The sequence below is a fragment of the Pinus tabuliformis genome, chromosome 4_1 (assembly GCF_031772625.1).
Source record: "Pinus tabuliformis cultivar Carrire ecotype Pingquan chromosome 4_1, CPIR1, whole genome shotgun sequence".
Taxonomy (NCBI): domain Eukaryota; kingdom Viridiplantae; phylum Streptophyta; class Pinopsida; order Pinales; family Pinaceae; genus Pinus; species Pinus tabuliformis.
The window spans coordinates 217,519,969-217,592,057 of record NC_142303.1 but is presented as its reverse complement, the minus strand read 5'-3'; the positions used below and the strand labels follow the sequence as shown (position 1 = coordinate 217,592,057).

The 72,089-nt window shown below is 39.8% G+C and overlaps 3 protein-coding genes across 4 annotated transcripts; 2 read left to right on the top strand and 1 right to left on the bottom strand.

Annotated features, from left to right (window-relative positions):
• The first annotated feature begins 12,394 nt into the window (after positions 1-12,394).
• LOC149175011 (cytochrome b-c1 complex subunit 7-1, mitochondrial-like) lies at positions 12,395-67,427 on the top strand. Its single transcript, XM_089419489.1, has 4 exons — positions 12,395-12,598; positions 12,679-12,836; positions 50,493-50,540; positions 66,976-67,427. Exons 1-4 carry the CDS (start codon positions 12,490-12,492, stop codon positions 67,042-67,044), a joined length of 384 nt encoding a protein of 127 aa, XP_089275615.1. The 5' UTR covers positions 12,395-12,489; the 3' UTR covers positions 67,045-67,427.
• On the top strand, positions 50,549-59,630 carry LOC149175013 (uncharacterized). 2 transcript variants are annotated; one of them, XR_016257956.1, is made up of 2 exons: positions 50,549-58,451; positions 58,562-58,690. XR_016257956.1 is itself a non-coding variant. In XM_089419488.1 (2 exons), exons 1-2 carry the CDS (start codon positions 58,391-58,393, stop codon positions 59,155-59,157), a joined length of 657 nt encoding a protein of 218 aa, XP_089275614.1. In that variant the 5' UTR covers positions 50,549-58,390; the 3' UTR covers positions 59,158-59,630. The 2 variants fall into 2 exon arrangements, 1 of the variants encoding a protein (XP_089275614.1); XM_089419488.1 differs by having other exon boundaries at positions 58,562-59,630.
• On the bottom strand, positions 59,844-66,745 carry LOC149175012 (uncharacterized). Its single transcript, XM_089419487.1, has one exon. It carries the CDS (start codon positions 65,503-65,505, stop codon positions 63,787-63,789), a length of 1,719 nt encoding a protein of 572 aa, XP_089275613.1. The 5' UTR covers positions 65,506-66,745; the 3' UTR covers positions 59,844-63,786.
• Positions 67,428-72,089: the final 4,662 nt, after the last annotated feature.

Sequence of the window (72,089 nt, the reverse complement as noted above, 5' to 3'; positions counted from 1 at the left end):
CCCTCAAAATATTTAGGCACCCCACTAGTACATAACTCTCTTAAATGGGGTTTATGGGAAGATTTATTGTCCAAAGTCAATAACAAACTAGCAGGTTGGGCCTTCTGCTCCTTAAATGTAGCTGGAAGACTGATCCCATTAAAAGTGGTGCTCCAATACCTTGTCGTCTACTTGTGTTCAACACTAATGGTTCCATACTTGATCCTTCATGAACCCCACAAAATACAACGCTCATTCCTTTAAGGAGCACCAACATGGATTGAAAATGGTCGTTGGTGGCATGGGAAAAACTTCGTAGAACAACACTCAAAGGAGGGCTAGGCTTGCGCGATGGCATTATCATGACAACTGTCTTGAGTGCAAAAAAGTGGTGGATATGGATATAGGGAGGCTCTAACCTCTAAAAATGCATATGACACCGTAAATATGCCCTCTATATGCCATCGCAACTCCTTGTCCATATGCATACCACAACTCCTAGCTCCTCTATATGTTCTCGAGCTAAAAAGAAATATACTTAAATTAGCAACACTACTTTTGAGAAATCAAAGAGGGGCATACTGCTATGTTTTGGGAAGACTCTTGGCAACAACTCCCCAAACTTTGTGACCATTAGCAGCTGGACAGTATAAGAGGGAATATCATTACTCAAGGTCTAACAAAGCTAGCAGATTATTGGATCAACATCGACACAAACTGACAATGGCGATAATGGCTACCACCAAAAACTTGGCAACCCAAGCTAGTGAAAGAACCATGGCAACAATTATGGGGAAACCTTATACAAAGGCTTATCCCTTGCTCATCCAAGCTAGGCAAGATTTGATGGGGCTACATCGCAAAAGGAACCTTCTCCATACATGAAGCACATAATTTGGAAGTAGGGCATCAAGAATTACCAATCGATGAGGTTTGGGAAAAAAATTGGAAGCAACATACCTAAACAAAGATACCTTTCTTTCCATGGCTCCTAATTCATAACAAAACTCTAATGTGGGACAATATTAAAAATTGTAACTATTAAGGACCATCCAAATGCCCTCTCTGCCTTTTGCACTTGGAAAGTTTGGAACATCTCTTCAATAGTTATGCCTTTGCTTCCTGCCTTTGGATTGCCTCTCCCACACAGATAGGGATCCCCTCAGCATCCCTGACACTGTCTCTAATTAGTGAAAATGCATGTTTTCCAACCCTATCCCATATCACATTTGGACGCTTTTCCCTGGTTTCCTTCCCTCGGTGATATGGAATGAACACAACCACCGAATATTCAAGGGCTCCTATATTCCCTTGAACTATCTTTGGAACTTTACTCTTCTTAACATCAAGGAAACCATTCTCGCCCTCTCTTGGTCCCCCCCTAATTGGCAGGCTAATGGTCAAGAAGCTGGGCTTCTTCATCGTTTGAATCTTGTCCCTTGCCCCCTCCCATCCACATGTTATTCCCTCTGCATGGTCCCCTCCCTCCCCACTCTTTCCTCAAACTAAATTTTGATGGTGCATAGAAAGGGAATCTGGGCCCAACCAGATTTGGTGGTATATTCAAAGATAATATGTTATGAAACCAGCTCACAAAAAGATAGAAAAGATAGATCAACGCCTTAGAATTCAGCCTCTTCGAGGGGGCAACCTCCTTTACATTACATAAATGAACAATTCTTGGATGATTTGAATGACAAAACCTTATTTCTATATATAGGAGTCTAAGGAGTCACAATATAATCAAGTCGACCTAACAATAATAATATAAAGGCACAAAAATAACAATAGAGGGATTTTATGGGGCACAATAATAACAATATGGGGACAATAGTGGCACAACAATATTAATAAGGGATACAACTACAATAGTAATGGGGGCATCATTAGTATTATAGGGACCTAACATGCCCATCTCCTTCAAAAATGTGTTGTCCTCAACGCTTGAGTAGTTCTGGATGCTTCTGTATAAAATTCTCATCCTCCCATGTGGAATCTTCAACGGGTAAATTCTTCCACTTGATGAGATACTCTGAAATGGATCGATTTCATAGCTGTCAAGTTCTTGTTTCTATGACTGCTTCCATTTCCAATATAATTTTTCCTTCCTCGTCAAGTTCTGGCAATAATGTTTGAACTGGGAGCTTGTCGCCCATAACCTTCTTTAAACATAAAACATGTAAAACTGGGTGCACTCGAGAAGCTGCAGGAAGCTCCAATTTGTATGCCATAGCACCAATCTTCTGCAACACCTTGTACGGACCATAATACTTTGGTGATAATTTATTATCCTTCTTAGCTTGCTTGAGGGACATTTGTTTATATGGTTGTAGCCATAGGAATACCCAGTCACCTACATCAAAACTTCTTTCGCTGCGATGTTGATTTGCATGTTGTTTCATTCTATTTTGTGCCAACGCAAGGTTATCCTTTAAGAGTTGGAGAACTTGTTGTTGATGCTCGATGTGATGTTCCACTACTTGAACCTTAGAATTTTCTCTTAAATATGATGTGATGGAAGGTGGTTGATATCCATAAAGTGCCATAAATGGGGTCATTTTTTTTGCAGTATGGAAGGAAGTGTTATACCACCATTCAGCCAAAGGAAACCATTTGACCCATTGTGTATGTTTATCAGATACAAAGCAACGAAGATATCCTTCCAAACATTTGTTTACTATCTCAGTTTGCCCATTAGATTGAGGATGATAAGATGAGCTATGAGCTAACTGAGTACCAAGACAAGAAAATAATTCTGTCCAAAAATTTACAGTAAAAATGGGATCTTTGTCACTTACAATAACCTTTGGGTTTCCATGTAGTTATTGAATTGTTTCCGTAAATGCAATATAAACTGTATTGGCTTTAAATGGATGTGATAATGCACAAAAGTGTGCATACTTGGTAAGTCTGTCAACTACCACCATGATGACACTCTTTCCCTCAGACTTGGGTAAACCTGTGATAAAATCCATTGAAACCTCCTCCCAATGTTGGCTTGGAATGGATAAAGGTTGTAATAGACCTGGTGTCTTAATTGTTTCAGCTTTATTTTGTTGGCAAACCAAACATTTTGCCACAAACTTTTGAATATCTGATTTAAGGCCATCCCAAAAAAATTCCTTCTTGACCCTGTGGTAAGTTTTTAAAAATCCTGAGTGCCCTCCTAAGGGAGAAGCGTGCAATTCCAGAAGAATCTTTTGTTTGAGTTGGGAATTCTTACAAAGATATAAGCGATCTTTGTACCATAACGAATCATTTTTCCAGCTAAATGTATCAGATGTACTGGAATCTTGTTGTAACTTTTGAATAAGTGCCCACACTTCTTCGTCATTCTTCCATTCCCCCTTGCTTCGTTTATCCAATCTGGTTGGATAATAGAAATGGCGCACAACAATGCCTCCACATCCTCATCCTTTCTTGAGAGTGCATCTGCTACAACATTTTGCTTCCCTCTCTTGTAGATGATTTCAAAGTCATAACCCAACATCTTTGTGACCCAATTTGTTGTTCTTTAGAGGATAATCTTTGTTTTAAAAAGTATTTAAGGCTATCATGATCCGTTTTTACCTTGAAGTGTCTTCCCATTAGGTAGGGTTGCCATTTCTTAAGTGCATGTAGTATTTCCAACATTTCCTTCTCATAAATAGCTTTGTGTAAATACTTTCCCTTGATTGGACGACTTTCGAAAGCAATGGGTCTTTCATCTTGCATTAAAACAGCACCAATTCCATTTCCTAAAGCATCACATTCCACAATAAAGGTTTTTGTGAAGTCTGGTGTAGCTAAGACCGGCGCTTAGCACATAGCCTCTTTAAGATGTTCAAAGGTTTTTGTTGCTTCTGGAGTCCATGAAAATGCTCTTTCTTCAATAATATTGTTAGAGGTGCTGCTATTTTCCCATAATTCTTAACGAACTTGCGATAATACCTTGTCAACTCGAGAAATCCTCGAAAATGCTTTATGGATGTGGGGATTTTACATTCCTTAATGGCTTTAATTTTGCTAGGGTCTACCTTAACTCCTTCATGAGATACAATATGACCCCGATATTCCACCTCTTGTACTCCAAAGAAACATTTGGATCTTTTTGCATATAATTGTTTCTCCTCCAATAGTTGTAGCACCCTATTAGCATGTTCATCATGATCCTTCCAAGACTTGTTGTAGATTAGTATATCATAAAAAAATACTAACACAAATTTTCTAAGGAAGGGTTTGAAATGGAATTCATCAAACTTTGAAATGTAGAAGGTGCATTGGTAAGGCCAAAAGGCACGACCAAAAATTCATAGTGAGCCTCATGGGTTCTAAATGTTGTTTTCAGAATGTCTTCAGTCTTCATTCTGATTTGATGATATGCTGAACAAAGATCCAACTTGGTGAAGTAAATTGATCCATGCAATTCATCCAATAATTCGTCAATGACAGGAATGAGAAACTTATCTTTAATAATGAGCTTGTTGAGCTCCCTATAATCCGGATACATGCGCCATGATCCATCCTTTTTGTGCACCAATACTACTGGAGCGGAGAAAGAACTTTGGCTAGGTTGAATTATACCAGCCTCTATCATTTCTGCAACCATACGTTCAATTTCACTCTTTTGGGAATATGGATATCTGTACAGCCTGATGTTTGGAGGAACACTTCCTGGAATCAAATGAATAGCATGATCGTGATCACGAATAGGAGGGAGACCTTTGGGAGTCTCAAATACCTTGGAATGATCATCCAAGACTTTTTGAGATCTAAAGAAATAGATGATTTCGATGTGGAAACATCTAGCGAACATAATTGTGCAATTACACCTCGTTGTTCCTTTTTTAGAAGCTTTGTCATACCGTTAAAGCTAATTATATTTTTCGGTTTTCCTGCAGTGCCCCTTAATTCAATTTCCTTTCTTTCCGCATAAAATTTCATGAAAAGTTCTTGAAAGTTAAAAGCTATTGTACCCAAGGATTGTAGCCATTGAACTCCTAGTACAACATCAACACCTCCCATTGGAATGGAAAGCATTGGGCTATTCAATACATATTCTCCCATGGACAACTTGATATTATGGCACTTTCCAGAGCAATTTATCGTTCCTCCACTTGCAACCATCACTTGACACTCTGGTGCTGGATATAGGAAGCAATTCAATTCTTTTGCTATCTTACAATGAATAAAATTGTGGGTACTTCCTGAATCAATCAACACTATTACCTTTTTCTTCTTGATATGTCCTTCTATCTTGATGGTTTGAGGAGTGGTAATTCCAGCCAATGCATTACAATATATGGCCGGATTCATTTCTTCTTTATCTAGGCTTTGTTCCTAGAGTATATCCTCTTCTTTTGTCCTTTCTTGTTCCTTTTCTTCTTCCTCTTCACAATCTATGTAGAATAATTTCTTCTCAGCATACTTATGACCTTTAGTGTATTTGTTATTACAACTGTAACAAAGCCCTTTTGCTCTTTTTTCTTCCAATTGTTGTGGTGTCAACCTTATAGGTTGTGGAAGGCTAGGGGCAACAACACTTCCATCTTTATAGTTGTGAGTGGTAGGCTTCTTGGTTGCCATAATTTTGCTTTCCATTTTTCTTGCTAACCTGAATGCCTTCTCCAATGAATCAGGTTCCCAAAGGCGAACATCATGTTGAATATTCTCCTTTAAAGTCCCTATGAACACATCAATCCTATGCTCCTTTGCAAAAAAAATTACCCTTATGTTCAATTTTTGGAACTCCTCAATGTGCTCCATCATTGAACCCTCTTGTTTGAGACTTATCAATTAGCTAAAAAAGGTGTTGCTTTTTGTATCCTCATAATGTGCTGTCATTTCTTCGGTAAAAATTTCCCAAGTGATAATTTGTTTATGAGAGCAAAGCCATTGGTACCATACAAACTGATTTGGTTCCAAATATAAAGTTGCAATACGTACCTTTTGTGTGTTTTGCACATTATTGAGATTGAAAAATTGCTCCATCTGTAGTATCCATGTTGCGGGATCCTTGCCATCAAACTTCCTCATATCGATTTTTGGAATATGGTGGGTCTTTGATCCAACATTAGAGTCTATGAAATCATGATTAACATTTCTTTTGTTCTCGTCATGAGTTTCCTTTACTACCCTTTTACCATTATTGACCATTTCTTGTAGCAACTTATTCAAATTTATCTTCAATTCTTCCATCTTATCATCCATGCCATCCATCTTAGCGTCCATGCCATTCATATTAGCTTCCATGCCATTGAGCTTAGTTTCCACACCATTCATCTTAGCTTCCACGCCATTCATCTTAGCTTCCACACCCTTTATCTTAGATTCCACGCCATTTATCTTAGCTTCTGTTAGCTTTTGTGAGAGTGACATTTGTTGCACTTGGTCTTGTAATTTTGATATATCATGTAGCATTTCTTCCTCTTCTTCATGAGTCATGCTAGAGCTTTCAGGTTGTTTACTAGGTGTTTCCATTTTCTTTCTTCAGGGCATCAATTACCAATAATAATTCTTCACTATTCCCTTTGAATTCCTTCAAACTAATTTTTCAAACCAAGCTTATGCAAATATTAAAAAAAAATACACACCTTTTTTCACTTTGTAGGCACTCGATATTGAATATGATGTATCTTTGTAATTTCGGATCTTTCAGTTCTGAAATTGCGACTTGCAGTAGCCCTCTATGTCCTCTTTCCAATGCCACCAGTCTGATCGAATTTAGATTCTCCAAGAAAGAGTTATGCACAATCTCCCAAGATGACTTGATTATATACCTTTTCAGAAGAGCGAACTTGTATGAGGTGCCACGTGTCACTGTTTTGACCTTCGGGTCTAAAAAATATACACAGGAAACTACAGTCCGTCCTCTTTCTGTAACTTCTTATGAAATTGCAATCTGATGCTCAAAACAAAAGTTATGACGATTTTCCCAAGGTCACCTGTTTGGAATGTAATTCAGGAGTCTGCAAAAAGACCAACTTCCTCAGATCATATCTCCGCAAATATAGCGCGAAAAGCTTTGAAATTCGGACCCGAGGTTCAACACAATTTTTTCTCAAATGGGTTTTTTTGTTCACTTCTGAAACATTGCAGAAAAAGAGTTATAGTGAAAATTCCACGATGACTTATTTGGAGCAGCGAAACCCTAAAATCCAAAGCTTTATTACCAAATGTTATCAAACCAGCTCACAAAAAGATAGAAAATATAGATCAACGCCTTGTAATTCAGCCTCTTCAAGGGGGCAACCTCCTTTACATTACATAAATGAACAATTCCTGGATGATTCAAATGACAAAACCTCCTTTCTATATATAAGAGTCTAAGGAGTCACAATATAACCAAGCCGACCTAACAATAATAATATAAAGGCACAAAAATAACAATAGAGGTATTCTATGGGGCACAGTGATAAAAATATGGGGACAATAGGGGCACAACAATATTAATAATGGATACAACTACAATAGTAATGGGGGCATCATTAGTATTATAGGGACCTAACATCATAAATGTCTCCCACTTTACACATACTCAAGTAGTTTGGGCATTAACATCAATAATGCAGCGAAACTCACTGCCCTCGTCAGGGGGCTGGAAATCACACAAGTATAGGGCTTTTCCAAGATTTTTGTGGAAGGAGACTCTTCGCTCATCGTCAACATATTTGTATATATGTTTTCATAGCCCATAATAGTGTTGTATGTCAATTTTTTGAATTATACTGTGTGCATATTTAGAGTTTCCCAATAGTGTAATTCCAAATTTTGACATACATTATCATCAACATGCTCCACAAGATACAAAATGGTACCATAATGCATAAAGTATCTAAAAGTTAGCATTTACAGGCACTCATATATAAGGCTTTTTCTATTATTACTAACATCTCAATCATTGTCCCCTCCCACATTTGATAAACAGGAAATGAAATCATTGATATGTTAGCTAATCATGGAAGTTTAAACACCTCACCAATATTGTCCTCCACCTGGAACCTCCTGTAGAACTCCCCCCTTAAGGACACGTGCTTACATCTTGTTAAGAAAGATACACCTACCTACAATGGGGCATTTATGGAGCAAAAGTGGGGGGGGGGGAAGGGGTAGGATGCCACTGCCCCACCTGGCCAAGAGGCTGAGGGACGTGGAAACATGCCCTCATAAAGAATATTTATGATGCTTGGGATCCCAAGGCACTGCTAGATGTGGACTACAACCATTCTATTCAACTCCATGCATACTTCACACTCTTGTTTTGAATGCCAATCGCTCCTTTAGACAACTTGCAGGGTTTCCACTCGTGCGAAGCATCAACTAGATCTATTATGGTTTATTGTATCCCTCTTCATGGCTCAATTCGTACATTGCACCATCATTGTTGGATGCCAGAGTTTCTTATCTAGAATGTAGGCCTTGGATCTCATTGACTTAGATTGGGGTCTCTTATCGGCCCACCTCCTCAAGCCCTGACCTGACATTGTTTCTATCCTTGGTCAGCATTCACGGCTCTAAAAAGAGCAACCCTCCCAAATTGACTGGAACTATGGTGGCGAACGCAATTTCCAATCAACAACCTGGAAGTTGGATTCTACCCAATTGTTTCTTTCTCCTTGCAGGTTCAACACGCGTGATACAACTTTCAGATTTGGTTGCTTCTGCATGCAAGAAAATTGCTCATTATGGTCTTGGACGACTTCTATAAACATGCACTCGATTGTCTTTGGCTTGAGTAACAACCCTTATCTAGTCTTTACTCTTATTTAATGACTCTCTTTTGGTGCTTTCTTGCATAAAATTTTGTTCTAGATAGCTTATCACGGTATTAAGCTTGCTTCATGCCATGAGAGGCCTCTCTTTGGTCTGCTTCGTTAGGTTGTTCCCCTCCCTCCAGTGTTATTATGGCTGGCCTTGTGTTAGCCTCCTCATACCCTCTTGAGTTGGCTCATCTTGTAGTGCCCCTCTCTAGTTGACTAACCTTGATATGAAATTAACATTGATTTAGCCTTAAGCCTCACACATTATTCTTTGAGGGCCTCAAGTTGAGGATTCAGACACTTGAATGTACTGTTAGTGGACGTGATGGATGTGTTTATATCCTAGTTAATGCCATGATGATGATAGCTTTGATGGATATGTATGTATTCTACTAATGTTATGGTGATGATAGCTTTGATGGATATGCATGTTTCCTACTGGCGTTATGATGATGATAATTTTGATGGATATATATGTTTCCTGCTGATGTTATGATGATGATAGCTTTGATGGATATGTATGTTTTCTACTAATGTTATGATGACGATAACTGCGATGGATGCGCTCCTTACGTTGGCTACTTACATTAGTTTCGATGAACAGTGAGGTGAGTGACTATGTCATGTTGATGATGTTATTATGTCAATTACTAACACTATGAAACATTGTTACTAATGATTATCGAGTATGACAGGAAACCATTAGATGCACTTACATGTGATGAGTCGACGACATCTAGTTTGATGGATATGAATATTTTGTCCTTCAAATTTTAAAGCTCAGTTTGGATCTTGCTATAAATTCTAATGACATTATAGTGGTTGCAGGCACATGTTAGTTGCTTGGAAAAATGACTCACACATGGGTGATGGGGTTGTACAAATGGATGGAACTGCGTGGGAGGGGTGGAACAATGTCCCTGATTTCATTCGCTAACACTTTCGTCGTGACTTGGGCTGGAAAGGTTGAAACACCTTTGCCTTGAAGATCATGGTGTCGAGGGGGCAGGTCCAAAATTTGGGTCGCTCACGAGGATTTTACTGGGGGGTGCGCATCAAGGCGGATTCCTTGATCCCCAACACCATTATTCTCACTATAGCGGGCAACATAAGAGATGATAACAGTTTCTGTCATTGCACTTAGACTTGCCCCTCGTAGCCACTGGATGCTTGAAGGGCAGGTGGCGTGGCACCCTTGGAACTTCAAGGGAAGTTCTTGAAGGGCATGATCAACTTACACCCTTGGCATCACAAATAAATTGTTAGGCGTGGCACACTTGGAACTTCAAGGGAAGTTCTTGAAGGGCACGACCAACTTGGCACCCTTGGCATCATTAAAAAGAAACTAATAAATATAATAATGATATGAAAATCCTACAAATTCACATCAAGTGGTAAGTGACTTTAGAATCGAGGCAATTAAATCAAGAATAAAGCTTGGGGTAAGGGGAGAATAGGAAGAAATAAAATATTTTACCTTAAGAACCCTACCCTTCTCATGTTGGAAAATATTAGGTAGATAATGTACATACCCAACTTAATTAGGTAAAAGGGGGAAAGAGTGACATAGAGTTAAGTATAAAGATTAACCCTAAAATAGTTAGCTTCATTAAGAGAAGAGGGTGGTGAACTAAAATAATATTAATAAATTAAAATTAGAGAAACTAAGAGAACATCCATGTAGCAAGAGCCAACACAAGAATATCCATCTATGAGGCAAAGTGAGTTAAATTAGGAAGTACGTAGGGGACCGAATCTAAGACTTGTTAATTGACTTCAGTAATGAACACAAATTAAAGAGTAGAAAAGGAGGGTTAAGAGACAACTAGGAGAATAAATAGGAAGTCTTGTTGGGGTGACGAAAAATATTATTTTTTAAATTAAAATTTAAGTAAATAATTTTGGAGAGCCTTGGTGAGAGGGTGACACATGGGTGAGTGAACAATCAAACTTTTAGATTAATAAAAATAATTAATTATGTATGAAATGCCAAGTGTCACCTATGAAGCATCCTATAAAAGAAGGGGCAAGCCATGGGAGAAGGGACTTTTTTTAACCCTATTGTTGGATGGATGAGACTATGTCATGGTAGTGGCTACGAGTTATAGTTGAGTTTGGTGAGGTAGAGGACTTTAGAGAGGGGACTCTTGAGCCAATGAGTGCTCACCTCTATCCGCTAGTACACTTCCTCCATTGTGCAACCCCATTGCAGCTCGGGGGTCCGCGGGGAAGGAGAGTACCCAAGGAGTAGGCTGGGAGGTCAACCGTGGGTCACTACATTCGGTCCAAGCACATCAACATTCACACTTGGAGGCAAATGACAACAAGGCATTGCAAGTAATGGCAAGTCAAGATTGAACCTTGTCTCGTAGTGAACGATACCTATGTTATTCATGATGTTCTTTTATATGATTTCGTTATGCTTATATTTAATAGCATGTAAAATTGATGATATGTGCAATGTATTGAAGTTCATGAATGTTTGATGTAAATGTCCTAATATCTCTAAGTTTCCAATGTTTATCTGTTTATGATTATATTCCAGATTTATCTATATTGTAAAAAATAAATAATATATAGATAGTCCCTACACATCCTCCTAGTTCGTTGTCAACTGTCCGTCTCCCTCTCAGATCTTGGCCACTTGGCCCTGCCTCTCCTACATGTGGCTTATCTCTTCGTGCCTGTCGCTTGTGCCTTCCCTCTCTTAACTACTTGCTCTCCTTTCTTTCTTAGGCCCTCCACCATGCCTCGCTAGCGTGCCTGCGTTCATAAAGGAACAATTTACTATCATGAATAACCCACTTGGGGGAACACGCATACTCACCACTGTTTGGTTCCCTGAGCTTAACCCGGGCCCCATCTCGTTAGAGCTCACATGCATCGAGAGAGAAGGAGCCTCTCAACACTATATTTAAGACATGGATGTTCTCGCTGAGATGGCAGAATGGGTGTTAGACATTGGGCATACACATGGAATTCTCAACCAATACATGCACATTGTTGATCTATATTGACATATGAAATTCCTCCTTGACATAATCCCGATAGACATGTTTGAGCATCGTGCACACCTCCTTCACTCTATGGAGCATTTGCATCACCGCATGAAGTACTTGGATTAGAAACTGAAACATATAGAGCAACACCTTGGCATTCCACCCTTTCTTGGAGACACCCCAACAACTACAAATTCTAATCTCTTTGCTTAGTCTTCTAATATGCTCAAACTTCCATTGATTTTTGACATTACTATCAATTCTCAAGGCCAATCTACCCCACTTTTTAGTTTATATATAATCAATTTTGGTATTTTGAATATTCTGCTATACTATCCTATACCTCTATGATTCAGTCTTAGTGATGAAAAAATGAGCTAAATCATCTAACATTTTCATGTACACTTCCCTTTAAAGAGTAATACGAAATTTACCCCTACATATACATATATAACTTCAATATTTTAAATATTGCACACCAAAATATATGATAGGATGGAAAACAATACGATTTATACATATAAAAACCAAACATTATTGACCACAAGATCAATTGCTTTTGCAGAATTATGGGGGTGATTTTTGACTTTTTGTAATATCAATAAATTATAAGATATGAAGATATGATATAAAAAATGACACCGTGCGTTCAAATGTAATATTAACCCACATATAATACAATATACAGAAACAGGAAGCCGAGGATAGACGTGGTTTAGTGCTTTGGAACCCTCGAAACCCTAGCCAGGACGAAGAAGAGCGAAGAAAGGAGCATGGCATCACAGATGATTAAGGGAGCTCTCTACAATGTAGGGAAGAAGGCCTTAGATTGGGTGGCCATTACACAGTGCACTGTCGTGGGAAACCGCCTTAGAAAATATGGTATTTTACATTCATTACCTCCTCTTGTCTCTCGCTTATTTCGTCCACTAATTTGGCTATTTTCGATTGATTTCTTGAAGGTCTTCGGTACGAGGATCTCTACGATCAAGCTGATAGCTTGGACGTTGAAGAGGCACTTAATCGTTTGCCCCCGGAGGTCGTGGATGCTCGCAATCAGCGCATCAAGCGTGCAATGGATCTGTCCATGAAGCACGATTACCTCCCCAAGGAGTTGCAGGTTCCATTATTCTCTCCTCCTTTATTAATGCCCATTTTGTTTAATTGAGGAAAAAGGGGGGCAAATATACAAAATACGAATAATCCATCAATTCCGTGGCCGTATTTCAACAAACCAGGAAGAGGTAGATTCTCCTTTTTGGGATAAAATGCTGCTTGTACATGATTTTGCATTAAAAAATACAGGCCACGTGAACCAAGATCAAAATCGAGCTGGTTTTAAACCAAAATCACGAAGCACCAAGACTTGGCTACTCGGGTACATAACCATAAAGATCAATAAACAGTGTCTGGGCCATCGGGCCTACATTTCAATTAAAACATAAAACCAGGCACATTAGTCCACCAGGAGTCGGCATAAATGTAGCCCGAGGCAGTGGCATTCACAAACTTTAAGGACTTGTCAATCCTGCCATAGGCCTCTAATTAAATCACTCCACCATTAAATCACTCCACCATTAATTCTGCCTATCCTAATTGATCACGAAAATGATGCCGACATCCCTTGAGAGTTTTCTGTTATCGGCAAATTTTATACGAATAGTAATCTATCGCTGAAAGCAATCTCCCTGCTGTTCAACAATTGGTCCAAGCCCATAAATCGGTAAGCTATTGCAGGTTTTGATCCTACTGAATAAATAACCAATTCATAATTGACTAGCAATGAGCCAGCTAACATGGGACAGAACAAGCTGAAGGTGTATGATAACATGTTTCCCCCATCACTACTGCTATCGACAGCGGTATGATGACCAAAATTTAGGGCACATCTATGACAACATTCATCCTCTAATATGCCATGAACTTCCATTGCATTCTCCAGAAAAGTAGTATAGTATAGAGTTATCACCCAGCCATAGATAGATAGACAGATAGAGATACGCACAGACAGATAGATAGATAAACAGACAGATGTATAAACAGATAGAGACAGACAGACACATAGATGGATAAATGGGCTGATATATAGACAGATAGAGAGAAATAGTTGAGTTTCAAGGGAGAGATTTGTGAAAGTTTATGGATTCGAGTCTGGTAGAGTCCCTTTAGATTAAGAATACGTGTTGTACTCTGGCGGCATTTACCTGGGCTCCATTCACAAAATGTGTGATGAAGTGACCGGAGGATTTTCCAGAGGACATTTTCTATGGAAAAGAAAAGATAACAGAGAGAAATATAGATAGACAGATAGATAGATAGATTGCTTGATCAATAGACATGTTCCACCAAGTTTCTGGGATGGGGGGATGTGAGAACAGGGAGATGCACAGGGGGGCATGTGGGAGCACCCCCAATCTTAGGGAAATTCAGGGGGTCTGGGGGACGTCGGTGTGTGTGCGTGTATAAACATGATTCAAATTCAATAATGAAATACATTGATTCATGCGTCATAAATGATTCAATGAAATATAAATAATAAAACATTGTATATATTGATTTAAATTCATTATTCTGAAATCTGATTAGTACTAAGCAAAATAGTAAATTGAAATTACTCAAACTCAAAAATAGTAAAAAGTGATAAATCAATGACTTGGTCTAAAGTCATCAGTATCTAGAGTCGAGACTCAAGTTAAAATAAAAAATGAACAATTGACGATGAATTTATGTCACCAGAAGTGGACCATTGACCCGAAAAGTGGGAATTGAAAAAAAACTGGACCAAAAAACCAATCGACCAAAAAATGCGTAAATATACAAATTTTGAAGGAAAAAAACTGTAAATATTCACGTGCATCCAGATGAACCCAAACCTTAATACGCAAATATGCAAAGTTTCTCATATATATAGTAAGGGTGCATATAACCAAAATAGCATCAAGTGCAATCCATATTTGAACCAAAAATACATCAACATAGAGGCTCTAGAAGTCTTTTGTAGTCCAAAATAATTCACGCTACAACAAATTCCTACATATCATCAAAATTATTGCGTATATTGGAATCCTCATCATCAATATCGCTCTCTAAGCATTAAAATAAGATAGTAAAAGCTTAACATGTCAAGTTGAGATTTCGTTTGAGTGCTAGGTACAATTTTACTAGGGTCATTGAAGAATAGTTCAATAATCAATGCCACCAACATCAATGTACATAGAGGTCTTGGTGCTCTTGATTAAATGCTAGTTCCATACCCTTATACATGATAGGATCCAATGGAAATGTTGTAATCTTCCCAAATCCAAATGTTGAAAACTGTTAAGTCCTTTAGATTTTGAATGGGATCGAAAATTATATTTTTTTTCCATATGAAATCCAATGAGGTTAGAACCACTCTCAAACATCTCGAGTCAATTAATGGTAATGTTAAAAATTTAAGTAAAAGGATGAATTTAACATTACTATTAATTACATAGCATTATTAGGGTCTTAGGGGTTGAACATTATGCTTCCCCACTCATCAATTATTGTTGTCAAACAAAATTCAGGGGGGACGCCTCGTCCTGTTTGAGGGGAGACGCCCACAAGCACCCCTTATGGGGAAACACTTCCCCACATTGGGGAAATGTTTCCCCCCGCATCTCCTTGAGTTTCCCCAACATGGGGACAAGGGGAAACTTTTCCCTAGGTGTCCCCTCGTCTTGGGAGCATAGGAAACGTGGGGAACACACCCCCACCTTGGGGATGCATTCCCATGGAACATTAATCAATAGTTCTTTCCTTTCAAACTCATCACTTGAACCAATTTGAATGCAGAATTTTGAACTTGATCAGCATGTGCAACATGAAATAGAAGATAACAAGGTGCTCAACATCCTAACAACAACATTCTAGAATGCCCCTTCTCATATGCACCCATAACAACAGCCAGCAACTCTGAAAAATCAAACATAGAACAGCCCAATTACTAGGGAGCAGTGAAGAAAAGGGACAAACCTTCAGTCTAACAATGCAGTCAGTGATTGTGTACAAATGAGCATATGTTCATGTTAATATGCCTAAAAAACAGAAATCTACGACTCAAAAACTAGCGGTGCACATTATTGCTACAATTCATTTAGGAGTAAAACATGCTAGCTGCAAATGCTAGGAGAACATCAACATGTAATTCATATCGAGCTGAAACAAGTTATTCAAATATTTCTGCTGGGACATACATATGCATGCATTTTCCACCACATGCGACACTTCTAGTTGCTTGCTTCTAGTTTCTTCTACTAGCAACAATTCCAGGCAGAAGTTAAACTAACAGCTCATGCATCAATAGATTGCCTATTTCTTCAAATTCAACATGGTGAAATCTGAAATATGTGAGTGGAACAAACCCATAATATAGAACAATATCATTCATGTTGATTTTTCTAGTAGAAATAGACTAGAACAATTTTCTTCAATGATATCTACATCCAATGATTTATTAGCATCAATTACGTATGATATTCAATATCATCAAGCGGTTATACATAATAAAGTTTCAACCATTAATTACAGTAGAGTATTAGAAATAACAATGAGACAATGAGACAAGAGACAGAAAATTTGGCTTGCAGCCAGGGCAAAACCCAAAAATATTTTTTTTTATGAGAGAGAGAGTTCATCGTCAATTTATGCAGAAATAAGACATCAAGATAACATCTAACCAATAACAAGAGCTTCCCACAAATGCCAAGCCTCTCGTCATTCTTCCTTCTGAAATTTGGCCTCCTCTAACTCCTTTCTTTGCTGGAACATAGATAAACAATAGATCATTCGATGATCCAAAGTGAGGAGGAGAGGTCTCATATTAATAATCTCCAAAGGGGGTCGAATAGATGCCTCAAAGGGGCCTAGCTGACTTGGGGCCGACTTGACACATGGAATAATTAATCCAAATTTAATTTTTTCTTTTTCCTTGATGAAAAATAGTGACCATGGCTACTAAATTTCCAACATTTCTTCTTAGCTAGGGAGGGACTTTTCATTCTCTCTCAAGATCAATCTCCCCGACTAATCCATAGGTCTCTCAGCAACTACCCAAGGGAGAGATCAAATGTACAAGTCTCTCTCTCTCTTTCAAGATCAATCTCTTTGACCAATCCATAGGTCTCTCAGCAATGATCCAAGGGAGAGATCAAATATACAAGTCTCATTCTAAGGAAAGATACATAACATCAAGCACTTCCCATCAATCAATATAGTTCCTGAGGCCAAACACTCCAACCATAAGCAATGGTTTCTCAGTCAAGCACAATGACCCAAGAGAGTACACAAGGTCCATCTCCCCAACCATAAACAAGGTCTGTCAATCCACGACCAAGGGAGGATCAGGAACCCCTATCTTGATATCAATCTCCCCGACTATATAGTCCCTCGATCCACGACCCAAGGGAGAGAACTCATCCTTCTCGACCAAACATAACATCAAGCACTTCCCATCAATCAATATAGTTCCTGAGGCCAAACTCTCCAACCATAAGCAATGGTTTCTCAGTCAAGCACAATGACCCAAGAGAGTACACAGGGTCCATCTCCCCAACCATAAACAAGGTCTCTCAGTCCACGACCAAGGGAGGATCAGGAACCCCTATCTTGATATCAATCTCCCCGACTATATAGTCCCTCGATCCATGACGCAAGGGAGAGAACTCATCCTTCCCGACCAAACTCATTGTCCTCTCAGTGAACGACCCAAGGAAGTGAACTCAAGATCAATCTCCCAGACCAATCCATAGGTTTCTTAGCAACTGCTTAAGGGAGAGATGACAAAATCAGTGTCCCCGACCAAACTCATTGGTCTCTCAGTCAACTGACCTAAGGGATCTCTTCATGCCTCAGAATTAAGCTCCTTGACCAGACTCACTGGCCTCTTGGTCAATTGACCTAAGGGATTGACAATTTTATCGACCATAATCTATGGTATCTTAGCTACAGCCCAAGGAATATGCTCATGATGCTATCAATCAATGCTCTCCCTCTCCAAGAGAGGGTTCTCAGCCATTCCAGGCTTCTTACAGAAGCAAACATCAACAACTTGCTCAATCGCAGATACGTATACCATGGTCGATTTTGGCACTAGATCAAACAAACCAACAAACAACTTCCAGAGCCAAAATGCTTCACAAACCAACTACATTCCCAACTTTAGACATGCTAAATCCAACAGAAACTTCTATGTCATTCAGGCTAACACAACCCAATTCAAAGAGCTTATCGGTAGGATCAACCAAGTCAGTGACAGAGTTGTGCAACTTATTCAAATTTTCATCATGGAGATGCCCGTGGACTTGCAATCCATTATTCCAAATCGCAACAAGGATTTCACCAGGGTCATGCTACACTTTCAATCTTGCGATTCATAAATCATCTCCCTCTTACACAGGACAAAGAGGTCCTCAACCCCCATTAGAAACAACACATAGTAGAAAAGGTCATGGCTCATCTTCAACATATTCAGATCAACATCGCATCTTCAAAACTTCTAGCCATCTTCATCTTGGAAGTCACAATTGACTTCTTTTCGTCATAAGATCAAAACATGTTTCAATTAGGCTGATCTTGTCTGCTCCCTCTGAGTCTAGAGCTTCATCCAATATGAGTCTTCTTGTCACAAGCTTTTTTCTTCCAATCTTTTAATTTAATGTAACAACCTTGGCAGGATTCATCATGTACCTACAATCCTCACTAGGAGGCCAAGGAAGAACAAATATAACCAAGCAAGATATACAAGGACAAGAAGAATAACAACAATAGCAATAATCAAGAAAGAGAGATGTAAAGTACTTATCTCTTGGAACGTGTTAGCTTCCTCTTAATCTTAGCCTTCTTTTATCCAACCTGCAAATCAACCTCATCATCAAGATGTCATTTCTTCTAGGAGCTAGGGTTTCTTCTTTTAAGTGGAAGCAATTAATCCATAAGTCCTAGACTTTCATCTCCAACCCTAGATAGGGTTATCAACTGTTTAGTGTTAAATTTCGACGAAACTCTGCAACTACTTAGATGAATAATTGAAAATTGAAACTAGTTTACTTTCATCAAGATACAAAGTTTCTTAACAATTCATATGCAACGCAATAAAAAACATAGAGATAAAGACACATGCACAAATTGACACACTCTTCATAGGAAACCCAATAGGGAAAACCTGCTTGCTTGATGTGGTGTTTTATTGATTGATCTTGGAGCAATTGAATCTATTACTAAGCAATCTGTCTCTCTGAGAACATACTTGTTCTTCTATTGATCTAGCTTGGACTTGCCATGCCAATCCTTGATCCCAACTTCTAAATCCTAGCGCACTTGTGATCTCCTATTGTTTAGGACACAAGCTCTTTATGCTCTCCACAAACAAGGCTATCTCACAACCTATAAGCTCTGTCTTGTCACACAAACCTTTGTGAACAAAACTTGTTTAATCCTTGTGCATTCGTCCTTCTTTTATAGATTTGATCCATGCTAAATTAGTCTAGTTCAAATATAGAACTCGATTTGTTGATTGACAAGTTAATTGAGAGTGAACTCTTTCTTTCTCCAATCAACACTAGAGTTCTTAACTTGTCCTTCCTTCAATCAAGACTGAAGTCCCCAACTCATTCTAATTGAACTTGTAACTACCACCCAATCTTGTAGTTAAACTGATGAAGACTCTTCTTTTAACTGAAGCTCCAACTCTACGCATGCTAACTTGATGATTATTCAGTAAAATGGAAGTAACTCATCCTAACTGAAGTCTAACTCATGAGGATCAATGTTACCAGAGTTGGAATCGGCAATAAATCGGCGAGGCAAAAGAGCGAAGAGTTTTAATCGGATTGGGAAAAAATCGGCAAAAAATCATTGAATTCATTAAATACAAATATACACATATATTGAATTAAAAAAAAAAAAACATTTTTCATTAATATTGGGTAAAGGCATGTCCAAACAATGCATAATATCAATAGATGTCCAAAATATCATGAATGAATAAGTATCTCATATATGTTATGAGTCCAAACATGATCCAAAGCACTGAGTCTTGAGTCCTTAGAAGCATATGCTTCTAAAAGTTTACAAAAAACTGCAAACTAATCAAAAAAAAATAAGCAATTAAGAGTCTAAGACTCTTAAGAGTGAGAACTAGAAGCGATTCCTTCCACTCCTTCGCTTGCTTGACGCTCAAAGTTCTCCAAGTCATGAAGGTTTAAAAGAGGAGGCTCCTCTAATTGAACCCAGTCTGCCACATTTGTAGTTTGCAAATCTATCTCTTCAAGGTCGATTGGTGAATGATCCATACCTGTCATTATCATGAGACATTGAAATGTGAATTAAAATTTCACTTTGAAGTTTGAAGTTTGAACTTTAAAGTACGAATTAGATTATGAAACCTTCAAATTCAAGCTCTTGAGTCTCACCTAGTATTTGTTTGTTGCGAAGTCGTAGATTGTAATGGACAAATACAAGGTCATTCAAGCATTTTTGTGTCAATCGATTGCGCTTCTTAGAATGTATTTTCTCAAACATGCTCCAGTTGCGTTCACAACCTGAAGCACTACATGCTTGGTTTAAGATTCAAATGGCAAATCTCTTCAAATTTGGCGTATCACCACCAAAGTTTTGCCACCAAAGACCTAGCAAGTGGTAAGGGTTTGTGAGTAGAAGTACTAAATAGTAAAAACTTAAAAAGAAAAGAAAATTTAATAAAACATTTAACATACAAAATAAAGTTTAAACAAATTTAATGAATTGATGAAGCCTTCAAGCTTGGTACCTGGCAACATCTTAGACCTTTCTCTTATAGCACTGGTATAGGCAAACAATTTAGATGGCGCCCTATAATCTTGTAGTTGGGAAAAGACACGACTTTGATGTTCTGGATCAGGGAAGCACCTTTCCATGCATGTCATAAGTCCTCTGCCAACCTCCCCATCCTCATTAAATTTGCTCTTATCATAAAAATATTGTGGGTTTAAGAAGTACCCAACAGCATGTAAGGGGGAATGCAATTGCCTATCCCAACGTGCATCTATAATGTCCTAAACAGGCATATACTTTGTCTCATCATCCCCATATCTTCTTTTGATGGCCTCCTTTGCGAGATCCATCGCCTCAGAAATGTAACCCATAGCGGGTTTGTCACCATCAACCATCCTGAAAGTTCAAGCATTCAAATTTAAAGAAATATGAAATATTGTAAATAAAAAGAAGCTTGAAATGAAATTTAAAAAATGAAAAAGTTAAAAGACTTGAAGTACCTGAGAACTCTAACAAGGGACTCCGTCACAGCAATAATCTCTTTGGCATCTTTCCAGAAACCATCATTAAACACAAGTGCAACAATTTCGATGCCTTCAAGGGTCTTGGAATGTTTATATCCCATCCACTCAGGTCCCAAGAACATCCTCTTCAGATTTATCTTTTGCTCAACCACAGATTGCAAAGATATGAAATTTGTTGCAAATCTAGTCACTGCAGGTCGAACAATTTCTTTACCTTCAGTGCATTTTCTCATAGTGTTTAGGACAATAGTGTGGTTGTATAGGTATTTGATTATGGATTTTGCCTTCTCCACAACCTCGTGTATCCAATGAAGCTTACCAATGCCCTCAAGCATTAAATCTATGCAATGGGCAGCACAAGAGGCCCAAAAAATAGTGGGGTGCCTAATCTCAAAAAGTCTACCAGCAGCCATATAATTAGCTGCATTATCGGTGACAATTTGTACAACATGTTCTTCTCCCACTTCTTGAACGACTTCCTCCATCATTTCACAGATAAGTTGGGCAGTCTTAACCTTGTCTGAAGCATCCATTGATTTGAGAAGCATTGTGCCTGCGGGACAAGATACAAGGAAATTTATTAAAGTTCTATTCCTCTGATCTGTCCATCCATCATTCATGATGGTGCACCTTGTTTCTACCCATGATGAACGAAACTCAGCTAGCACAAGCATGACATCTTCAACACTCTCTAACAACATATCTGTCCTAAGGCTCTTTGATGTAGGGGCTTTGAACCCTGGACCTGCAATAGCAATTGCATCAATCATAGCTTGCTAATAAGGACTTTTGGCACAGTGGAAAGGTATGTCAGAATAGTACCAAAAGTTAGCAATGGCCTTCCTTGCTTGACTATGGATATTTTTTTTCCAACCAGTGGCATCCAAGGTAGGTTGGGAATCGGGTTTCGTGCGGGGAGCAAAAAAGGTGTTTATGTTTCCACCTCCAGTGTTGAAGGAAGGAGTTGAAGGACTAGTATGGCCTTGAGTTTGACTTGGCCTTGGAGGCATGTGTGGGAAACTTGGGAACGACATTGAGGATTCAACAGAGTGAGGTGACATGGGGCTAGTGGTAGAAAAACTATCAACTCCAAGAGTTCCTATTTCAGTATTTTGCTTTGCTTTCTTGGCATTATGCTGATCTAACATATCAAGGGCCAAGGTTGCTTGGTGTTTGACATTATCGTCAATCTTGCTGCAAAGACCTATATCATGGCCAGGTATTTGTGCAAGGTGGAACTTGAATCTATAAATGCCTCCACTACATTTCGTTTTGAAAAATTTACAAAGGAGCCTGGGGTCTCCGGGAATCTTGTCACAATAAGCCCAAGCAAAGTCCTTCTCTCTTGGCATTGTTGTTGCTTTGAACTTGTGTTTAATTTGTGGCTTCTGTGAAAGACAATAAAAAATCAAATTTAAAAATGATCCAAAAATTTAAAGTATGCTAGAAATCTAAAAAATTAAATGAAGACAGAGGTCAGTAAACAACAGTCAACTAAACATATATATTATAGAGATTATGCAAAAGGCAAGTGAGGATCACTGTTATGGAGCAGTATTCTAATGTACTAGGAGTCTAGGAGATAGATAGGTGTGACTCTGTGAGGATCACTGTTATAAAAACAGGGATAATTCTAAAGATAGGCTATGGGTAGAGACCAGTGAAACAGGACAATTTTCACAGGCTATGGGTAGATACTAGAGACCAAGCATATACCCCAATGAAACTTATCTATAAAGTCTAGTTGCCTAGGCCCTATGTATAGCCTGTGAACTTGTTTGTTCCAGTTTTGAGTGGCTGTGAGCAGAGACCGAGAATCAGATTCCACTGGGACAGAATTTGTCAGTTATTTTATATGCAGAGTTCAAGACAAAGGAGCGTAATATTGAGAGTCGTCTATAGGATCATCATCATTATAAGTGCAATGGCTTGTATGCTCTCTACTGGTCGCCTGGAGAACTACTCTTCTTGCAACTCTCAATTAGATTTAGTGCAAAATACACACAACTCATATTAAGCAAAATACACACAACTCATATAAAAAATCCAATTCTGCCCATTGTTTTGGCATAATAAGCTTTCAAAAATTATTTGTCTCTACATAGAAAAGAAATCAATGCAGTTGGGCTTCAAACACAGTGAATTACGAATTTGATAATCTATTGAAGGTTAAGCTGGCATCATCAAAATATTACTCCATGCAGTTTGTGCTTGATCTGCGTCCTCACTGCCACATTCGGATTCTTCACAGCCAAGCTCATCATGGCTTCACCATAAAGCGTTCCATTGAGCTCTGCTCTGAAGAATCCGACTGTGGGACTGAGTGCGCTGAGCTTCAAATCCAACCTCTCATTAATGTCTCTACAACAACAACTCGATTGTAGGGCCCTTACAACTCATATAAGGGCAATGGATTGTATCGTCTGAGCTTCAAATCCAATGTCTCATCCAATCCAATCTCTCATTGCATAAGGGAAATATGCAAGACAAAATTTGTCAGTTTTTTTTTCAATTTGCAAAGAATTTAAGGCCGAAAAAAAAAGTTTGGAAAAACCTTAATACTAATTGCAGAAGGTCGAAATGCCTCACAAAACTTGTCTGCTAGTCGTGGACGGTGGAAGCTCTGGAGTCTGTGGCGTAGATGGCTCTGCGGCGTAGTGGAATGGCTCTGGAGTCTGCGCGTCGACGGTGGAAGCTCTGTGAGTCTGCAGCGTAGTGGAATGGCTGTGCAAGTCTGCGCGTCGACGGTGGTCCAATATAACGACAACTTGAACCCTGATAAACCTAAACTGAAATCTGGTGAGACTCGAGAAATCAGCAAAGTCGTGTTAATCGGGTAAATCGGCAGACTCGCGAGTCAAACTTGTGTTGACCACGAGTCAAACTCGGTCAACCCGATTTGACTCGCAGAGTTTCGGATCGGGACTTTTCACCGGCGAGCAGATTATGAATCGCGATTAATCGGCAAAATTGGCGATTCCTGTTTCACTAATGAGGATAATTCGAGGTCTTCATTGGCTAAGGCACAAGCCAAAAGATCTTGCTCGCTACATTTTCAACACTCCCTCTTAGCGAGGAAGGTACTTCTGGAAGAAACTCTTCCACTTGGATCTGTCTTCAACACCACTACATTATCCGCTGCTGCAACTGCTCCTTGTGAACTAGAAGACTTCCTTGCTTCTTGTTGCGAAATCTGATCTAAAGACCTATTCCTTCCAACCATGCTCCCGGGATCCTGATCTTGAGCATCCATCAATGTTAGTTCACACAAACAGTTTTTGGCAAATCTGGAAGAGGCCTCCCGCCCATCTTCCAGATTAGAATGCTGAGTCTTTATATTGATCCCAGCTTTAATATCCACAAAAATTTCCACAAAACTCTGCAACTACTTAGATGAATAATTGAAAACTAAAACTAGTTTACTTTCACTGAGATACAAAGTTTCTTAACAATTCATATGCAGCGGAATAAAAAGAACAGAGATAAAGACACATGCACAAATTGACACACTTTTCTTAGGAAACCCAACAGGGAAAACTCGCTTGCTTGATGTGGTATTTTATTGGTTGTTCTTGGAGCAATTGAATCTATTACAAAGCATTCTATCTCTCTGAGAACATACTTGTTCTCCTGCTGATCTAGCTTGGACTTGCCCTGCCAACCCTTGATCCTAGCGCCTAAATCCTAGCGCACTTGTGATCTCCTATTACTTAAGACATAAGCTCTCCGCGCTCTGCACAACAAGGCTCTCTCACAACCCCTGAGCTTTGTCTTGTCACACAAACCTTTGTGCACAAAACTTGTTTAATCCTTGTCCCTTCGTAGTTCTTTTATAGATTCGATCCATGCTAAGTTATGCTAGTTCAAATATAGAACTCGAGTTGTTGATTGACAAGTTAAGTGAGGGTGAACTCTTTCTTCTTCCAGTCAACATTGGAGTTCTTAACTCGTCCTTCATTCAGTCAAGATTGAAGTCCCAACTAGTTCTAACTGAACTTGCCTCCTGCCCATCTTCCAGATTAGAATGCTGAGTCTTTATATGGATCTCTGCTCTAATATCCACAAAACTCTGCAACTACTTGTGCCTCTTGGATGATCTTCTGAGATGTTTGCTATGCAATATTGACAGGGAATGCATAGACTCCATGAATTGCGTGTTAGCTTTAACTAATTACCCAGCAGTTGTTCTCCTTCACTTCAGCACAGCATAGACGGTAGATTCAGTTTAAAAAAGTTCATCCTCCTGTGATCCCTATGCAGCAGCAGTGATGAGCATATCTGTACAACCTTTTTGTTGTGTGGCAGTGATGCTTATGTGCTGTAGGTATGGAAGCAGTCAGAGACAGATAGTGTTAGATGTGTGTGATTCATGTGTCAGCTTTAGATTTGCCTTCTTTATCAGGTTCCATTTTCTGGTTTAGTAGGCGCTGGCACTTGCCTTAATTAGATTTGCTTCTCCAGATTTGAAAAACACTTGTTTTTCTGTTCTGAAAAGTGTTTTTGGTTCTGTTTTTTCATTATGGTTTCTAGCGTTAGAAAAGTGTACGGCTTAAAGAAGTTTCAGATTTAGAGGGGGCGTTGAGTCTGAGGTATTTTCCAGATATAGACTCTGAGCATTCTATCCTAGGGGTTCTCTCTCATGTTGGATGGTGCTTTATTCTATGCAAAGTTAGGAATTAAGGTTTTCACTCTAAACTAGGTGCACCAAAGGAATGGTTGGCCTTGATTGTATACCCTAGCTTTTTTCATCTATAAAAGAAGGCAGGGCAAGTTTGATTATTCGGTTTTTCTTGAGCTAGTGATTAGCAAGCTGTTGTAATATTTTCTACTTTTGATTAAATAAAGAGTGATGTGATTGATCACTGCAATTTTATAGCTTGCTTTTCCTGTTTGCAGAGTTCCGTGTTTGCAAATTTAGCATCCTTCATCTACAGTTTTGATAGGTTACGCAGTTGTAGTTTACTGGATTAGGCTATCTGAAGATAAAGGTACAGATCTGGTTATTCTGCTGAAAATTGAACATGGTATCAGAGTTGCAGATCTGAAATCTTTCTGGAATTCATACTTTTGGAGAAGGCTGCTATCTGTGAGGAGTTGTTGGAAGGTTTCAGCATGTGTGATGAACAAGAATCTTTAGTGAGTGAAAATGATCCATTCCTGAGATAGGCATTTGGATATCTTAGTGTGATGCCTTGATTGGAGAGGCAAATGGCACCTGTGATTCGTTGCTGCTCTGTTTTGTTTTTCAGCTGATATGTTTGTTTGAGCTGTGTTCCAGTTGTTGCAGCAATGGCCAGTCTAGGTCTCAGAGACCGTGACTGGTTAGAAGCAGCTGCAAACTTCACTCTTTGGCAATGCTGACTTATGTTGTTGGAGGAGGCTGATCTTTGGTGTTTTGGCGATGGGAAAGCTGCAGTCCCTTGTGATGCTGAACAGTTTGCTGAACACAACAAGAAGGCAGCCAAAGCAAGGAGAATCATTCTTGATTCTATGAAAGATCATTTGATTGTAGAGAAAGTCAGGCTAGGATATGTATGATGCCTTAATTATTTTGTATTAGAGTGTAATATTTTCTGCAATATGCTTTTGAAGAACAAACTGTCATCCACACGCATGAGTGACATAGAGATGGTGGCTAGCTCCCATATGAAGATCATTGAGTTGAGAGATTACCTTGTTGCTATCAGGATTGTCACAGAAAAATCTCGCACTTCTTGAGATAAAGGCCAAAAGCTCAAGCGTACGACCTTGCGTAGTTGAGAGGGGGCCAACTGTCATCTCACCAACCCTCTTCTCACTTCTAGCCGGCTCTCCTGCAGCTCAAGAGGGTTTCTCCTTAATAGATCTTAGGGATATAATGGCCCAATCAAACCAGGTAAAGAGCCCCCTAAGGCTTCTACTTCAAATACCACCAATCAAAGGATTGCATCACTGGGGTTTAAGGTGGATATGATTGCTATGGATCTTTTTTGTATTTTCCAGGTTTGAGTTCAAAGGGAATGTCCCCAAACACACACACAACCAAGGAACTACAAGGAGAATAAAACCCCAGCAGAACCATTTAGTTGATTTTAAAAGGAAAATGGGTGATGGAGGATAGGAACGGTGGCTTAGCTTGCCAATATATTTTTGGGGAATATGGGGTCAATGTGCAACACACTCAGAGAGAAAGGAGATGGATGTGGGTTTAAAGAACTAAGGGAGACTAGCTTGTGTCCCTTAGATCTCTAATTCTAGTGTCCAGCTATTTTCAAAGACAAATAAGGGAGGGAGCTTAAGTTAGGTTGCTTTTAAAAAACTTGATGAAAGACCTTGTTAAAGGAGAATAAAGAGAAATATACCAATAAAACTACAGTGAATACTTAATAAGCCTTATCTATCAACAATAAATAAGATAGAAGAGGATTGTATAATCAAAGTTCACCAATATTAATCTAAGAAAAGAGAACCATTAACATCACAAATTCTCCCAGGAGAAGTCGCTCAACACAACTCATCCATCCATAGCCAAATTTAAAGAGAGAAATCACAAAAAATTCAGACTCGCTAAGGGATTTCTCCCTCTATCCGACCATGAGAAAATGAGAGGAAGTGCGCCTCTATTTATAGAGGAGGCGCTCAACTTCTTTGACATTAAAATATTAATTTTCTAGGGTACAAGCCCCAAATCTAGCTTATAGAGGGCCAAAAAGATGCTCTTCTTCAGTTAACTAATCTAAATTACATAAATTGAGGGGCATTCATGCCACATGTACAGAGCAAAGGGGCACAAGCCCTCAAAAAGTGACTCGTCTCCATAAATGAGGGGTAAAAGGGATTTTTGGTGCAATATCTAGCCTTTAAAGGCCCTTCAATGTGCATAAATCCTTAAAGCTGCTTTCGACCATCCTCTAGACCTTCTTCTCCTAGATGATCTTCCAAGCTGTATAGTGGGCTTCAAGTTGCATGCCGTGTCATCTTCCAAGGTGGATGCATCTTTCTTCCAAGGCCAGCTAGTCCCACAAATGAGTAACAAACACCCATCAAGGGACAACCCTCCAAGACCACTCTGAGGATGCAACACCAGCCTCCAAAGTGTAGAAAATTGTGTCCTGTAGCCCCACCCGGTTTTAATTTGTTTTGCACATCAAGTGTAATGCCCAAACCCCATTGTTCATTGCTGATTTAAACTTGAATATAAAATTCAATTAAAACACTAGAAGCAACCACTACTTTTTCACATGAGCTGATAATTTCACAAGCATGCACAAATTTAGAGACTTTGATTTTTGGTCAATCAGACTTTGGAAAAACTCCCGAGGGAAAACCAGTAGGAAGAGGATTTTATTTGCTTTTATCTCAGAGAAATTTTACAGCATTAAATACAGCAAAGGGATACTTATCTCCCTCCTTGGAATTTGGGTCAGCTTCTAGAAACTCGTGCTGCTGTCTGCAAACATGCGCCCCTGTCCAGCGCTTCTCTGCCTCGGAAATTGTGCCACTGTTCAGACTTTACAGCCTTGAAAATCATGCCACTGTTCAGCACTGAGACCCCTGAAATTTGTGCTTGTCAGCCTGATTTCAGACCCTCAGTTTTTGTGCCTCTGTTCAGAAAATCAGGCCTTTGAAATTCATGCCACTGACAGACTTTCCAGCCTCGAAAATCATGCCGCAGACAGCAATCTCTTCCCTCAAATTCTGTGCTGCCAGATTGACTTTTTCTCCTCGATTTAGGGTCTGTCAGACAGATTTCTTCTCCTCAATTTCAGGCTGGTCAGACCTGCAATTAATGTGCTGAAGCTGCCTCGAAAATGCGCTGGAAGTGCCTCAAAAAATGTGCTGTAGGAACTCCTATACCTTCTTGGTTTTTGTGCCACCCTTCCAGCCTTGGGATTCATGCCTGTCTCAGCCTTCTTGTTGCAAATTGGTCTCTCCTTCAGCATATGACTATCTCAGCCTTTTCCTTGCTTATCCTCTCCTCTTCTCCTTTTCTCCAAAAGCTACACATGAAGAATGAATCTCCGTTTGCCTTTTTCCTCCTTTTTAGTCTCCATAGGGATGAGAAAACCTATCCCTAAGATCTAGGGCTGAGATTAGATCTCAGCTTCTCTTGATCAAGTGTGGAGATCTAATCTCACATTGACCCCCTCTTGCGTCTCCCCCTTCATTAATGACCCCCTCTAGTTACTTTAAGAACTTCTTGTACCATGAACCTTTTTGCCTGATAAAGTCACTTTAATATTATAAAGTACAATGTACTTTTAGAACTCATAAAGTGACTAAAAAGTCACATAATTTTAATAGCTTAATAAAATCACACTAAAAAGGTGGGTTCACCTGTTTCCTAGGCTTAGGCAAAAAGCACTAAGAAACACGTCCTTGGTACCTTTTCTCAACACAAAGTCTCCCTAAAGGCTTCCTTTTCTCCACAAAATTCAGCGAGTAATTTTTCCGGTTAACTTCACATGTGGGTATGTAGGTCCACAATGCTCATATCTCAAACAAATCATGGGTAAGAAGGCCACAGAGATGAGTAGATGAATACTTGAAGAAACCATCCTTCCCCTGCAACAGATCTTAATAAGACACTAATATAGTATCCAATAGAAGGGAGTAAGCCCTCCAAATCTTGTTCAAACCATGAATTGGCCTTAAATCGTAGAATTAGAGATTAGATTGACCCATCCACTATTTTTAGTAAAGAGACTCGTGTATATATATCAACCTGATCTTCGTTATATTAACCAAATGATCTTTTTTCTCCCAAGAATAGAGTGCTCCTTCTGCAGCTTGGAGAGGCTTCAAAAACAGTGATAATAAGTTGAGAACTCTAACTACTATTGATGACTAGACAGTTTGCATTGCTGGCATCAACCCACATACAAAATCTAGGTGCAAAGTAAAAGAGAATCTTCTTACTAACTTCCATGGTATGCTACAGGTTTGTTTGTTTTCAGCCTGTCTGCCGTTCTACTCCAGATTCGAAGTTGTGAAAATTTCTAACACAAAATTCTACTACAGTAACTGATTTATTTCACCTATTTATCTCTCACAATAAGTTATTTACGAAACAAGAATCAATCACATTAACACAGTTGTTTTTGGACAATTGTCCCCGGAAAACCCAACGTGGGAAAACCGGTGCAGCAGATGAGGGTTTATTTATTAATATTCAGCAACAATCGCTTTACAAGGAATGATTCTACAGAAAAATTGAGACACTTCTGAGAGAAACACTTGAGACAAAGTTTCTCCTCCTCTTGGAGAAGTTCTGACACCCTGGAGACCCTTCACACACTTCTGCGTCACTCTGTGTCAGCCTGCGTGAGGACTGTGTTTCCAATGGTGTCGTCTCCCTGCTCTTCCCTCTGCGCTGTCTCCCAAATGCCCTGCGTCACCTCCTCCTTAGTCTCTGACTGCTGCTGATGCCCTCCTCTTCCTTCACCTTGCAACTTTCCCTCTGAAATCGAACTCCTCCTCTTTGAGAATCGATTTCCCTCGGGTTACTGAGTATTTTCCCGGTGTATCTCTAAATGACTTTCAAGTCTTCTCTTATACTTTTCCTTTTGACGAATCAACGATCGAGATTAAGTCTCTAATCAATGGCTAAGATTAAAGCAGACTTGATCCTCATCTCTTAGAAGCTTCTCACCCATATATTTATCAATACCCATTAATATTTTTATTTTCCTAAGTTTAGACTTAGGAACCTATTAAAAATATTAATTATTTTAATAACTCCTCATCAGTGTGGAATTTCTCCAAATGATTTTTGGGTCTTGAAGATCTCATGTGTTCTAGCCCCTCCACAAAATTTTGGAGCTAGAGCACATCAGATGCTACCCAAAATCAACACTCCCTCTTGGTGAGGAATGTGCTCTAGCAATACTTTCCAACATAAGCATCACATTGATCCACAACATCGGTCCTCTGTGCTGTTGATGCACGGGCAACTGCCCCTCATCCACTGCGCTGCTACAACATGTACTGCTGCTCATGACACTGTAATTGTCACTGCTACATTTGTACTGTAGCTTCCTCTGAATACGCTGCATCATGCTGCCCATAGCACTGCCACTGCTAATTGTTGCACTGCAACTCCTTATACTCTCTGCTTTTGCTACTGAAATGAATTCTTCACCATCCCCATCTTCTCCCTGAAGTAAACAAACTTTGTTCTTCCTAGGGCCTTCGTGAGAATATCTGCCACCTGTTCTCCTGTTGGGGTGTACCTCAACTGTACTGCCCAATGTTGCACGAAGCGGGAGCGAAGCGGAAGCGCAGAGCGCGGAAGCGTCATTTTCCAAAAATCTAGGAAGCGAAGCGTCCGCGGAAGCGTCTGCTATATATATATATATTTTTATATTTTTTTGCATTTATACTCAAAACAAACATCCCAAATACCAAATTAATTGTAGAAGACATGAAAACATGCATATTTTTGCATAAATCAAGATAGATATGGCATCCATGATTCCATTGTAGTTACTAGTATGTACAACAATCATCTATATTCTAGCTATTACAAACATACATCAAATTTTTAAGCATATTATAAAACATAAAACATTTAAGCATATTATAAAACATAAAACATAGAGCATATTATGATTTATCTAGCAAGTGAGCAACTGTCAACATTTGTCATGTCCAAAATTCAAATAATAATGTTTACAAAATATGTCACTTGGTCACCGCCAAGCCAAAAAGGTTCAAAATTCAAATTCACAAGTCTACAAGTCTAATGAGTAATCTATGACAAAAAGAAGTAGATTGTGAATATATCTACTAATCTCTCCTCCTTCCACCACGAATAGAACGTGATGGCAGGCCTCCACGTGGTGGCAATGAAGAAGATGGTCCCTGTGTAAGTCGTGGCACTGGAACTGATGAAGAAGAACCCCCTGCCGTTGGTGTTGAACCATGGAACCTAGAAACCAAGGGACCAGATGGGGGTGGGGGTGGTGGCATATCAACACCCGTGTCATCATCCTAGAATCGCTCAAAAAATTCATGCAAAAAAAAAAAACACTAGTTAACAAAAAAATTAAAAACATGAATTAGAGAAATGCTTTATAAGGGAAAATTGGAAAATTCATACCACAATGGACATACCTGGATAAGAGCATCCTCTAATTGCTCTAGTCGCAACACTCCATCCTCCAAATTGGGCTCCTCTGGATTCTTGTCCCAAGTCAACAAGTCTTTATTAGACTTTGCATCTTCACAGTAATGGGACAACAATCGCAAGTTGTAATGAACATAAACCAAGCTCTCTGCCCGGTCTAAATTCAACCTGTTCCTTTTAACACTGTGGATGAAAGAATAAGAGCTCCAACACCTCTCTGCAGAAGAAGTGTTTACCACCTGTGATAGCACCCGCAATGCCAAACTCTGTAGAAGTGGAGTAGGCCCTCCATGCATGTTCCACCACTCAAGAGCAGAAAAATGCTCTCGATCTTGAATTGCATGCATGCTCCCAAATGGACCAGTGTTGCTCGTATAGTTGCTCACCTGTCTCCGTACCAATGCAGCCTCCTCATTATCAGGGATTAATCTACTCAATGCAGCCATATATTTTTCGTGAACCTCTCTATCTTGGTGTGGTTTTTTCCTGCTTCCCCCCCCAGGTGCTGGTGTTGAAAGCCATGATGGATGATAGTATTTAGGTGTCAAAACATATGCTAATGCATGCAATGGAACATTTAGCATTTCCCATCAGTTTTCCACCTCTGCACGAATATAATTGTACAAGGTGGTATCTCTAGGCTCAACAATGTCTTTAATCTACCCCAACATGCTATCCATTTGCTCATACACCTCCCCAATTACTGGTCGATCTGAATCTGCAAACTTGATCATGTAATAAATTGGTTTGGTGAATTGCAAAACATATTTAACCTGTGACCAAAAGTAACTGTCAAGAACAGTGTCCTTGACTTCATTAGCACCATCTGTGTCAGTGTTAATTTCATCCCATGTTTCAGCACACACCAGATTAGTTAAAGCTTGTCTCACCCTCACTAGCCGCCTAAAGGTGAGGTAATAACTAGCAAATCTTGTCTTTGCAATTTTAAGCAATTGCAACTTGGAGTAAGTGCCATAGAAGTAGTTTACCCTTGTATGCCCTGTGATGAATTTAATGAGCTGCTTCCCTTTCCTGTAAACCTCAGCAATCCACCCACAATCTTTGTGTTTCACAATATCATGCATCAAAAGGTTCAATGTGTGAACCAGGCACCCAGACCAAAAAGATGTGTGGATGAGTACGCTCAATAATTTTTCCTGCTGCCTTACAATTTGCTGCATTATCTGTGATCACTTGAACCACATTATTCGGACCAACATCTTTGATTGATTTCAATAGGAGATCTGCAATGTTTTGTGCAGTTGCACTGATGGAGGAGGAGTCATGACATGCAATAAATACTGCACCACTAGAAGAAACACCAAGAACATTTATCAAATGTTGGTTTCTAATATTTGTCCACCCATCTGATACAATGGATACCCCAGAATCCACCCACTCATGTGTAAAACGTGTCAAAGCTCTTTGAACCTTAGCTTTTTCTCTTTCTAATAACACTGTTCTAGCTTTCTCATAGTTGGGGGCCTTGTATCCTTTTGGGGCTTCATTGATGGCCTTTACGATGTCATGCCAATAGGGAGAGCGAAGCACATTGAATGGTACACCGCAAGCACAAAGAAAACGGACTATCTTTCCATCAACATCATCCCTCCCAGCAACATTAAGGAAATCCCCTATTGTTTTTCTACCTCCAGAGGTTGCAGAAGTACCATGAGGAGATGGGCAACTACCAAATTTAGAGGTTGCACTTGATTCAGAATGAGTTTTTTGTTTCTTGTTTTTTTTTTGTGCAGCCATCTCTATTTGGATGTATTTTGTTCTTTGTTCAGCTGAAATTTTTGGGCAAATTTGTACCCCCACAGAACCCTTTTTTTCATCACTGTCCAGCACCCCACAAAGATGCCTCCTCAGACGGGTATATGAACCACAATATGGTCTTCCTCCATGACAATCATGAGGGCACATCCATTTGTAAGATCCACCACCCTTTCCCGCATCAAGTTTGGTCACATAGTTCCACAAGGGTGTTGATGTACCTTTCCCATCTTGTGCTTCAGTGTCCCCTTCAAGTTCATCCCCTTCCTCTTCAAACCCTTCCTCCTCATCATACATTGGGTCACCAAGTTCATCCCCTTCCTCTTCCCCTCTATTCCTCACCTTTGCCATCATTAAAACCAAGAGTGGAATGATACATAGAAGCCAAAAGAACACCATCTTGGAATATGGATATAGGTGGTGGACAACCTGTAAATAAAGGAGCAAGTAGAAACAATGGGAAAGAGTAGGAGAGGGAGGAGAAAAATACAATTTTTTTTTCAAAAAAACAAGGGAGTTTGGGGTTTGAACTTACCTCTTTAGCTCTTGTAGATGAAGTCCTCCAAGCTCTTGCTCCAAGCTCCTCCTCCTTCTCCTAGCTCCTCCTTCTTCACTCCTCCAAGCTCTCCTCTCTTCTCCTCTCCTTTCCTCTCTTCTCTTCTCCTCTCCTCTCTTCTCTTCTCCAACTCTCATAAACTCAAAGTGAGAAAATGAGAAGAGAATGGGGGCTTTATTCTTTTCTAAACTCACCCTAAACTAACCCTAACCTCACCCTAACCCACCCCCTCATGCTAAGTTAAGTGAACTTTTAAAAAAAATTAAAAAAAATTCGAGTTAGAATGCTGCCCGCGCGGATTGATCTGGAAGCGCGGTTCCGTGGCTCGTGAAGCGTGCGCTTCCGGGCCTGAAGCGTTGCGCTTCCGGAGGCCCGAAGCGCCCTCCGAAGCGCGGATCCGGCCCAACGCAACCTTATTTCCAGGAATCGCTAAAAAAAAACGGAATCGCGCTTCGATTTTTTTGGAATCGCGCTTCGCCTGGAGGTTCCGGAACGCTTCCGTACGGGACGCGATTCCGGCCTAGGATCCGGGGGGGGGGGGCGATTCCTGCAACACTGGTACTGCCCCTCATTGGACATAGTCTCTGATAAAGTGACACCTGATATCAATGTGCTTCGACCAATCATGAAAGACTGTATTCTCAGAGAGCTTGATGCAACTCTGATTATCACACAAAATACTGGTCGCTTCTGTCTTTCTCCTGAATAGATTCACAAGCAATTTCCTCAGCCATATGGCTACGCACGAAGCTGTGCTAACTACCATTATTCAGCGTCAGCTGAGCTTAGAGCCATGGATTTCTGTTTCCTACTACACCAGGAGGTCATTCCTGATCCAATGTTGAAACAGTATCCAGTGGTACTTTTCTGATCTATGGAACTTCCAGCCCAATTTGCATTAGTGAACTCACTCAACTTGATGTCATTGCCTTGGGTGTACATTAGTCCATGCTCGACTGTTCCCCATATATATCTGAGAACATGCTTAGCTGTTGCCTAGTGCACCCTCTTTGGTTCTACCATGAACTGATTGAGGGTGTTGACAACGTAACAAATGTCCGGCTTGGTATTGACTAGATACATAAGGAACCCTATGAGCTGCCTGTACAAGGTGGGATTGACTTCTTTATCTTTGGATGCATCAATCTTCTTCTAGTGGGTGATCATTGGAGTAGCCATAGGTCTACAGTCTTGCATTCAGAACCTTTTCAAAATCTCTGTAGCGTATCTCCCTTGCCCAAGGAAAATTTCACCCTTCTGTTGCAAAACTTCCAACCCTAGGAGTTAATGCATCCGTCCCAAATCCTTCATGTCGAATTCTGTGGCTAGGTTCTCTTTGCAATCTTTGATGAGCTTGGATGATCTTGTTAGAAATAGATCATCCACATATAAAACCAGGATTAGAGGCTCATTCTCTACAACCAGATAGTAGAGGTTACGATTTGCGTCACTCTTGATGAATCCCATTTTCTCCAAGTAACCATCAATTCAACTTTACCATGCTTTAGGTGCTTGTTTAAGCCCATACAGAGCTTTCTTCAATCTGCATACATGAGATTTCTTCTCATGTGTCTCAAAACCCTCTGGTTGTTCAATGTATACTTCTTCTATCACCCCGTTCAAGAACCCCATCTTGACATCCATCTGGTGAATCTCCCACCCCATATGAACTGCAAGTGATATCACAGATCTAATAGAAGTATATCTGGCTACTGGGGCGAAGGTTTCTTCGTAATCTATCCCTTCCTTTTGAGCAAACTCCTTAGCCACGAACCTGGCTTTGTATTTTTCCACTCTGCCATCTGCAGCGTATTTGACTTTGTAGAGGCATCTCGACCCTACAACTGACCTGTCATGAGGCTTAGGTACCACTTCCCAGACACCTTTGACCATTATGGAACTCTATTCCTCCACCATATCATTTACCCATACTTAATGTTGAACGACCTCTTGAAAACTGGAGGGTTATCCAACCTGAGCCACCAAGGCTTAGTATCTGTTAGGTTGTCTACGCTCCCTTTTCTCGTTCCTGGGCGCCCCGACAAAATCCTCTGCATCTTGTAGTATTTGTCAAAGTTCCCGACTCGTTCTACCACTGGTAGTGGGCATATTTATCTTCTCCTCCTCTTCCTGAGGCTCCACCTTTGGAGTTTTGTCTTTAGGAGAAATGCTAGCGCTAGTTTCGGTTGGTTGAAGTGGCTGGATCAACGGATCATCCTTTGACTGCTCTTCTGAAGGCATTTCTCAGGATCTTCTGAAAGCTCTGTCCTCCATGAACTTTACATCCCGTCGAATTACAATCTTCCTATTCCCCGAAAGATAGACTCTATATGCCTTAGCTTTCTCGTTATATCCTACAAGATATCCTTTCTTCGCAGTTTGATCTAATTTCTTCCTCTTCTTCGGGTACATGGAAGTATGCCAAACTCCCAAATATCTTGAAATGACTCACCTCTGGCTTGTTACCGATGAAGACACTCTCTGGAGTAATCTTACCTAATGCCATGTGAGGAGTCCTGTTCTGGATATACACTGTTGTGTTGCATGCTTCTGCCCATAGAAACTTGGGCATATCCTGATCATACAACATTGCCCTGGTTGCTTCAACAATAGTTTGGTTCTTCCTTTCTGCTACTCCATTCTGCTTTGGATTATAGGGGGCTGTCCACTCTCTTCTAATGCCTTCCCTTGCGCAAAAATCAATGAAGTCTTTGTTGATGTATTCTCCACCATTGTCTGAGCGCAATATCTTTATCTTCTTTCCTATCAGATTCTCAACTAGGGCCTTGAACTCTTTGAATCGACCAAAAACCTCATCCTTGGTTTTTAGAAAGTAGATCCAAGGAACGATCATCAATGAAGGTGACGAAATGTTTGGCACCACTAAGAGCTTTTGTTGACATGGGTCCACAAATATCTGAGCGTATCAATCCTAGAACACTCTTAGCCCTATTGTTGCTTCTAGAAAATGCTACCTTGGCGTATTTGCTTAGTGCATATCCTCTGCATACATCATCTCGTTTGATACTTAATTCTGGAACTCTTAATACTGTTTTCCTGAGAATTCTTAGAGCCCCATGGTGTAGGTGTCCCATCCTCCTGTGCCATAGTTCATTCAAATCTTTTTTCCCACTGCTGCCTATCAGTGCCATTGGAGATTTTAGCTGTAATCTTTACAACCTATTAATTCTGATTCCAATCTGGGTCTTCTTTTTCCAACTCAGGTGTTTGACATACTTTCTCCTTAATGAAGAGAACGTCATAGCCCTTGTTTTGAAGCTGAGATACAGAGAATAAGTTCATCCCCAATCCTGGAACATGCAACACATTGGTTGCTCGAAGCCAATCCCTTGCTTCTGTTTGAAAGACTACAATACTTCTTTCTACAAGGATACACTTTGCCTTATTTCCCATGGTGATCTGGAAATTCATCCTTTCTTCCTGATAATTTGAAAAACATTCTCGTATTCCTATCATATGCCAGGAGGCTCCACTATCTATATACCAAACTTTAGAGGAGGCAAAACTTGCTAGGCAAGCGACTTCATCTTCCAGTCTGGAAGCTAACATAGAATAATCGTGATCCATGTTCTTCGTGCTCTCTTCTTTCTCTGGAGATCTGCATGAGTCCCTTTGAGTTGGTGCCCCGACATCATGCTCCTGACTCGTAGCAGATTTTTCAATCCTGTTGCCCGATCTCTGCTCTGATACCATGTGAAAATTTCTAACATGAAATTCTACTGCAGTAATTGATTTATTTCACCTACTTCTCTCTCACAATAAGTTATTTACAAAACCCTTCAGTAAACATCAAAATAAATTCTATTGCAATTATCACATGATTACATGGAGGAAATAATAGTTATATACAAGCACAAGAATCAATCGCATCAACACAGTTGTTTTTGGACAATTGTCCCTGGAAAAACCCAATGTGGGAAAACCGGTGCAACAAATGAGGGTTTATTTATTAATCTTTAGCAACAATTGCTTTACAAGGAATGATTCTACGGAAAAACTGAGATACTTTTGAGAGAAACATGTGAGACAATTTTCTCCTCCTCCTGGAGAAGTTTTGACACCTTGGAGACCCTTCACCCACTTTTATGTAACTCTACGTTAGTCTACGTGAGGACTGCGCCTCCAATGATGATGTCTCCCTGCTCTTCTTTCTGTGTTGTCTCTCGAATGCCTTGCGTCACCTCCTCCTCAATCTTTGACTCCTGTCGATGCCCTCCTCTTCCTTCACCCTGCAACTCTTCTTCTGAAATCGAACTCCTCCTTGAGAATTGATTTCCCTTGAGTTACTGAGTATTTGCCCGGTGTCTCTCCAAATGACTCTCAAGTCTTCTCTTATACTTTTCTCGTTGATAAATCAACGCCCGAAATTAAGTCTCTAATCAACGGCTAAGATTAAAACAAACTTGATCCTTGTCTCTTAGAAGCTTCTCACCCATATCTTTATTAATACCCCATTAATATTTTTATTTTCCTAAGTTTAGACTTAGGAACCCATTAAAAATATTAATTATTTTGATAACTCCTCATCCTAGTGGAATTTCTCCAAACGATATCTGGGTCTTGGAGATCTCATGTGTTCTAGCCCCTCCACAAAATTTCGGAGCTAGAGCAATCCGATGCTACCCAAAATCAATAGAAGTAACATTATTTGACTTTCCATAATGCATGGATAAACACTGACTTCATCCTCTGTTAATTTGAGTTCCATCAACTATTGCTGACATTCTTTCCAAAACAAAGATCAATTGTAGTATATAGACATACCATAGATTCACGAACATAAAAGTTTGGTCGAATGATATCTTTAGTGTTAGCAAGGAAAATGTTACCAAGAGAGGTGATTCATAGGAACATCGACACTGCGAGTTCTTCATCTCCACTCTCCACCTGAAGGACAAGTGATGATTTAATAAAACCAAGTGCATATTCCCCTATATGTGGATGACGAATAATTGCAACCTCTTTAAAGGCCCTTGTGATTTGGTCTAGAGAAATGGTAGCACGTATTTCCTTTGAGGTTGAGTAGATATGTTTTACAAGAGGCATTTTCTTTATGCACTATTCTCCAACCTAGAGGACAAAAGCTCCCATCCATGAAGATACAATTAAACCCATCAAGAACATAAAGACCAAAGATATTGATGCCCAGTCCCACATAAATAGGTTTGGAGAAGCCATCAACAAACACTCATGAACTTTTTTTTAAAACCTAGTCTGAAAAATAGCATAAAAATCCTGGTGATTTGACTGGTAAACATTGGGAGAATTCTTGGGAGAATCTTCAATGTTGACATTTATTCTCAAACTTGGTCTTGTTAGTTACCCTTGGATGGATCTGGTCCACCTTGTAGACTCATGTTTTCCTTGTACCCCATACAATGCTGGAGACTAAACAATTTTGTGCTTTACTAGAAAGATGTTGCACAAGGAAACTTCTTCGAGATACTTTTTATTTATCTCATCAAGATGTAGAACAATAGAAAATATTCCTTTGACTTATCCGAGATTCTAGGGTTTCGCTGCTTCAAATAGGTCATCGTGGCATTTTCGCTATAACTTTTTTCTGCGACGTTTCAGAAGCTAAAAAAAAACACATTTGAGACGAAATCTCGCTAAATCTTGGCCCAAATTTCAGATCTTGGTTCGCTATATTTTCAAGATACTGTCCAAGACATTTAGGGTTTGTGCAGGCTCTCGAATTACATCCTAAACAAGTGACCTTGGGAAAATCGTCATAACATTCTCTCTGAGCCTCAAATTGAAATTTCGTAAGAAATTGTAGAAAGAGGACGGATTATAGTTTTCTGTGTATCGGTTTCAGGTCCCAAGGTTGAAACATTGTCATGTGGCACTTCATACAAGTTCCCTCTACTGAACTAGTCTATAATCAGGTCATCGTGGGAGATTTGACATAACTCTTCCTTGTAGAATCCAATCTTGATCATACTTGCGGAGTTAGAAAGAGGACTCAGAGGGCTACTACAGGACACAATTTTAGAACTGGGAGATCCAAAATTCAGAGTTACAATCGTTTCAAGATCGAGCTCCTAAAATCAAGAAAAGGTGATATGAAGAAGTTTGATGGCAAGGATCCGGTAAATTGGATACTATAGATAGAGCAATATTTTGATCTACATGAGGTGCAACTATTACAAAAGGTACATATTGCATCTTCATATTTAGAACTGGATCAATTTTTATGGTATAAAGGGCCTTGTTCTCGTAAACCACTTGTTATGTGGTCAATTTTCATGGAGGAAATGATAGCAGCACATTATGAGGATACAAAGAGCAACACCTTCTTTAGCTAATTGATAAATCTCAAACAAAAGTGTTCAATGGCAGAGCCTATTGAGGACTTTCAAAAATTTAATATAAGGGAAAATGATATTCCAAAGAAGTAGAGCATTGATGTCTCCATAAGGACTTTAAAGGATAACATTCAACATGAGTTTCGTCTTTGGGAGCCTGATTCATTGGAGAAGGCATTGAGGTTGGCAAGAAAAGTGGAAAGCAAAATTATGGCAACAAGGAAGTCTACCCCTCACAACTATAAAGATGGAAGTGTTGTTTCTCCTAGCCTTCCACAACCTACAAGGTTGACACCACAACAATTGGAAGAAAAAAGAGCAAAAGGGCTTTGTTACAATTGTGATAACAAATACTTTAAAGATCATAAGTGTGCTGAGAAGAATTTTTTTTACGTTGATTGTGGAGAGGAGGAAGAAATGGATCAAGAAACGTCAAAAGAAAAGGATATACACCATGAACCAACCCCAGAGAAAGAAGAAATGAATCCGACCATATTTTGTAAAGCATTGGCAAGAATTACCACTCCTCAAAGTCTCAAGATAGAAGGACATATCAAGAATAAAAATGTTCAAGAAGTGAAAGATCACATCGAGCATTAAGAAATGAATCTGACCATATCTTGTAATGCATTGGCAGAAATTACCATTCCTCAAACTCTCAAGATAGAAGGACATATCAAGAAGAAAAATGTCCAAAAAGTGAAAGGCCACATCGAGCATCAAGAAATGAATCCGACCATATCTTGTAATGCATTGGAAGAAATTACCACTCCTCAAACTCTCAAGATAGAAGGACATATCAAGAAGAAAATATTCAAGCAGTGAAAGATCACATCGAGCATCAACAACAAGTTCTCCAACTTTTAAAGGATAACGCCACTTTGGTGCAGAATCAAATGAAACAACAGGCAGATCAACATTGCAATGAAAGAAGTTTTGATGTAGGTGATTTGGTATTTGTATGGCTACATCTCAAGCAAGATATTTATGAGAATTAAATGTTGGCAATACTACATGCACTTAAGAAATGGCGACTTTACCTAATGGGAAGACACTTCAAGGTAAAAATGGATCATGATAGTCTTAAATACTTTTTATAACAAAGATTATCTTTAGAAGAACAAAAAAATGGGTCACAAATATGTTGGGTTATGACTTTGAAATCATCTACAAAAAAGGGAAGCAAAATGTTGTTGCAGATGCACTCTCAAAAAAGGATGAGGATGTGGAAGCATTGCTTTGTGCTATTTCTATTATCCAACCAGATTGGATAAACGAAGCAAGGGATGAATGGGAGAAGGACAAAGAAGTGTGGCTACTCATTCAAACGCTGTAGAAGATCCCAGTTCAAACAATATTGCCAGAACTTGACGACGAAGGAAAAATCATATTGGAACTTGGAGCAGTCACAGAAACAAGAACCCGACAGCTAAAAAATCGATCAAATTTAGAGTATCTCATCAAGTGGAAGAACTTACCCACTGAAGATTCCACATTGGAGGACAAAAATGTTATACAGAAGCATCAAGAACTACTCAAGCATTGAGGACAACACTTTTTAAAGGAGAGGGGTATGTTAGGTCCCTATACTACTAGTGTAACCCGTTATTGTTATTAGTACAACTCCCTTATTATATTGTTGTGCCCATGTAGTCCCCATATTGTTATTATTGTGCCCCATAGAAGCCCACTATTGTTATTATTGTGCCCTTACATTATTATTGTTATGTCGGCTCTGATTATATTATGACACCTTAGAATCCTCTATATAGAAAGGAGGTCTTGTCATTTGTATCATCAAAGAATTTCTCATTTGTGTAATGTAAAGGAGGTTGCCCCCTTGAAGACGCTGATCAACTCAAAGACACGAAGATGAACAAAGGAAAATTCGTGCAATCAATACATTATGAGGATATCTCATATTAGAGATCAATTGCTAAGAGTTGGGGAAATCACACCTGACAAAGAATTGGTGATTGTAACTCTTAGAGGCCTCCCTCCCATTTGGGAAACTTTCATTACTGCTATAAGCAACAACAACAACATCCCAACATTCGATGAGCTTGTTGGAAAACTCACACAAGAAGAATCAAGGATGATATCTAGAAGAAGAATTCAAGGATCAAATGAAGGAGAGCCCTCTACCTACGTTGCTCAAGGAAAGAAGAATAATGCAAAGAAGGGGAAGGGAAAGCCATCAAAATCAAGAAAACCTCCTCAATCCAATCAAAATTCCAAGGAATCAAAAAGGCGAAATAGAGATGTTGAGTGCTACAATCGTCATCGAAAGGGTCACTATTCTTGAGATTGTCTCGAAAAGAGAGATGCTCCAAGAAGGAACTCTTCAAGGTCCTATAACAATCACTGTCTTCAACAACAATATGTCATATGAAAGAAGAAATGATAGAAGAATGAATGAAAGAAGAAGAGGCTCCCCCGATGATTGTGATGAATATCTATTGCTCTCCAAAAAGGCCAAGAAACTCCAGGTATGAAGGCAATGTTACTAAACAATCTAAATATATTCTTATTTCTGCATTAGCTAGTTCATCTCCTCTAGACTCTTGGGATAGTTGGCTGGTTGATAGCGGGGCTTCTCATCACTTTTCTGGATACAAGGAGGTTCTCTCTAATCTGGTAGAAAGGAGACAAATTTGAACATTATCCTTGGTGACAATACCACAAATCTTGTAAAGGGCTTTGGTTTTTTCAAATTCCACTTGAACTTTGGGGAATCTGTTTCACATAAATTATATGTTGATGACTTATTCATGACAGGTTCAAACCCTCTCATTCTAGAATGTAAGAGGAAGTTGGCTTCCAAATTTGAGATGAAAGACCTTGGTTCGATTCGCTATTTCCTGGGATTAGAAGTATGGCAAAAGCCGGGCGAGATTTTCCTTTCACAAGGAAAATATGTTGTGAAACTCCTAGAGAGATTTGTCATGGTTGAATGCAAGTCGTTGCTTACTCCTATGGAGATGAATTTCAAGAAGCTGTGTGGAGAAGTTGCTGGACCAAACCTAGCAAACCCTTCTGAGTATAGACAATTGGTTGGTGCTCTGATGTTTCTTGTGAATACTCGCCCTGACATATGCTTCGCAGTTAACACTTTGAGCCAGTTTATGACCGAGCCTCACCATGTATATTGGGTCGCTGCCAAGCATGTTTTGAGATATCTACATGGGACTATTAACCTTGGACTGAGATATGCTGCTGGAGATGTTAGACTACATGGATATATAGAGGCAAATTGGGTAGGTAATGTTGTTGACAGGAAGAGTACTTCCGGATGTTGTTTCCATTTGGGATCTACCATGATATCATGGATGAGCAGGAAGCAGAAATTTGTAGCCCCTAGCACTGTTGAGGCCGAGTATATTGCAACTAGCCTTCTGAGTTGTGAAGCAGTTTGGTTGAGGAAGCTCTTTGGAGAGCTATTTGAGCAGGCAACAAAAGTGAGATTCATTTGTTAGAGAATCCTGTGTTTCACGTTAAGTCCAAGCATATCGAGATCAGATATCATTACATATGTGACATGGTGCAGAGAGGAGATGTGAGACTCCACCACATTTTGATAGATGAGCAGGTAGCCGGCATCTTCACCAAGCCTTTGCCGAAAGGGAAGTTCTTGGTCTTCGGAGAGCAGCTTGGACTGGTTGAGATGACCGTTTGGAATAAGGGTCCGGGCTAATCAAGAACATTGAGCAATGCTCTTCCCCCTTGGTTGAGCTCCCAAAGTGTGGAATGGAGCTATAGGGCTCCTAGGGATGAGAGACTTTTGATCGATAGGATGTTGAGATCTGAGATCTCCACTAGTCAGAGTATGCCCCAGTTAGTGTCTTGCCCACTTTGTGGGATAACCTCTCCCATTTGGCCAATGGTTTGAGGGACTTAGGATAGAGTGTGATACCTACCCCTTGCAGTAGGTGGATCTCGTTCAAGTTGGTGAATGCATGTGTTCTACCATCTGACTCTTTAGGGTTAAGATGGATGATCGGGGACAATAAGGTAGAGTGTGATCCTCATGTTGATCTCACCTATTGCCAGGGACTTTGGGATAGAGTGTGATCCCTATGCTTGGGGTAGGTTGGTCTTGCCCATTGTCTTTGGATCCGAGTGGTAGCTATGGCTCCCCGATGATGACAATGTTGATGATGATGATGATGATGATGATTATAGGTGGTAGCAATGTCTCCCCTATGCTGATAGAGGCAGTGTGGTAGCTGGAGCTCCCATGCAACATTTCTTCTTCTTTAGATTCGAGAATGTTCAACAAGAGATGAGCAGAGACAAGCAGAGATGGTACATGATCACAGGAGGATATGATGATCGATGGACAAATATTGATAGGTGGAATTCCCCCTAGTTGGGAGGGAGTGTTAACTTATGCAACTAGGGTTAAATTCCACTTTGGACATCTCATTTGATGAAGATAATTGTTGCATTAAATTCCTCTCTTCGAGAAGACCAAAATCAACCTAAAGAACACCCATTTTGGACAAGCAGAAGTTGGAATTTTAATTTTTTCTCACTCATGTACAATTGTTAAGGTCGGCCACACATTTATGTAGGCTCATGATGCCCATTCAACATGTCTTTTCACCCACTCGGATTGGTATAAATACAAGAGACATCACACCTCATTTGGGGCATCAATCAACACAACATATCTTCTCTCTCTCCTCTTATTATTGGTTCGTACAACTCAGACTTGGAAGGACTCCTCTCACACGTGCGAAGGACAAAAGACACCTTTGATTAGGCCGAATTGCAGGGTTGTTTCAGGGCGTTGACCTGGGCACATTTGACATGCTTTGACTGCATTTTCTTTGGAACTGTTTCTGTTTCAAGAGGTGGCATTGGAGGGAACATAATCCAAGGAAATTTGGTCCCTTTGACCGCAGAATTATCTTAGACATTTGACTAAAGACTTCACCTATGTGTTGACCAAATTTGATTGTTCAGATTGGCACTGTTTGATAGATTTTTGACCTGCTAAGGAGGCCGAATTGAAATCCCATTGACCGAGCTACTGGAGGACAATTTTGACCCTTGACCATTGACTAGTTAGGGTTGACTCTAATGCTATTGAATGTTGTTGACCGAATCAGATTATAGAAGGTTCAAATTTGACCAGTGTTGGCTACATCTCTTTACTTTGTCTCTGCTTTGGATAATAGTTTGATATTGAATATTGACATTGGATGTTGGCTAAGTCAAAGTTTGACTTTGACTCTTGGATGATGTACTCTTTCTGTAGAACATTTGAAGACAATCTAATAAGAAGAGTATTTGCAACGGTTTTCCCCACAATGGGTTTTTCCTTGGTCTTTGACCAAATTTTTGTCTCGTCTCTTGGTTGCCTTTCTATGTGCATTTGTTTATTTGTTCTATCTACTATTGCTCTACTGTAATGCTATTAAATATTGTTGAAGTAATAGTTGTAGCATAGAACAAGTGATGAAAAATTAACACTTCTGGCCCCTGCGCCCAAAACCCTAAGAACAAAGCTCAAATCTCCAATCTCTCTGATAATTTTGCCCTTAGAACCCACACTTCCTCTATTTCATTTCTCTTTTGAAATCTTGCAAAATTTACCCATTGTTTCCCCAACAAATTTTACCCATGATTTTCTCTCCTTCGTGCTCCCTTCCGTCTTTGTATATTCACTCCTTGGCGGTCACCGCTTTCTCTACCAGCTGAATCCGACGCTCTCTTACATGGTGACACCTTCAATCTTCTTGTAACGTGTGATCACATTTGCTTAAGGTATTGGTATATTGACATGCGTGCTAGGTTTACCTTTAGAATTAGTATTTATTTTTATATAAATGCCCTTGGTCCATACTATGTACCATGTTTTTGTTTAATTTATTATTTGACAAATTATTAATATAATTTTTTTTTCTTTATTATATATATTCTAGAATATATAAATATATAACCACATTTGTAATTGATTTTAAATCTTACATTTATATTTATAACCATATTTACTTTATACTTTAAATTTATATCATTGAGATTATTTAGGGTATTGCTCATTAATTATGATGAAATGAACAATATGTGTGGTGATGGGTAAGGGTGTAACTTCTATTTGAAGGAATGTCGTGATATTGAACATTTATAGTCAATTTAGAATGTATACTAGTGCAGTGCATGCGATACATGCATATGTAGCTATCGTATGCATGCTGATATTCTGGAAGCTTTAGTCAGAGCAAATGAGTTAGCATCAAAATTTGAGACAACTTTCTCCATGGTATTGTGCCTTTCCACATGCATTGTTTCTCCATGATATGTGGATAGTGGAGCATCGAGACACTCAACCTTCAACAAAAATCTTTTCTGCAAGCTTCAAGGACGAGAAGATCACATATAGGTGGAGTTGGGTAATGGTGCCACTTATCTGGTTAGCAGAGTGGCCTATCTCTCTCAGCATGCCTTCTGGTGGTGTTCTGGAGTTGAATGATGTTTTGTATGTTCCTTGTTTTAATAAAGAATCTTCTTTAAGTTTCTTGAATGACAAATCTATAGTATATTGTTGAGTTTGATAAACAATGGTGATCATTAGAAAATGTATAGGACTCTAGCAGATCCAAAGACGCATGATGCTTTAGTGCATGATAGTGAAATTGTGCATGCTTTGGTACAAGTAGTTTAGTCATATACACTCTGGAACACTTTCACTCTTGAAGGACATGGTGTAGTGATTGTCAGATTTCAAGATCAAGAACACTGGAGTTAGTGAGGGCTGTGCATTCAACAAGCATGCCAAGGCTGCTTTCCCAAGCAGTCAGCACATACTGAGAGATATTCTTAATCTGATTCATTTAGATGTATGTGGATTGATTTCTTTAGCTTCATTGATAGGGAGTTTGTACTGTCTCTTTATTGATAATTAATCTAGGAAGACTTGGATTTATTTTATAAAGACCAAGGATGAAGTATTTAGTAAGTTCACAGAATTCAAAGCCTTGGTCAGGAATTAAACAGGCTGGAAGATTAAGGTGCTAATGTCCGACAATGGAGGAGGGTACATCTCCAAGGACTTTGATGCCTTTTGCAAGGAAGTGGGGATTAGGAGGGAGCTAACAATGTCTTACAACCTGTAACAAACTAGGGATGCAGAGAGGAACAATTGGTCCATCATAGAGATGGCCAAAGTGATGATACATAACATGAATTTTCCCTCGTGTATTTAGGCAAAGGCATGCGATACAACTATGTACATTCCAAACAGATGATTAATTTAGGAAGACTTGGGTTTAATTTATAAAGACCAAGGATGAACTATTTAGTAAGTTCACAGAATTCAAAGCCTTGGTCAGGACTTAGATAGGCTGGAAGATTAAGGTGCTAAGGCCCAACAATGGAGGAGGTTACATCTCCAAGGATTTTGATGCCTTTTGCAAGTAAGTGGGGATTAGGAGGGAGCTAACAATGCCTTACAACCTGTAACAAACTAGGGATGCAGAGAGGAACAATTGGTCCATCATTGAGATGGCCAAAGCGATGATACGTAATATGGATTTTCCCTTGTGTCTTTAGGCAAAGGCATGCAATACAACTATCTGCATTCCAAACAGATGTCGTCATAGTATATTGAATGACAAGACTAGAAAGGAAGCCTTTATTGGTAAGAAACCTCAGGTATCACACTTTTGTGTATTTGGTTGTCTTGTTTATATTCATGTGCCCAACAAGAAGAGTACTAAGTTTGAATCCTCAAGCATTAAGGATATATTTGTTGGTTAGACTGAGACCTCCAAGGCTTATCAGATCTATATTCAAACCCAAAAAATGGCAGTGATAAGTCAAGATATTAAATTTGATGAGGATGGATGGTTTCTGAAGTCCTAAGAGCCTTTCACAGATGCTAAGGAGGGAGGAAAACTTCAGACACCACTGAAACTCAAAAAAGGTTCATTATCCTATTATCAGTCCTGTTTTTATCAGACTTACTGTTTTTGCAATAAATAATAACAAAAAAGGACTGCAAAACCAACATCATATCTCAATGAGCATGCTATTTGGTAAGGTTGGGAGGCTTGAAATCTTGATTGATGAACCACAACCCCCCTTCAAGTCTTCATCTCCTCCTTTCTTTCTTGACCTCCGTAAAGCTCCTCTATGCTGCCAATCATCTTGCTTACTCTGTAGTGGGGAAGGGCAATCGACTTGAAACACTTGAACATGGGTTTTTTCAGTTGGCTCATAATGGAACTGCTGCCTTCTTCATCAATACTTATATGCAGGCTTCCTCATACGAATTTTTCTTTTCTGAACTCCTTCCTTCAATAATTTTGGACTGTCCATGCTGCCTAATTTACCCTGGTTGTCTTCGTTACCTCCAGCTTCATCACTGAGTTCCCAAGCTGTTTATCCTCTCTCCCCTTCAAAATGCAATTACTTGAGCTTCATTGTGATTGGACTGAGAGTACCTTTCTACAGTCCAGTATGGAAGAGATTGTTACATCCATCCTGTTGGTGATGCTTACATGGCCAAAAAATGTAATTCCATGCCCATTTAATTTTAGTAAAAGTCAAAAGAAAATGATAATTATAATAATAAATAATTCACACACTCATATGTATAAAGCAACGGTGGATTCATCTATGGATCTATCAAGTGTAGTTGAAGTCTCAAATCCCTCTAGTTGTAAAACTTTCCAAGTTTTTTTTCACTATCAAAAGGGTTTGTCTCAATGGGATTTGATCCCTTTGGTGCTTGATAGATTTGGAGTTAAGATTGATCTAAGCTGGTGTAGAAAACTGTGCAGTGAGAATAGGCAAATTGGTTGATATGTTGTGTACACAACTGATACTGTGGAAATTACTTACTCGATTGAATGGTGTAGATGGCCTTGTCTCATCATACCCAGAAGTTGGATCTAGGTGAACATTTCTGCTCATTGTAGTTGTCCTCCCTCTTCATTTCTTTATTAATCAGCTTATTTCATTTAGCCTTGATGCTTAGGCGACCAGCTTCCTGCCATTTATTGCAGGGATTTGCTGCCTCCATGAGCTGTAGTGCTCACGAGCAATGCTTCCAACTTTTAGCTACAAGGGTCTCATATATTTGTTTTAGGTCTCATTTACTAAGCTGTTTGATGCCTGAAAGTTTGACTGCGTGGCTCGCAATAAGATGTCCTGAATACATTTATAACTGGAGTAATGGATTCTAAATTGCAGCTATTCTGCTTTGATATACCTTGAGATTCGTAGGAGTTTCTCATGTTGAAAACTTTCCTTCGCAAAAAGAGACATAGAACTGAGGTTGTCACTGATACAGAGTATAAACATTCCATAATGTTTCAAACTTTCATCGCTATATGCTTTGAGCTCTTCTTAAAACATCAGTGGGGAAGCATACAGTATGACAGGTTATTTGAATGGATTCTAATGGTTCCCAAATGTGCAAGCGGTACTAAGATTCTGTTATTGTGTATTCTTCGTTGGAATATTTATGCCTGGCATTTTGAATCGATGAATTAGTTCTATTATCCTGATTTACAAGTCCAGTTTTTCTATCGGAATTCTGGTTGATATCTTCATAATATTAGATCCAGTTTTTTGGCTGTAAGTATTCTTCTTATGGTACAGGTACATTGTTGATAACTGAAAAGGTAATTTATTCACATTAACATGACATCAAATTATTCGACCTTAATACTGAGTCATATTTCTTTGGTTGCTGCAGGCAGTGCAGACTCCATTCAGGAGCTATCTTCAGGACATGTTGGATTTGGTAATCTTTCTGCTTTAATGGAATCTGTTTCTAGTTTATGTTATTGTGAATCATTTACCATTTCTTTCTTCTGTTGAACTTGAAACACGTCATTTTATTTTGGTTTAGATTGGGAAGTTGTAGCCAACCCAAAATTTCAATGCAATTCTAGTCCATGACTCTTCCAGGCAAAATTGTGTGTGGAACCTTACTTTTTAGTGATCTGAGGCAGCTTGTGTTGTGCATGTGAGACTCTAATTTTCATTTTGCTGGGAATATATGTTTTTTAATGTTGTCTGTCCCCGGGGGTTTAAATTTGAGAGGGTCTAGTTACTGGCTACTCTGAAAATTGTCCTGTAGTTTGGGCTATATTGCTAGTGAAAATAATTTTGTCTTCAAACACCTTAACTGTTTCAAATGATACAAAATTTTAACACAGTTTTTCAAAACTAGACTGTTAAACCAAGAGGAGGGAGTCAAAGCTGGTTCCTGTTTATTTACTATTCACCCTTGCTGGTTGATCCTCACTGCTGGTTAGCAATGCTCTTTCAATGATGACTGGACCTGGTATCATGTCTTCCAGTAGGATGTTCATTTCTCTAGTCATCTTGTGATCCAAGTCTGATATTGTATCCTGGTTCTCTAAGACTTCTACCCTGATAAGCCAAAATGATCTGTTCCATAGTGTCATATTTCTGACCAGGAACTCCCAATCCCCTTGCAGTTTCATCAGATCTCCACCCTTTTTTATAGACGACTCAAAATTTCACCTAGGGCTGCCAAAGCTTGGTGGACTTGCTGTGTAAGTGGTGCTGCCAATGTAAAGACATTCTGCCTGGGTCTAGAGCTCCACAGATCATTCAATCTTTTATTCATTGCCAAGTAGATTATGTGTAGACTAGTTTGCGCACAGCAAAAGTTTTAGGGGTTTCTGAGAAAGAAGGGAAGCTTCTCCCTGTTCATTGTAATTTCCTAAGAAAACAATTTGCTGAGAATAAATAATAGGAACACACATGCTTTGCGGGTTTCCCCCAGTTGTTTCCTGGGTAAATTTATGTGTTAATTATTTTATGTGTTTGTGCCTTAAGTTTTATTTTCCGCTGCATTATACAGTTATAAAAATGCAGTCCAACTCTTTCATTTCTGAAAATACATCAAATTAGTTGCTGGGTTTTTAGAAACTAACATGGTATCAGAACTCTGCCTCTGATTGAAGGCCAACATTATTATTTTGATCTCAGGAGCAGGTTAAAGGCGTAGAGAAGGGTGCAGTTCAGTTCAGGGGTTGCACTAGGGTTTCTGGGAGCCTGACCTAGGGTTTCTGAGCAGATTGAATTGCAGTATGGTGTATTTAGGGCTGAGATTTGAGGACCGCCTTGATGGGGCCTCAAACTTTTGTTCTTGGAGGGAGAGGAAATGTGTAGTGCTGGAGGAGCAAGGAGTTTGGGAGTTTGTGGACAGTCCGCCAGCCCAACCAATAGAGCCTCAGCAGCTGACCCAGCACAATAAGGACGCAAAGGCCAGAAGAATTATCCTTGAAGGAGTCAAGGATTATATCATTTTTCACTTGTCTGGCAAGAAGACAACTTAGGCTATGTGGGCAGCCATCATAGGGTTGTACTAGGGTTTGGGTGAGTCCAGGAAATTGGTACTCAGAGACAAACTTAGAAACATTAGGATGGTGAAGTTTGAGTCCATGGTCTCATATCTCACCAGATTCACCCAACTGAGGTACGAGTTTGTTTGAGTTGGGGATACAGTCTTAGACAGAGACCTTGTCAATTTTGCATTGTGGGATTTTTTAAGTCTTGGGAAAACTTCATTGATGCAGTCAGTGGCAGAGAGAAACTTCCAGGTTGGGAGCGGCTATGGAGTGACTGCGTCTAGGAGTAGATTCGGAAGCAGACTAGATCTAGGTCTCATGTCAAGACATAGGAAGAGGATAACTTTGCCCTAGCTGGCAAAGGGGGCAAGGCCAAGAAAGGCATAGGAAGGGCCGAGTCCAGTTCCAGAGGCGAGAAGAAGAAGAAGAAGAAGAAATATCTCAACAAGATAAAATGCTTCTCTTGCCATCAGTTTGGACACTACTCCACCAAATGTCCAAGCAGGAAGAAGGGGTCCAAGAAGGACCACGTGGCAACATCAACAGAGGTGGAGGAGTTCACTTCTCACTTTGAGAGGGAGTTATCACTCATAACTTGCATGGCAAGCTCAATGGCTAGTAGTGTGTGGTATGTTGATAGTGGAGCATCCTGTCACATGACTGGGAACAAGGAGTATTTCAGCAAGTTGATCGAAAAGGACATGCACTTTCACATAGAGCTAGGAGATGATCAAAGGTACCTAGCCAAGGGCGCGGGTACTGTCAGGTTTGAGAGGGAGTCTAGGAATCCTCTCTACCTCAGAGATGTCCTCTACATCCCAGGTTTGAAGAAAAACCCTGTTTCTGTCGCAACCTTGGAGAACAAAGGTTATGAGATTATCTTCAGCAAAGGAAAGGCCTTTATCAAGCCTTCCATCTCCCTAGCAGCTAAGCAAATTGAAATTAGATTGAAGAACCTCTACAGGCTTTAGGTTGAGACAACCACAACCTTGAGTAGCATAGGAGTCAGTGAGCAAAGCCATGCCCTTGGGGAGTTTTGGCATAGGCATATGGGTCACTTACACCATGGAGCGCTGAAGATTCTCAGAGATATTGCCACAGGATTGCCACAGTGCAGTGTTGACCAACATGACATGTGCAAGGGTTGCACACTTGGCAAGTATGACATCCTTACCTAGCAGAGACAATAGGGTCGGGAGCATTTTGGGGCTAGTGCATTCAGATGTCTGTGGACCATTTTCCTCTCCATCCCTTATGGGATACATATATCATGTCACCTCATTGGTGACCACTCAAGAAAGACTTTGATCTTCTTCATGAAGAAGAAAGATGCAGTCTTCTCGAAGTTTGTGGAGTTTAAAGCCTTAGTGGAGAACTAGATAAGGTAAAAAGATCAAGGCGATGAGGGCAAACAACGGTGGGGAGTACATCTCCAACGCCTTCAGGGACTTGTGTGGCAAGGAGGGTATTAGGAGACAACTCACCACGCCTTATAACCCCCAGCAAAATGGGGTGGATGAGCGCAAGAATTGGAGCTTTGTTGGAGCAACTAAGGCCATCTTGCATGACAAGGGGCTGCCAATGTTTCTTTGGGTAGATGCATGCAACACTACAATATTTTGCAGAATAGGAGCCCACATGGGGTGCTAGGTGAAGTCACACTAGAGGAGGCTTTCACAAGCAAGAAGCTTGACGTGTCTCACTTTCGTATTTTTGGTAGTCTTGTTTATTGCCATATATGCCTTCTGATAACCAGAAGAAGATGGAGCCCATAATAGAGAAGGGCATTTTTGTGGGCTACAATGAGACGTCTAAGGCGTATAGGGTGTACATCCCAACACTAAAAAAGGCAATGATCAGGCGTGATGTGAAGTCGAGGAGGAAAGGGCTCTTAGGCAGTCCTTGGAGCATAAGCAGGGTGTAGCATAGGAGGAGCAACAGGCTCCCAAGCAGGGTGCTTAGCTAGCTCTCAGATTTCATCACAACCAGATATTGAGTAGGCTGAACAACACGCAGATGAAGAGAGCGCATGAACAAGAGAGAGTAGAGCTAGTGGGATCTACTCAACCAATGATTCCTAGTACAGGGAGAGGATGAACAGAGTAAACAACCACAAATATACACAAGGTACATGGCATTGATGACTAAGTTGATAGACTCAGAGCCTCTTTGCTACAAGGAGGCAACCTCTCAATAGGTATGGCAAGATGCCATGGTGGAGGAATATTCCTCCATCACGACGAACGATGTCTGGTAGATAGTGCCAAGATAGGTTGGCTAATCAGTGGATGGTTCATGTTCGGCGTATAAGATCAAGCACACAGCTGATGGGAGTGTGTAGAAGTGCAAGGCTAGATTTGTGGCCAAAGGGTTCTCTCAAGTCGAGGGGATAGACTACGATGAGATGTTTGCACCCGTGGCCTGGTATGCGTTCATTAGAACCATATTGGTGATTGTAGCACAAATGGGGTGGAAGATCCACCAAATGGATGTGAAGACTGCCTTCCTTAACAAAGTTGTTGAGGAAGAGATATATGTTGAGCAGCTTGAGGGGTTTGAGACTTTCAACAGACACAATCATGCTTGTAGGTTGAAGAGAGCTATTTATGGGCTCAAGCAGGCATCGAGGCATGGTATGCTTGGATAGGCAACTCCCTTTTTGGATTGGGCTTCACTAAGAGTGAGGCAGATCCCAACCTATTCTACATTGTGCTTGGAGGTCTTCTGCTCATTCTAGTGCTATACGTGGGTGACTTGATACTGACAAGAGCAGATAGTCTAAGCCAGGATTGCAAGAAGTATCTTGCAGGGGAGTTTGAGATGGACTTAGGGTTGATGCACTATTTCCTTGGGCTGGATGTATGTCAGGGTGATGGGGAGACTTTCTTGGGGCAGGGCAAGTACATGCATGAGATTCTGAAGAGGTTCCACAAGCAGGATTGTAGGCCCATGACCACACCTCTAGTCACAAATTGGAGGAAGGTAGATGTTGCCAGAGCAAAGCGAGTTGATGCCACACTTTACATGCAACTTATTGGTCCGTTGATGTATCTCGTGAATGCACGACTCAACATTTGCTTCACAGTTAACCAGTTGAACCAGTTCATGGTTGAGTTGACTAGAGTGCATTGGGTTGATTCCAAGCATGTGCTAAGGTATATCAGGGGCACAATAGATTATGGGTTGTTGTACAAGCAACTTGATAGTGCGAGTCTTCAGGGCTTCACAGATGCAGATTGAGCAGGGGGTTCAACTGACATGAAGAACACTTCAGGTTGTACCTTTAGTGTTGGGTCAGCAGCTGTTTCTTGGTTTAGCAGGAAGTAGAGATCAGTGACACTGAGCGTAGCTGAGGCTGAGTACGTGGCTGCCAACCTGACAGCCTGCGAGGCCATATGGTTGAGGAAACTAATTGTTGGGTTGTTTAGTCGGATGTTGGAGCCCACAGTCATACACTGTGACAATCAGAGCTGCATTAAACTCTTCGAAAATCCAGTGTTTCATGACCGCTCCAAGTACATCAAGATATGGTACCACCATATCAGAGATTGTGTTCAGAGGGGTAAAGTCAGACTCCAATACGTCCCTACAGAGGAGCAGACAATAGATATCTTGACCAAGGCATTTGGCAAGGGGCTGATTTCTCTGCTTTAGAGGTAAATTGGGTGTAGTATAGAACACCTTCCTCTCTAAGAGGGAGTGTTGAATGGAGTTAGATGAGGAAGGGTTCAACCAAGTTTAGAGGTGCACTAAACTTAGCAGAGGGACCCACAGTACACTATTTGTAGTTTTATATTATTTCCTAGCAGAGGGACCCACAGTCCACCAGTGTTTTAAAAACCTTTTTGAAAAACCGGTTACCAGTCAAACCGGTCGGTTAGCAAGCTGGCCGGTCCGAATCGGCCAAAAAAACCGTTTTTACCTTGCATTTCGCCTTTTTTGGGCCCTAACCGGTGAAAACTGGTCGGTTTAGGACGGAACCGGCCGGTTTTTGGCATGCCCACTGAACCATGCAAAAAGGCGGATTTGGTTTGTGGTTTAGGGGTTTTGGGGGGGAGGTAAAGGTGTTTTCCCTCCAAAAACACCCTCTCCAAGCTATAAGAGACCCCTCTCACTCTCATTTGTCTCACACAACTGATTTGGAGTGTTTGTGAGTTTGTTTGTGAGCTCGGAGAGTGTGGAGTTTTTGCTGAAGTAGTCATCTTGGAGTTGGAGTTGGAGCTATTTTGGAGATAGTGTGTAGCTGTCAGTGGAGTTGCCATCTTCAAGAGGAGGCTAAGGGAGCTAGTTTGCATTTCCAGGTAAGGATTTGCACTTGATAATTCCTCATTTGAGTTTGCTGTCCATGATTTTTTTTTTGTGTTATAAACTTCTCACTTCTATGATCTATCATATATGCTATAAACTCTCTAGCTCTATGCTATCAAATTTTGTAGCTTGAGCCTTGCATGTGCATTTGTTTTCCTACATTTATCTTTGGTTTTCCATTTTGCTTAGCTGCAATTTTTTTTTTAAATGGCAGATTTCTTTGCAAATTGTTATTATTTCAAGCAAACATGGCTCCAAAAGGAAAGGACAGTGCATGGGCTCATTGTGATGTAATTGATGGAAAAATGATATGCAAATTATGCCATAAATCTATTGGAGGTGGGGGTATTCTTAGGTTGAAACAACACTTGGCTGGGATAAGAGGCCAAGTAAAGCCATGTGATGCACCAAATGCACTGTTAGGTCCTATTAGGGCAGAATACATTTCCAAGCTTGAAAAATTTTATGAGGATAAGGCTAGGGAGAAGGCCATCCAAGATGACATTGCAAGGAAGAGGGAATTATTTGAAGCCATGAAAGAGAGTGGGTATGATGATTATGAGATTCAAGACTCCACTTCTATCCCTTCCACCAATGACCCCTTTCACTATGTTCATCCTTCTATTGGCCAACCATCAAAAGGAACAAAGAGAACAAACATCCAAAGTTATTTCTCATCTTCTGCCAACATTGCCTCTTCTAATCCCACTTCCTCCCAGCCAAGTTCTCAACCCACTTTGGATCAACATTGGAAAAGACAATGCAAAGAAACTTCTCACCAATACATTGCTAGATGGTGGTATGATTCAGATATCCCATTTAATGTTGCTCGCTCACCTTATTACCAAGCTATGTGGGACTCTGTTATAGCTGCAGGAAAGGGCTTCAAAGGCCCTAGTATGCATGACTTGAGGGGAGCTCTTTTGTAAAAAGAGATATCTTCGATTGATGAGTATTTGGTTGATTTTAAAGATTCATGGCTCAAAACAGGTTGTTCCATTATGTCAGATGGATGGTCCGATGGAAAGAACCGCACTATCATTAATTTCCTTGTTTCTTGCCCTCAAGGAACCATGTTTTTGAAATCAGTTGATGCATCTGATAAGGTAAAGGATGCAATCCTTCTATTTGAGCTTTTGGATAACGTTATTCAGGAAGTTGGGGAGCAGCATGTTGTGCAGGTCATCACTGATAATGCCTCAAACTATGTTCTTGCTGGAAAGATGGTTGAGGCCAAATATAAGACCATATTTTGGACTCCATGTGCTGCACATTGCATAGACCTCATGCTTGAGGATATAGGCAAAGTGGAGTGGGTAAAAAACACTGTAGAGCATGCCAAGTGCATTACAAAATACATTTACAACCACTCATGGGTATTGAACCTAATGAGGAAACGCACTGGAGGCAAAGAGCTTGTTAGGCTTGCAATTACAAGATTTGCAACTCACTTCCTCACGTTGCAATGTCTCAATGGTCAACATAAAAACTTGCAGAAAATGTTTTCCTCTGATGAATGGTCTGAATCTCGGTGGGCTCGTAGACCAGATGGAAAAGACACCAAAAAGAAAGTTTTAGACACTTATTTTTGGAAAAGGTCTATAGAGCTTGTGAAAATTATTGAGCCCCTTGTTAAGGTGCTAAGGTTGGTGGATGGGGAAAGATTGGCCATGGGCTACATTTATGAAGCTATGGATCAGGAAAAGGAGCAGATACGGGCAACTTACAAGGACAGGTTAGCTAAATATGGCCATATATGGGAGATCATTGATAACAGATGGAACAATCAACTCCATCGTCCTATACATGCAGCCGGTTTGAACCCAAGGTATCACTATAAAAATCGGCTAGGAGATCAGCATGATGGGGAGGTCAAAGCTAGATTGATTGATTGCTTGGAGCGCATGGTCCCTAGCCATGTGGACTAGTTGGAATACATAGACAGCTTACTATTTTCAATATGGCAAGTGGTACTTTTGGCAAAAACTTGGCAAAGATGGCAAGAGATGTGGACCAACCAGGTAAGCAATTCCAATTTCCATTTTGTTTTTCATTTCAAGTTAAAATTGTTTACGTTCTTTACAATTCAAATTATAAACTAAGTTACTAATTAATGTCTTTTTCTTTGCAGCACATTGGTGGGAGTCATTTGGTGGCCAGTGTCCTCAATTGCAAAGGTTTGCAATTAGAGTCCTCAGTCAAATTTGCAGTGCTTCAGGTTGTGAGCGCAATTGGTCTGTTTTTGAGCGCATACACACGAAGAAGAGAAACCGTTTGGAACAAAAACGGTTAAATGATCTCGTTTTTGTGCAATACAACCTTCGACTGAGGAGGAACCAAATGATGAGAAAATCACCTGATCTAGATCCCATTGTGTTGGACGATATTGATCCAACATCAGAATGGGTGGAGGAGACTGAAGATCCTGTGTTTGAGGCTGATTTTGATATCGACATGGCTTTAGCGGGGGATGAGGCAGATGATGTGGCGGCATCAGAACCAGGATCAGAAGCGGCATCAAGGAAAGGCAAGGAACCAATGGAAGGCACTAGTCGTGCAGGTCGACAAACTCGTGCTTCCATTAGGTCCACTTCTATTGTGATTGGTGGCATTGATACTGAGGTTGCAGATCATGCTGAGGCATCCTCAGACTCTGAACCAGATGATGTCTATGTAGCTCTTGATGATGATCCTGTGTCTAGTAGTGGTGATGGACTTGATGATTGATCATGTGTACACTGTAGACTTGTAGTAGGCCAATGGCCTCATAGCTTGCAGCATTGTTTTTGGACTTTATAGGCCATTTAGAGCCTCATTTCTTATGTATTTTGCTATTTTGTCGATGATATGTATTGTACTCAGTGCCATTTTGATATATTCACCTTTTGGTATATAAATGAGCAAACTTTGCATATTTTGTCTCTATTGGCTTGGAATCATGGTTTTACATCTTAAAAATAGTTTTGTTTCATTAAAAATTAATTATTTAATGTATTTTTTTAAAACCGGTTCGTTTAGACCAAACCAGTCCCGGTTAGACCGGTTCCGGTTGGTAAACCGGTTCATTAGGTGGACCGGTCCGGTCACTGGTTCCGGTTTTGAAAACATTGCAGTCCACTAGTCTTGTGAATGCTTTGTGTGCCTAAGTCAAGCTCTTAAAGGGGGGATAAGGCAGCTGGTGAGCAGTTTGATTTGCATCAGTTGTGTGTTCTTCTCAGCTATTGTAGCTAACTTTCTCAGTACTAGGGCATCATTTAACAGTGCAGGAGGGCAGAAGGAAAGGGGCCATACCGGCCTCAGGTTTTCTAGCCAAGTGATTTTTACAGCCAGAAGCCGAGTTTCAGCTTAGAGGGGCCATGCAGAGGATTGTACGGACCTATACAGATTCCATACAGTGCACAGGCTGAGAGACAGCTGCACGCAGGAGGAGAGGCCGAGTAGATTATGCGCAGACCAGTTTGGGCACAGCAAAAGTTTCAGTTGTTTCTGAAAAAGAAGGGAAGGTTCTCCTTGTTCATTGTAATTGCCTGAGAGAACAATTTGGTGAGAATAAATAATAATAACACACACGCATTGCAGGTTTTCATCAGTTGGGGTTTTCTTGGTAAATTTCTGTGTTGAGTATTTTATGAGTTTGTGTCTTCAGTTTTATTTTCCGCTGCATTATACAGTTACAAAAGCTCAGTATTTTTGATGTAAGCTTTTTGAAAGTTTAGTCCAGCTCTTTCATTTCTGAAAATACATCAGATTAGTTGCTGTGTTCTTAGAAACTAATACCTTTGAGACATACATGTTAAATTTTCAATTCATGGTTAGCAGACCTGCCCTACTGCAAATCCTAGTTTTTAAAAACTGAAGGCACCTATCAATACTCTAAATAATGCTAGATCTACAAACACATACTCTGAAAAATTCTACTGAAAGCGAATATTGCAGCAATGAATTAGTGTCTATTTATTCAAAACAAAAAAATTACATAATGAATTTTCAATTCAAAAGGCACTTATCAATAATTTAAATACTGCTAGATCTGCAAACACACACTGAACAATATCACCGCAAGTGCATATTGCAGCAACAAATTACTCTCTCGATTAAAATTTAAAACAAAAAATTTACAGAGCAACAAGCTTGCCAATAAGAGATATCTTGATTGCTCTGCCCTATTTCTTCTTTTATAGAATAAGAGAGATCTAGATTTTACAATGCATGTAGACTGCCTAACTAAAACCCCTAGGTTGACTGAGGGAAACCCTAACCCTATTCCTCTAGAGAAGTTCTCTCAGCCTTGTATGGAGACCTGCCTAGATTAGAGCACCCTCACCATGCAAGACGTGTTTTGCTAAAACTGGAAAGAACTTCTAAAGCAAGCATCTAATCTAAATCTGAACTGTACATTCAGCTAGTTGAAAGGAACTACTAAATTTGGAATCCATGTAACTCTGCGCATGCATGTGCACTGTCTACATAATTATGCTTATTTAAGTGGCTTTTTCTGCTGCTGCTGTGCCTTCATCCATGTGATGAGTGCACCATGCCTTGAGAACAATGACAGAGCAACCAAATGCAGTATAATTTGGTGGGGCATGACAGCTCCAAAGGCATGCCTTCAAGAAATGATAGGAACTATGGTTCCCTGAATTATTATTAAAATTCTTAACTACAAAATTCAAATTATATAATACAATGTATAGACTATGTATAATGTTGATATTCTATACAATCGTTGCCTACCAGTTCCCCTCTTCTTTGATTCAATTGGAGACCAAGTTTTCTGCCTTCTCTGTTCCTCTTGTACCACTAGATTTGCCAGAAAATCAGTCACTTTATTGGTTGATCTTCTTACTTGTCCAAAAGTTACCTTGTCAAAATTTCTTGTTGCCTCCCTTATATTTTTGAGTTTCCCTTCTAATTCCCATGAGGGATCTTTTTTGAAGGTGATTTTGCTGTCTGTTTGTAACCCAGGCTAATTTTGGTTCTCCCTATCAGACGGTTATTTGTACCAGCTCCTCTGCACTGAGTGAAGATGGGCCAGAAATTTCCTTGACTGTCTAGCCATTCCCCCTGTCCCTGCTTTTCTTGGATTGCCCATAGAGGCTCCATTAAAATTTATCTAAACCCTTACCTCTTTGGTTGGGTTCCAGGCCTGGTTGGAATCTTCTTGGTTCGGTAAAGGTCATCCTTTATTGGGAAGTCAGACTATGTAGACTTTCTGTGCTTTATTGATAAGTCAGGCACTCCAAGTCTCAGTGCACTCAAAGATTTAATTGGAAAAGTCATTATGATTTCTTGCATTTCTAGTGAGGTGACATTGAATATGTCAAAATTATAGATGTTGGTAAATGACTTTGAGTTTTCATGCCATCTCTCTCCTTTCCATTATAGATGTTTTGTTTTCCATTCTCTTATGTGGTATAATGTAGTCATTTTTGAGTGCCAGTCAATTTGAAATGTGAGTGTTTTCCTTTCCTATTCAAAGATTACTTGTGATCTTTTGCTTTTTGATATACACTTGAAAAGCTAGTTGAGTTTCGGTGCTTCATTACACATCAGAAGTAACTTTGAATCTCTGCATCTAGGTTTTTGCCAAGGCAGCTTGTGATTTGCAAGACCTAGGCTTTATTTTCAAAGTTTTTTCTACCATCTAGTGGCTTTTATTTCCCTCGATGGATATATTTACAAACTAGTGATCTACCTTTGAGTATTTTTGGGTCAGGTGTTTGTGAATCTTTAGTACTTTAATATTTCTAGGAGCAAGGTGGAAAACTATGGGACACCTGACAGTAACCTTACACAAGATGATTCTTTTGAAAATAACAGATTAGGTATACACCTAAAAGCCTGTATGCAGGGCTAATCTATTTTGGCCTTTGAACTTAACTTGTTAACTGCAGGTTTTATCTGTTGGGTGTACATTTCTTGTAACGTTTTGTCAATCCTTGGTTTGTTGCTATATTGCCTTGGTGTGTAATGTCCTAGGGTAAATTTTTTTGCCCTAGGGTTCCTCTGTTTGTCTGGGGTTTCCCTATAATTTACTAATAGAACATGTTTATACCTTCATATAACAGTAGACATCCAATGAACAGTAAATCCCAGCAAAGATGCACCAATAGTTCTGACAGTACTTCATTTTTTTTTGTTGGTTTTTGTTGTTATCTAGGTCACTGTTCCATATCATTGACAGTAATTTGGTTCCACAATAAATTAGGAATGGTTGCCCAGAAACACACTGGACGAGTTCCACTAAAAAAACCATTAGAATTCAAGAATATTGAGACCAATTCAAATACTGTTCACAACAATTCACAAATTGCTATAATTTAATACTGAAACTTTGCTCTAAAAGGACTTCCACAGGGACTACGTGCCCCGAGCTACCTCCCACAGTCCAAATCAGCTTCTGTAGTGAGTTTACTATGCACAGGTCCAAAAATAGGCTGAATATAAGGATACTAAGTTGCTAAAGCTGCTTCACTGTCCCAAATTCTTGGATGGATTTTCTTGATCAAACGGACCCTATCTGTATCTTCAAAATTCAAATATGCTGCTGTACCAGGTTTTCTGTCTCAGCAATGCCCAGAATCCAGGCTGAACAGAACCAAAATTCGGCCCTCCTGCGGCTGCCTATGGCCTGCGGCTACCTGCGTCCCTGAGGCCCTGCGGCTGCCTGCAGCCCTGTGGCTACCTGTGGCCTTCAGCCCAGATCACTTTGCTGCCCCTAAAATACTGACTTCTGCCCAGAAAACCACAGAAATTGTCCTCAGAGATGTCTAAATTTTGCCTCAGGAAACCACCGAATTTCTGCCTCAGAGATGTTCGAGTTTCTTCCTTAGAAGTGCCACGAATTCTGCTGTTTTTCCAGATAGATGAATCCCACGATTCCCAGATCAGAACAAAAGATAAATGAGAATTTTACTAACCAGGGTGGAATCCTTCACCACAGAAATTAGTAGAGGAAAATGAATCTTAAAACCTTCAGAGCCACAACTCAAAAAATCAGAGATATTCCAAACCAAATTGATGATTCAAATTAATTCCAACTCTTCTCTATTTATAGATTCCCTCGAGGGTTTCTCAAATGTGAGGTGTTGCAAATTGCAATGCAACCCCAATTTGGGCGTTTTTGGCCCAGCCTACCCAATATTTTCTCAATGTTGCCCCAAGCATTAGAAAATTGTTTTTCTTTCTTTATCAAGACTATAGCCTATGGGGTTGGATAGGCCATTTCATCCTTCTTAGGGCAATTAATTAGAAAGGGACATTACAGTCCCCCGTTCCTGATATTGCTTGTCCTCAAGCAATTGCAAGTTCGGTTGCTGCAAAAGTTGCCCCCCCTGCTTCCAAGAATGAAGACTGCTAAGTTGTCTTGCATCCTTGCTTTTGGTCACTTCCAAACCACCTATCCCTATTTGAAACAATTGATGCAAAAGCCCCTGGCTTTTTACCAACTTCACCACCATCTCCAATACTTGCCACTGCAGAATTTCCCCATGAATGCTTTGAATTGAGCAAGTGACCTGTATTGAAGTTTGGGATGTTGCTGATGTTAAAACCTCCATAACCATCCTTTATCCTGTGTGCAATATAGTGCTTATCATTTTTGCCCTCATAGATGTAGTTCATGGCTAGCAAGTGATTTTGATCAGCATTACAAGAGTCTAGATCAATTTGCAAGCACCGTTCACATGCCTTTATTGCTAGCATGATATTACCTGCGGGCTGCACCCCTGTGCAAAAGCCCTGATTATTATAAGTTTTTGCATATGCAGGATTTGCCATTATAGCCTTTTCAATCAGTCTTGTAGCAACGTTTATTTTACCCTGGTCAGAGTATATCACCCCAAGATTGTACATAGCATCTGCATAGTGCCAATTATAAAGCAATGCCTTCTTGTAATGAGCTATACACTGATGTATCTCTCCGTCAAGCTTCACCTTTGTACCAAGGTCTGTAAGAGCTATAGCCATGTTATTCATTGCAATTTCAAAATTTGGAGATATACCCAAACACCTCTCATAGCACGCAATGGCTGCATCCATGTTGCCACAGTTCTTATATATCACACCACTGTTGTAACATGCTTCAGCATACGCAGGCCTTTGCAATGCAGCTTTTTCATAGCAATTAAGTGCCATATCATATTGCATCATTTCGGAATAAACTACCCCCAAATTATAATAATGAGCATAGCGGCTATCTGCTTTTAGACCTTCATAGTACTTTGGAATTCCTTCATGGACATTTTCTGCAAATTTCAAACTGATTCCGAGATCTGTGAAGACAATTGCCAGGAACTCCGCGGCAAGATTGTACGTAGGATCGATTACAAAAGCCTTCTGATATTCCTCTGCTGCCTCTAGCAAGTACCCTTTATCCTTGTATGGAGCATTCTGAGGATTGGGCACAATGGCTTCTGCAAAGCTTTCAAATGCCTTTGGAATGAGACCTTGCATTTGGAGACAAATTCCCTTTCCAATGTGAGCCTTGACATTGGTAGGTTTTGTTTCCAGAATAGTATCGTACAGATCAAGTGCATCTACAAACTTATTCCTTGATTGCAGTATATTGGCATATGACAGCACATCCTTTTCTTGAAACCTTTCAAGCGATGAGGACAAAGGGGAGGAGGCAAGAAGAGGAACAGGAGTAGAGGTAGGGCTGGTACTAAAAGTGCTGTTCATTGAATGATGGGTCATGGAATGGTGACTCACTGTTCCATTGGTATTCGAAGGCAATGGTCTCTTCGAGTGCTCATTGCCACCTGCAACATTCCCCTGCTCCCTTCCAGCATTTTCTATCAGAAACTGAGATTGAGTGACTTGAGGTTCTCTCCATGCCATAGCTGGACCCATTCCACTCTTCAACATTCCCAGTTTTCCATACGCCTTCACTTTACAACCCTTAGAGACGGGCAGGACAGAGTCCAGATGGTTACTTGTTCTTTGGGGCGGGACAGCAACAGTTGAAACAGATTTTGAATCTCTGAAATGTTGAAGCTCCCCCTTGTTTCTTTTTCTTTCTGCGCTTTCTACTGTGGCTATGGTCAAGTGCGTAGTACATGTCGCATTAAGCATTTCCCCATTTTTGTGGCTGGCAACAGGTGAAGATTCATTGCTCTTCTGTCTTAATGGGGTCTGAACATTATGACCAATGATGCCATGATGATAATCATCTGCACCCTAAAAAACCATTGAACTCACGTTATTTGACAAAGGGGATTCCTCCACACTTTTTCCAGCTTGACAGTCATAAATATCCATATGATCTTTCCAAGAGTCAGATTCATACCTAATCATTTTGTCATTTTTGGGCTCCTGTCTTTCCCGAGCTTCTTCAGGTCTGTCCAAACTGCTGCTCTGGTTATATTTAGCAGGTTTTCATCCCCCAGTACCAACAGCTTTAATTCCCTTCAAATCAATACCAACATCTTCTATATCACAGTTTGTGAGATCTACCTATCCGAATTTCTGCCTCAGAGATGTTTGAGCTTCTTTAGAAATTCCACTGCTTTTTTTCCAGATAGATGAATCCCATGATTTCAATATCAAAACAAACGATAAATGAGAATTTTACTAATTAGGGTGGAATCTTTCACCACCGAAATTAGTAGAGGAAAAGGGGTCTTAAATCCCTTAGAGCCATAGCTCAAAAAAATCAGAGATATTCCAAACCAAATTGATGATTCAAATCGATTCCAACTCTCTTCTATTTATAGATTCCCTCAAGGGGTTTCTCAAATGTGGGGTTGCAATGCAATCCCCAATTTGGGTTTTTTTTGCCCCAACTCACCCATTATTTTCTCAAATGTTGCCCCAAACATCAGGAAAATTGGGTTTTCCCCCTTTATCAATACTACAGCCTAAGGGGTTGGATAGGCTATTTCGTTCTTCTTTGGGAAATTAATTAGAAAGGGACATTACATGGTGACCCACTAACTCTCCTTGAGACTAGACTTATCATTTATTTGATGGCATAATTGAACTTCGACTATTGCTTTCCTTTTTCCTTGTTCTGGTTGTGTCAGTGCTATTTATTCTTTATTGTGTTTAGGTTACATATTTCTCAAAGAAATTTAGAGTTGAATGTGTAGACTCTCATGCTTGTTGCACCAAAGAGGAGCGAGGTTCATTCTACAGAAGAGTGTCCATATGTGTAAGTGCATGCATAATGTTCACGTGTCATAAGTTGGCCCAATATAATATTAAAGTTTTTTTAAAAATATAACATCCCAGATTAGATGAATGTGTAACACCTGTGCTTCTCATTCAAATATATTGAAAAAAATGCATTATGAAAAGAAAAAGTTTAACAAAAGAATCTCAAGCATTAGTCAATACACATACAAACGCAAAGCAGCATACAAATTTATATAAAAAAATACTAGTTGGTAGCTAAATTTCAAAATTTTTGTCAACGAATGCTTAGTCCAGACAATGTTAATTTATTAGTCAAATAGAATGAATTACAAGAGTTCTACTAATCTGGTCAGACGGGTGTTACTTTAGCTATCGGATAACTACTGAATATGGACCATTTGTTTGCAGGTTATAGCAGAGAGGAAAGAACGTGAAGCCTTGGGTGCTACTCCACTAAAAGAGCGCACCCTTCCATGAGATATATTTTTAGGGGTATTCAAGTGTTGGGAGGCCTATTGCTTCCAGACTAGGCATTCGAATATCAGTGATGTTAATTTTGCAATAATGAATAAATTGCAGTGTAATTATCAAATTGCTCAAACAGCTGGATCATTTAGAGCTGAACTAGGAATCATTTCTTTCTTCAGCTCCATGTTGACATTATTATCTGTATTCAAGGGCGTGCCCATATGGAAGCATTTTTCAACTGCACATTTTACTTTTTGACAGAATTGCTGGCTTCTGGGTTTGGTTTTGCTGCGAGTTATCCTCTAATTGAGATATCTTTGAAATTAGAAATATCAGTGATTTGTCCATGTGTAGGACTCTTGTTTTAATTCATGATAGATGTTCTTCTTCAACCTTTTTTGTACTCCAGTTTTTGTATACTTTAAAAACGCAGTCATTGTACAACCGTGCCATATACTAATTTTTCTTTGACCATCATTTGCATTCAATGGTTTGTGGATCTGCTAACTATTTCCGTAGCTGATGTATATACTACAATTTCCCCTTTCCAACATAATTTCCCACAAAGAGGGCTACCAAGTAGCCACTCAATAATTGCTGACCAGGATAAAGTATCCTGCCACACACTTGAGAATTGCTGACCAGGATGAAGGATCCCCCTATTACATCACATGACACGTGGTAATGGCAAGGAGCTTATTTTCACAAGGCATGGTATTTTTCTTCTGTCACACGAATGGTTTCCGACCAGTCTTTGTGCTATCCCATAAAAGGGCTTAAATGTTTCCCTCAAAATGAACAAGAGACCACCCAAAATCCTAGTTACTTGGACATAATTAAGCAACGCATGTCAAAAGATCTGTTATTGCAGCACCCTTGACCATAATGCAGTGAACAATGGCCTTACTATTAACTTATAAATATTTAATACACAACTAGATTCAAATCATGAAACAGTTTAGGCAAGAAGCATTTGGAAGCATACTTTTTTCCACACAAGTCATTTTAAGCAACAGGCTGAAAATTTTCGTTTGTCTGGTTTCTTTCTACGTCAACAATTACGGTTCAACGTGGAAATTGCTAAATATGTAGATGATAGCGTACTCCTCCTTCTAGTAATCATCTTATGAGAATGCTGTCAGAGTGGATAATAGTTTCTCAAAGACATTGCCTTTAAAAGTACAATGTACGAGATACATTGGAATTTATTAGTCTTTGTCATACAATTCCTGTGATGTGACTAATTATAAGGGGTTTCACTTTGACATTTTATATAATGTAGCATAGTTCCTAATATTGCTCCAAAAAGATATGGTGAAATTGCCTTTTATGCATTCAGATCCACAAGGATTAGAATATACGCTTGGTAATGCCAACATGCTTCCACCTGTTCGACATCGTTAAACATAGTTGTTAGGCATAGATTGGGCATTTGTATGGTTGTGGCATTTTACTTTAAGATGTGGATTTGAATAATGCTTTCAAATCATTTTGTCCTCTTTTTATCCTTCATGGAGTGACAAATGTTGATTGGCATGTGCAATGTGTATTTGTATGTGCTTCTATTTATTTGATCACATTTCGGCAACTATATTAGGAACTATTTTAAAAGTCATTTTCAATTGAATCAAATGTTCCAAATAATTGATGATAACATTTTAACTGAACACATACATTATGTTTTTCATGATGGAATGTAGAGATGCAATTGAAGTTCTTACAAATTAAATGTACTGCTGTTCCATTCTAATTTTATTATTTGCCATCTTTAATTTCCAGACTGTATTGCATGCATGCGTTCTTGGCAAGGGTTACAATTACGTCAATTGTTCCAACCAAATAGTGCTATATTGTTGGGAAGAGTCAATTGATGGTTATGATTGGTATGTACTTGTAGTCTTTGAATAAAGGATTTGTATCTTGGTATGTTAATGCACTACTACTAGTATATGATCAAATTCTTTAAAGATTTTGTCATTTCTGATGCCGTGGCCTTTCCATGCAAGAATTTTCTCTTGATATTGTTTGATGGATTTGTCATCCATTTTGCCTTTGTCACAATGAAATTGCTAGCAAACTCTAATGTGTATTTTGTGATTTGTGAAGTGTTTCTTTGTATGTGATAATAACATTGCCATGGAAAACTTGTACTTTTTAACTATTCAAATCTTTGATAGTTATTGGGTTGCACGGTGCTAATCATGGTAAATGCAAGTGAGCATATGATGATAGTGGGAAATTTATTGATGTTCATATTGAACTATTTTTACCTTTTATGTTTTGTTTATGATGAAGCTGTTGTCTATTTGCTTTTCTTATGCCTTCTCATTTCACGATGAATGAACTAGAGTTATGACATGATGGTAAGATTTCGAGAATTTAAAGATCAAACATAGAGAAAATGGGATGTTGAGTAGAGAACACCAAAAACATCAACATAATCTATGCATTACTTGTCTTTTAATGTTTGAAGGAAAAGTAACACCATTAGTCATCAAATGGTGCCAAGTAAGAACCATCACCCTCTATATTGTTGAAAAGTGTACCTAGCTTCAGTCTTCATAATGACGTGTAATTGTGATTTTATGTAATTGATAAAAAGAAGGAAAATAAAATTATTATTGTAATCCTTGTCTCATGGGTTTCATGAGCAAGGGATTTTATTTTTAGTGATGGCTCCCATTGAGAACCTTTAGGATTTGTCATCTAGTCTTAAAAGTCAATTTGAGTCTATGTCATGTATGAAGGACCCTTCTTGGGCATATTACATTTGTATGAGTCTTAGAAAGTATAAGAAGACCCTCCAAGACCAAGACAAAGTCACCTCTTTCAGGACAACTTCAAAAGAATAATAGAATCTCTCAAATAGACACGTTGGCTCATCTCCAAGTCATGTCAACTTATTACAGGGTCCAACAACTATAAATAGGGTAGTTCGGATTTTAGTTAGAGACAAAATTTTGGTGGTCATCAAGTTTGTAATTTGGTCAAGGTTTAAGGTAGAGAAAGGAGTGCGAAGATCTCATAAGAAATCTCTCTATCTAAGCGAAGGAGGAAAACAAAAGGAAGGTTTGTTTGGGAATGTTTTAAGGATTGATCTCCACTCACACGTGCAAGGAAAAAGGGCCAAAGATATTCTTGTTGTGCTAAAGGCCTAATCAAGAAGCATTTAAGTAGCCGACTTGAAGAACAAAGCCTTCCAATCCAAGTGAAGGAGAAAAAGAGGTCAGATCACCATATGTGCTACAACTAAGGCCGAAATAAAGTGCATGTTTGAAGTAAGAGGAAGCCGAAGTTGATGAATAGCCGAGAAGACGGAAGAAGCGAGAAGAAGGAAGGAGCAAGAGGGTTGACTATCATTGACTCAGGGAAGGACTTCATCAAAGAAGGTTTCTGTCTTGGTCTTGGAGCGAAAAATAGTTCAAGGGTCTTGGTCTTGGTATTCATCAATTGGAATCTCTATAAGAAGAAGAATTTGTTTGGGTTTTTGTTAAAATTGACATCTAGGGCCAAACTCCATGTGGGTCATCTTATTTATGGCAGCGAATATTTTTCTTGGACTCCTCTCATCGAGAGTTGTAGGATTGATCTAAAGATCATCCGATTTTGATAAGTATTCATGGAGATATGAATTTATTTGTGTTATGGGACAATTCATCAAGGTCAACCAGCAACCAAATAACCCCTACATGTGCTCAACGTTTTAGTATAAAAGAGATGACTTGAGAGTCATTTCACACACACTTCGCTCTTGATTTCTCTCCACTTGTTCTGGGTTTTAGTGGAAGAGAAATCTAAGAGAGGAAGCCCTAAACGCAAAAGGTAAGGAGCCCTAGTATGAGCCTTAGACGTAATCAAGGAGGAGGGCTACACGCTGCCCTATACTCTGGTCTCTAGAAGCCCTAGGCGCAGTGAAGAAGGAAGCCTACACACTGCCCTATACGCTGGTCTCTACGAGCCCTAGCTGCAGTGAAGGAGGGTTACTATGATGCCCTAACCGTAGGTCCATGATGCCCTACCGCATGCCACTTCAAGTGACCGAATTGATGGATGGAGGCCCAAGTCTCGGGTCGAGAAGGCAGGCTGCTAGGCCGAGTAGAGGGAAGCTAAACACTGGAATTTGAGTCACTGTTTGGGCACATTGAGGACGTTGAAAGCTACAACAAGTTAGGCTGCAGGTCATAGCAAGCTGTTGCAGTTATTTCATGGTTGCGTTGAGAGGATAACGTGGCATGGGAGGAGCCTCTTCAAGGTTGGTCGTAGCACTAAAGGGCTAGTCTTGTTGTGTGTTGGGTTAAGGGCAGTGGCACATACCCTAACCAGAAGTGCAATCACAACGATGCCAACAATTGGGACAACAACAATAATGGGACAACAACAATGGCATGGCCACAATTGGGACAACAACAATGGCATGCTAACAAATGGGACAACAACATTCCATGGTGCAACAATAGCCAATTGGGACAACATTATGGTAAGCAAGGTACAACAAGCACATGGTGGCAAGCATGGTTCTGCAAGCACATTGGGCAAGGTGCAAAAAGGACGGAAAGCATGATGCTGCAAGCACATGGGACAACATGGTGCAACAATGGCACATAGGACATCAATGGTACATGATGCAGTGCAATGAGGTACAATATGAGGCAACACTGGTGAGTGCAGCAAGATGATAAGGTACATGAAGATGTTGCAGTACAGGAAGGTGCAGCACAAAGTGCAACAATATGATGTGTGCAGCGTGGTAATGAGGTCCAACATAGTGATGATGGATGCAACAAAGTGAGGGGGAGCGTGATGACGAGGTGCAACATAATCATAGGTGATGGAGTTACCATGGAGAATCAGTTGAAGCAACATGTCTTCAATTGAGTTTAGCTACCTCATGTATCATCTACTTAGAGATGATCTATGCTCTTATTTACATAAGTCAACGTGTTGACTTCTGTTGTATATGTACTATCTCTTTCTCCCTCTCTCTGTTGAACTATTGAAGAACATATAAGAGGAATTGATCAAGGGTTTCCCCACATTGGGGTTTGTCCATGGCT

Excerpts from the sequence above, each read along its gene's own strand:
- LOC149175011 (XM_089419489.1), top strand. The coding sequence starts at position 12,490 with ATGGCATCACAGATGATTAAGGGAGCTCTCTACAATGTAGGGAAGAAG. Across the intron at positions 12,599-12,678 it reads AAACCGCCTTAGAAAATATG|GTCTTCGGTACGAGGATCTC; the intron begins GTATTTTACATT and ends GATTTCTTGAAG. Across the intron at positions 12,837-50,492 it reads ACCTCCCCAAGGAGTTGCAG|GCAGTGCAGACTCCATTCAG; the intron begins GTTCCATTATTC and ends TGGTTGCTGCAG.
- LOC149175013 (XM_089419488.1), top strand. The coding sequence starts at position 58,391 with ATGGCAAGTGGTACTTTTGGCAAAAACTTGGCAAAGATGGCAAGAGAT. Across the intron at positions 58,452-58,561 it reads AAGAGATGTGGACCAACCAG|CACATTGGTGGGAGTCATTT; the intron begins GTAAGCAATTCC and ends TTTTCTTTGCAG.
- LOC149175012 (XM_089419487.1), bottom strand. The coding sequence starts at position 65,505 with ATGCTTAATGCGACATGTACTACGCACTTGACCATAGCCACAGTAGAA.